Below are 71394 nucleotides of genomic sequence, written 5' to 3'. Positions count from 1 at the left end.
GGCCGTCGGTAATTTCGACCTCAAAATACCGACAGAAAATATTCCGTCGGTAAATCCGTTGGTATTTAGTGAATTTCTGGTAGTGAGATAAATAGTCTAATAAGACACAAGAGGATTTTTGGCATGGTATTTGAGTGTGCTAGAATATAATTAGTTTGAGATTTGAGTTTATAATTATATTTATTTTGATTTTTTATATTTTATAAATTTTAAACTCAACTAATTTAGTTTTGTTTTGGATCCGGATCGGTTAGATTTATTGGATTAGGTTAAATTTCTTGTGGATATTACATATATTTACGAGTTGTACTTGTATTGTTAATTTTTATTAGTTTTTATTTAGAAACAGACTTGCAGCATAAAATATAGGTGTCATAAAATCCCTAGTGTTAGTTCTAATTTCTATATTTTATCGTTACCATTAAATTCTAGTTATCTTTTCTTTTCCTTCCAACAAAAAAAAACAAGTTTTTTTTTTGTTATATTAAATAAATCTAATAGGAAATTCACTAATAAAAATTTTGAAATTGAAACATTTCTAATAAAAAATATAAAAAAATATATTCATTTTATAAATTATTAAATATAAAAAAAAATATAAAACATACAAGTTAAGTCAAATTAATCGATTTTCAAAAACCCCACTCATCACAAAACCCGTTACATCCATTTCTTAATTTTTTTTAATTCACTGTTATTTATAAAATCCACGATTTAGTCAGATAATTAATGCATTTAAACACCCCCAAGTGTCGTGTAGAGATACCAATTTAATCACCAGAGCCGAGCTTTATCCGTACTCTAAGCCAAGGGTTTCTCCCAATTGACTGAGCAAATTCCTTTGAAACATTCCACGCCCCATAATCAAACTGTTATATCATGACACGTGTTTGTAAGACCATGTGATTTGGGGACTTTACGTGGCAAGGGAAGTGCACCTTTTTTTTTTTATCTATAAATTTCACTCCATTCTCTTCATTTCTTCAACCAATTTGCATTACTAAATCATCCATAAAAGAAGTAAGAAAGAAAGGGAATGGATAGCAGAGGTAATGACATCACTTACAACGCCGGCGAACTAGCCGGTCAAGCTCAGGTGACTTCCTGGTTTCTTTTTGTGCATATTTTTTACAAGAATGATAGCTAAAATTAAACTGCTATGCTTCATGATCTCTATTAATTAGATATATACGAGCTAGAATCTCCTTGTTTTACACACCATAATGTACTTGATTTTTACGTTATTTAATCTTCTTTTTTTTACAGGCGAAGAAGGATGATGTTATGGACCAGTGCCAGGAAGGGCTTAACCAATCCACCCAAGACAGTTCTTATACTGCCCAAGCTTCCAGCTTCCTTCATCAGGCATAACTTCTTTGTTCTGTTTTCTGCTTTCATACTGCTATTATTTATCACCACAACAGCCATCATTATTATTATTATTATCATATTCAAGCAATTCACGAATGTACAAGAGCATGTTTTTGTTACAGTTTACTCTCTCTTTTTTTCTTTCAAAAAACAACCAAAAGAGATTAGAGCCCTTGATTATATTTGGAATGGTTCGGAAAATATTAGTTGTATTATTTTTATAGTTTAAGAGTCCGTAAGAATAATGCGACTAATGTATTAATTTGTTTGCAGACCGGGGAGCAAGTGAAGAACATGGCTCAGGGAGCAGCTGAAGCAGTGAAGAACACTCTGGGGATGAACACAGAGAACACTCCCACCACCAATACCAGCAGCCTCAACCACCCAATCAACCCAAGCAATCCAAGCAACCCATCTACTAGGATTTGAGGTGTTTCTACGTTGAACACCATGATTTGCTATGATTTAGCAGTATTTAATTTGGTCTCCTAAGTTATTGTTATGACATTTTTGCTGCCTCTCTTTTGTGAGAAGGCGATTTTACGTTTGTTCTTGCTGATTTATTTAAGATGTAATCGTCTTTGGGTCAAAAAGAAAAAAGGGGGTGATATGAGATGATGCCTCTTCATTCCAATTGTAATAAATTTTGATTCATGGAAATTATCTTTCCTTGATTCGTGTTCATCAATTTGAATGAGATGTCTTCGCTTTATATTAATAGGTTGCCCTATGTAAGGTTAATTCAAATAATTGGTTAAAGATGGTTTATATATAAACACATAGGCTAGTGCATGCTCAAGCTCTATAAAAAAAATGGAATTGAAAAAATAAATATAGAAAATTGAGAGCTTATGAAATTTCAAATATTGAAAAAATCAAAATCCTTTCTAAAAACTTGCACGCTTCTCAAAAATAATATATTTCTATTTGTATTAGTTTTAAAACTTAATTTAAAATATTAATCTAACCAAGTAACTAAGTCAATTAGGTTTTATTTAGGTAATCAGGGTTAACACCTAATAAAAAAAATACAAGTTGAAATCAAAATTTAACCAGCAGAGATCGATTGAAACCATCCCAGTATACTTCGTTCTCCCTCTAATTTATGTTTAATATCAACTTTCAAAGAGTCATTAATTCCTTTATAAGTTATAATGTTGAACTTTAAATACCTTAACTTCATTTAAAAATAAAGAAAAAGATTTCAAATTAAAAATATCTTATTTATATAATTTTTTATTTATAAAAAACAATAATTTTTATTAAGCATTTGTTATAGTCATTAACAACATGACTTAATAGAAAAAAGAAAGAAAACAAAGATAAAGTCAAAATACTTGTAAAAAATCTCCCTATTAATTAGCCACTAAAAAAATAGAAAGCACAGTCAGACATGAAATTATGAATAAAAATTATAATCACACAACTAAATTAGTTTTCCTATGAACTCTCTACTCTCTACTTAGCCAAATAATCTATTACATAATTACTTTCTTATTAAATTCCTTAATACCTAAAGGATGTAAGAAGATACATAGAAATTCTCTTTAATAATCTCTTAATACAACCCTAGTTCCTGAAGTTCATAGTTTGACATTTAAAGATGCATCTATATTTCACTTTAATATACATGTTGGAGGGGTATCTATGATGATTCACTTCATATTCTTGCCTTGTTGATCTATATAAAAAACTATTTAATAAATATAATAAATTTGACCCAGTATAACAGAAACTCGTATCACTGTATTTTATCCATGTTGCAACTCTATGGAAAACAATAATAATATATATAATCATACTCTGTTTCTATCTTATTGAAGATCAAATTATTACGAGCATTTTAAATAGACCAAACTATATCAAAAAAGAACAAATACAACACATTTTTTAATTTGAATAAATCCCATGATCATTAATTCTATGTCATTGTAAGAAACAATCATCCAAAGACTTTGGCAAAATCTAATCTCCATTTCATTGTTTATATTTAAAGAGTCTTTTTGTTGGTTGGTTTTAGATTTAGATACAAAAGTTTTCTTCATTTTTAATTCAATAACACTTCTATCTAAAAATACTTCAAAGTTTTAATGAAAAATCAAGTAAGCTCTAATGTTCATCAGACTAGATGACCTAGACTAAAGAGAATTGTAGCCTTACATTTGCCGATTCCATAATGATCATATAAAACAAATTCTCTAATTAAGAAGATCTTTTTTGCGAAGAAATTCTAAGATTCTCAAGTTGTATCTACCGATACTTACCATATAGAAGAGAGAAACATAAGAAAGGGAATTAAATATATATTTTTTTTAGGAATAGAGAGATATTCTTATCAGTTTTAGAAAACTTAGATGTGATTTTTCTCTGCATTTTATGTCTATTTTTCTTATCTTGTAAATATTGATAATTATTACTTGAGCATGTATATTTTTTCCATTTAAATATAAGAAAGATAAATGTAAGAAATATATAATTTCTTCATATGTGATTATACATGTCGTACGTGTTGTGTTGGTATATATATAATGTATATAATAGAAGATCATGATTCAGAATTGTACAAGCAAAAAAAAAAATTTGCACATTTAAAAAAATATCAAATTAGAACAGGAAAAAAATGATTTTTAAAAATAATGTAGTTTGGTTAACATGGTTAAAATGAGGTGGCATAAATTTGAAGGATGAATGAGAAAAGAAAATTAAAAAAATAATAATAAAAACTCAGAAACATACCAAAGTTTTGAATACAATACCATTGATTTCATCAAGAAAATCTCGACACAATGAATCCAACAACACCGGTAAAAATCATTAATGATGATTAAAATAGGTCATGCACACCGCCAAAAAAAATATGAGTCATCCACCATCTTTGAATAGCGTGTGACTCACTCAAGTCATTCTTTGTAAATTTTTTTTGTTATTGTTGGATTTGTTTAATTAATATCTTTCTGATAATACATGAGATATCATCAATAAAATTTTAGTATGCATGTTATATTTTAGTTTTTATTTTTTTTTTCTTTTCCCTTCTTGGAATGTGCGACAACCCATTTTAACTATTTGATTAAAATGTCACATTTGTCAAAATGTTTTTGATATGCAGTGTCTAGCATACCATGTTATTTCTTGAAAAAATTTTTTTTTTTTTTGTCGTTGCAATTTTGCCAAATATTTTTCCCAAAGAAAGGAAGAACACCATGCGCAAGCATATAGCCAAAGTAAAAGAATTCCAACAATATTAATGGATCCTTGACTTTTGGTACCAGTTAATTACCACTGGTAAGCTGAGAAAGCTGGTAGAACTTTAATATGAGCATTGACTCGATAAACTTACAGCTGATGATGACCAATAGTTGCCTATTAAGGACAGTTAAAACGATCAATCCAAAAGTCAAAGATTCTCAAGCTGCCTTCTTTTACCAATAATTTGGCAAAGCTAATTATTTAATCCTCCTATTTTCATGAATTATATATTTAATCTTTATAAACTAAAAGAGAACTGCATATTTATTTTTTTATTGTTATTAATATAGGTATATGTACGTATCTCGATTAATTTTACAGATTTTAAAGTTAACGGTTATATAAGTTTTAAATGACTATGAGGTTTGTAGAACTCCAACAAGTCTGGACTAATTTAAATTAAAATTATATTATTGAGATGGCTTCAAGTTGCACTGTAGCAACCATTTACGACTCTGCCTATCTTTGTGTGGTTAACCATGTTTGATAACGTATGTTGAGGTCCAAGATCCTCAGGCCTATATAAACATCCTTTGCCAGTCCATGATCTTATCAGAACATCATCTTCATATCTTCAACAATATCAAGGCACAGATATGGCAGGAAATTCTCTGAAGTCTATTTTGGTGAGCCTCTTCATCTTCGCCATGGTACTATCTCCAATAATACCATCAGCTGAAGCCGGCCGTCTGAATCATCGAGGTATGTAGTCTAGTTGATTAAGCATAAACGTCCTCTCTCCGATTCATTTCTGTTTTTGAATTCATTACCAGCAGACTATTTTTGGTTTATTTTATGCATGTAGGCCTCGCTGGAACCTCCCGAACAATATGTCCAACTTGTGTCTGCTGCACACCTCCACCTCGAGGGTCCTGCTGCAACAAGTGCTGTGCTTCTCCTATTCAAACTCAGTCTGCAACTGGGTCTCCATGAAACTATATGTTCACGCTCCTCTTGCACTCGTGGATACAGTAATAGATTAGCATGAATAAAAATTCTCAGAGAAGAAGAAGAAGAAGTGCTGAATAAAAAGGAATAATATCTCTCTCGTTAATTTGTATTTTGTACTGCTTAAGATTTCATTTAATCCCAAATTAAGGAATGGTTGGCTTGTTAACTTGTGTTGGAAAGTCCTCTCCATGAACTTAACTTGTGAACCTCGCGCGCACTCCCATGTCGACGGAGCTAGGCTTCGAGTTAGAGACCCATAGCAGTAGCTCTTAAGAAATTATCTATTCATGAAAACATGGATCTTCAACTGTTTTATAGGGAAGTTATAAGGTCCAGTCCAGTGCCAGACACGGACATGGATCTGCAATGAGAGTTCATATTCCTTTCACTGCCATAACAAGTTGTCCAGGGAAGTTAGGTGCTCCGTGCTCCCCTGCGTTCAACACACAAGAAGTTTAGATTTCAACCAGCATGAAAACAGCTAAATTACAATCGAGATCCCATTTGACAAAAAAACTTCCTTATGGTTTTAATTTAAGCAATTAATTCCTTATATTCTGGTCCTTTATGCACCAAAGATCTTTACGTTTATAGTCAACCCAGTTTTTCGTTAACTTTTTTTATATATATATAAGAGGGGAGGCACATATCATCTTCATATAATTAGTTTCAATTATAGAAAAAAAAGAGAAAAACTGATTAGAAAATCAAAAAATGTTGTTAAGAATTCTTGCAAAATTTGTGTTTATTTATTTCTAGGAATTACTTTTTTGAATTTCTTTTCATCATAATTTTTCTCTTTATTTAAAAATGTTAATTTTTTTTTTTTGATATTTTTCATCAATTTATGCTGGATTTTTTTTTCATATTTTTTTATATGATTTTGCATTCGATTTTCAAAGACCAAATAAAAATATTAGGATAGAAATAATTAAGAACTTTAGTTTCTCATGAATTAATGCTGGATTTTTCTTAAGAAAAATCCAGCATTAATTCATGAGAAACTAACAAAAAGGAATATGATCATTTTTTTTTGTCTTTTTTAAATAAAGTAGAAGAATTTCCAACGTAAGTAAAGAACTTACGAAAAATATTCTATCTATAAATAAATAAAAATTTGGGAAAAAACCTTAACATAATATTTTTTTATTTTGTGATTTTTTCTAAAATTGGAATCAATAAGAAGTTGACACATGTCCCAAACCCTTAAAAAAAAATCAAAATTTAGATTAACCATAGATCGAAGGACTCTTGTTGAGTAACAGTGACATTAATCATAAGGATCTAATTATCTAAATTAAAACTACAAATGTATTTATACCAAAATCAATGCCACGTCGATAGAAGAGAAAACCAAACCAGAAGGATCTAATTAACCTTATGTGGTTAAGAAATTTGTTTTTAAGGTTAACATGAGTAGTTGTGCTCAATATTTCCCTTACTTTCTCTCCAAAATGGAGAGATTGATTTTTGGTGGCTTCATGGGAGAACTTTCCTTCCTCCCCCCTCATTCTCTTCCTTCCTCCCAAACAACGGAGACTAACTTTCCACCGTCATCTCCATTCCTCTCTAATTCCTTTGTCTCACTTTTCCACTCTCGAAACACAATGTTAAGGTTTCATCGAGCCAACGAGCTAGTTTTTACTCAAACAAAGAGGTTCTTAGCACCATGACTAAGAGCCTGTAGTTAAAACATTTGTGTTGTTCAAGCAACTTCCTCCAGATACCTTCCTTAAATCATTTTCAATGCTTCTTTCATCAATTATCACACTCCCAGAGAGAGAGAGAGAGAGAGAGAGAGAGAGTTTTATATTAATGTTGAGGGCACAATCAATTAGGTTTCCAAAAATGAAGTTACAGCTCACAAACATGAGTGGTGGGGATATATGATGATGAGCTTCGTTTTAGAGAAAAAAAATAAAAAAAAATAGTGAATTAGTGATAAATGTCTGGTTGTAGAACATCAAGGGAATTGAAGTAAACAGGTGATGTGCCTTTGCGTCTAAAATTATGACCATCTCCAGAGAGTTGTAGGCATGGGAAGGCTTTCTGAAATCGAGCGAACTAAAGACAAAAGGATGTATCCATAAAAGTGGTTCGGAGGGAATGGCAAGAACCCTTGTAAGTTGTAATTCTAAGAGACAATATTGTTATTTTAAAAAATTATTATTATTATTATTATTATTAATGAGATTCTATGCAAAACCCCCCATTAAATTAAAGTCTTTCAATTTTGAAGATGGACTGATGGGTTTGAAGATCACGCATGTTTTTGCAAAACAAATCATTAGTGAAAAATAATAACCTTTATGTTGGCTAATTTTTATTTAATTAAATAATAATAGAAATAAATAAATATATTGAATTGATTGAATAAAATAAAATAAAAAAATAATATATAAAACATATTAGAAATTTCATCTGAAAATAAATATTTTTTATTTTTTAAAAAATAGCTCATCTATACAAAAGGTTAAAAAAAATCATAAATGAATCAGAAAAAATCTTTTTAAAAATTAAACACATAACTAAAAAATTATCATTATTTAAAAAATATTCTCTAAATAAAATACAAAGAAAAAAAAGTTTTAATATAAATATAATTAAGTTTTTTTTAAAAAAACTTTAATTAAAATAAAAAATAAAAAAAAATTATGTGTTGCTAGCCTGGCAAGTAGGCCAGCCCACCTGGCCTATTAATTAAAAATATTTTATTTTAAATTAATTTTTTTATATTTTTAGATTATTTTAATATTTTAATATTAAAAATAATTTTTTAAAAATAAAAAAATATATTATTTTAAAATTTATTTTAAAAAAATAATCTATTATCACATTATAAAATACCATGGTAAATTGCATCATCGGCCCCTCTGTCAAAACACAAAATCTACCCCTCCCTCCCTCTCTCTCTCTAAACCAGAAAACTCTCTCTTTACTCTCAAGTGGAGGACAGACAGAACGTAAGAGAAACAAACCTTATTCAGAATCTCTAAAAGACAAAAAAAAAGAAGAAGAAGGAAGACACAATTTAAAGAAGCATCATGTCTTTAACGAGCGTGAAGATGACAGAGGAAGTCTGGTTAACATGTCTCACCCATGCGTTGTCTACCGAGACCGAAGAAATCCTTGGCCTCCTCCTCGGTGATATTGAGGTTTTTATTTTTATTTTTAGTTTGCATAATAATCAAGCTATACCTTTTCAATTCTTTATTTATTACATGTGTTTTTTGTTTGTATTTTTTATCGGTTGCGCTGTGTTCTTGGGTTATTCTTTGAAATTGTGTAATTTTTTAACTACTTGTTTAAATGGAAATGGAATTGAATTTGTTTTTTTTTAGTTCTGTGCTTTGATGGGGATTTTAGGAATCTGTTCAAATGTTTTGATTCCCATTTTCCAAAATTTGAGATTGTCAATTGTCTTGTATATTGTATTTCTTTTTGATTTTGTTCTTTCAATGGCAATGGGATTTATAAGGGTTGGTTTTTATGGATCATGAGCTGTAATTCTAGTTTTCCTTCCATTCTCTCTTTTTCTCATTATATACATTTCTCAAATTCAGCCATTGCTGCTTTTTTGCATAAAAACTTGTCAAGTCCTTTTTTTTATGCATATACAATTATTTTTTGATAAATTCTAATATTTTGTTCTCTATCTGCAATTTTATTGAACTGGACTGTAGAAAAGTTCCTTCTTTAATATAATCATCGACTCTATATCGTCTTTCTCCCTTTGAATTGTTACTAAATGTGTTTTGTTTATTTGTCAGTGGGAAACCTGTTTTTTAAACTGTAGCTAATTTTTCCAAAACTTCTCAGTAATGCTGTTGAAAAAGTCTTGTTTTTGTGTGTTTTGCTTGTGTTTTGTTTAATTTTTAAATTTTTAATGGATTCTTCTTTTTCAAATCATATCCTTTTTTTATTTTGGATGAAAAATGTTTGGATTAGTCTCTACTTAATACCTTTCATTTTGAACATTTTTACTAGGTGTTCTGTGAATGTGTTACATGGAAAACGGAATTGTGGCACTTCAGGGTCAGTTGAATAGACTGAAAGTTGGGATTGACGCAATTTATTTTTGGAGTTTTAAACCTCCTTTTCCTATATTAATGTCATTATACTCATTCTGGAACGACCATGTCTGTTACTTATGCTCTTTCTTTCGTCTTGTGATTTGACATTTGCTTTAGAGCCCAAGGCCACTGACTAGGATTCTACTTTTATTTCAAGGATCTGGAAAGTGTGCTGTGTCTATGCTTGGTTCTTTGTAAATGTTTGCTCATTTTTATGTGTTTGTGCACATGTACATCGTATTGCTTATATTTTTGTGTATGGTTGTTTGGTTTTGATGTTGGAATATCAGTATGCGAAAGATGGCAATGTTACTGCATTAATATGGGGAGCCTCACCTCAGTCAAGATCTGATAGGAGAAAGGACCGGGTAGAGACAAAACCAGAACAGTTGGCTGCAGCATCAGCTCAAGCTGAGATATCCTTTACTGTTCTTGTGTGATAATTCTATCTGTTTTGAATGACTTAATATTTACCTGAAAATTTATATTTTCCATAATAGGAAAACTTCATGCTGTTGATAAATGAAACTAGCTAACTTCCAATAATATTTCCACTATTGCTTATAAATTTATGACTTCATTGCTTTATAAATTTAGACTTTTCATATTTTACAAAGTAATTTCTGATTGTTCTTTTTTGTGACCTCACAAGTCACTAGTGAATTTTTACTAAAAGGTCTACTTGATGAGTCACAGGAAATGAAATCCACTCCATAAACAAAATTCTGTGCATTATCATGCCTTTTATTTTTCCTATTTGTCTTGTTTTTTTTTCCAGTGGGATGGGTTTCTGTAGATTCTTCACAGATTGTCATTTCATTGACATGATAGTCGCAAACTTAAATTTTGGCATTAATAGAGATTCTTTAAAGCCATGTAGTTCATGCATTTGCATTCTTGAGTCATGACTTTCCGACAGAGATTTGGATAGCAATGACCTTTAGGGTCACTACTGCAAATTGACATTTAGATCTGCTTTTGCTTCATTACTGCTGATGATTGAAAGGGGTAGTCTAGCTTGCATGATGCATATGCATGGGGATGTTGAAGATTTTTGGTAATGTTGTATAGTTAACTTTATAGCACAGAATGACTGCATCAACAGGACGAACAACAAGAGTGATAGGGTGGTATCATTCACACCCGCATATTACTGTACTTCCTTCTCATGTTGGTATGTTTCAAAGTCCACAAAGTTGGATGAAAACCATGAAGAGCATTTAATATTGTTTACACACACACACATCAATTCTAATTTTTTTGCATGCTTGATCTCTTTTGTGGACAAACACAAAATCTTATGTTATCTAAAAGTGTCATTTAATTTATTAGAACAGCCTTTTGTTTTGAGGATTATTTACACAAACCTAAATTTGTAATTTTTTTACTCAAATACATCTCTCACATAACATTGGCTGTTCTTATTAATGTTTTTTATTCTTAATTTTCTACTGCACGCCATGCTGTTTTCTCATGAAGCACACTTTATTCTTTATTTAATTCTCATCAACTAAAACATTGCAATAATACAATTTCCCAATTTTTTGTTGACTAGTTGATACACGTTTTATACTTGTTACAAATGGTCACTGGAAATTAACTCACTCTTGTCCCTTACCCTGTGCAGATGTGAGGACCCAGGCAATGTACCAACTTCTAGATCCTGGGTTTATCGGCCTGATATTTTCCTGTTTTAATGAGGATGTCAATAAGGTCTGCATTAGATGTATGCTACGTAGGTAGTCTTTTGAAAACTTTTGTAGCCTGGCTGAAACATATCTTAATCTGAATTATTTCAGGTTGGAAGAATCCAAGTCATTGCTTTCCAGTCCTCAGATGGGAAACAGAATAACATGTTAAGACCTGTTTCTGCATTGCCTGTAAATAAAAGTTCAATAATAGAGCTTGATTCATCTTCCTCAGATATTGCAAGTCTGGAGGGCCCTGAACTGGACACTGCTGATTCAAGAGCTGCAGGATCCAGTAAGGTACGACCTTTGTTTCTTGAAATTGAGTCTGGCCATGTTAATTGGTGAAAAAATAAAAAAGTTCACAAAAATAATGGATGATGTAGATGTTTCATGATTTTACCTATATGCTCTATCAGTGTTCTGTTAAACATTGGATAAAAGGCATTGCACATGGGCAGCATTATTATACTGATTGTGATTTTCCAAGTTCTCACAATTTCATCATCATTCTCTCTACTACCAAGACTATGGAAATTTCCTCTTGCCGGACACCTCCAGACATGTTTCTGGTGACCCTGGTGCTCTGTAACTTGGTTATTTCCATTTTTAGATTGCTACTATGCCCTTTTATGCTGTCTCAGATCACACTTTATGTGGAGTCTGGCTAATATGCAGTTTATCATCATATTAAAGTTCTTTTCAAATATTTTTAGTTTTTCTACTCCAGGTTGCTAAATAATTGCATGTAAAGCTGCAATGCTGTATAAATACAGCTAGGTTGGGCTCATATGCAATAGCATGAAGACCATTTATAACAGTTTTTTTTTTTTTTTTAAGATCCAGCCTAGATACTCTTCTTTTCCAAGCATTACATATACTGTAGCATCTCAAGGGGCTGCTGCACGTCACCATATAAATTCATAGAGAAATAGGAAAGAGAGGAAACAGCAAGTCAGGCCTGCTGTAGATAAAGGGGGTCATTGTGAGATGTGACAAACTGCTTCTGACTCTTATATTTGCCTATTAATGAAAATTTGGTGCTTTCTGATTAGCATTAGAAGTTTGAAAATCTCTTGAACAGCATAAACAGGCTTGTTATTTATAAGAAAAAAGATGGAAATGGAAGTGTCTGCTTTGTAGAGCAGTTGTTCTGGGGGGAAAACAACAAGAGAAGAAGATAAAAGTTGTATTCGATGTATTCTTTTGTTGCAAAATTCTTAATTTGATAAAAAAAAAATATTGGTATAGTGGGCATTTATTGTTTGTTAAGTGTATCTGGTTGCTGGCTGGGTTGCAATAGATTGTGTGATTTCTTTCTCTGTGCCAAAAAAGTGTTCATTAACACAAGGTTTTCTTGTCTTTGTGCTTTAAATCTTTGAATTATATGATACAGATTAATTTTTCTTTTTCATATTTATGCTCCAGAGGTCCTGATCTTTCAATGCTACTACTATTTTCACTTGGTGATCTCCATTGCTGAACCCCCTTGCCCCTTAAATCAAAAGAAAAATTGTTATACTTCACAGTTACTTTTCTAAATCTGTGAATATACTATTGACTAGGGTGGGGCAAGATCTTTGGGTCTTGGGGATTTCTTTGCTAATGCTGATGCCAACTATGTTGGGAGAGAAAGAATTGGAGGAAACTACTATAGCAGCAATTCAGGTGATAAGATAACTGATATAGACCCCATGGACATGTCAGAGAGTATGCAGGAAGCTATGCACCGCTCAAATTTGGACATGAGGTATACTTGAGTGTGTTCTTTGTCAGTTGGTTCTCTTACACCCTTTCTTCTAATTGTTTCAAGTTTTTATCTGTTATTGTTGCAAAAACAGCAACCGGCTGATGTTGTTCAAGTGGCATCAGTTCTCTTATAATGTGTGTTAGTTTGAGAAGGTTTCTCTTTTCCATTTTGTTCATGGTTGAAGTTATTATCTGGTATCATTTGGTAGTGGTATTTTATATTCACAAATTAACAATGTCCTGTCATTTTGCAAGTTAGCATAAGGCAATCCTCAATTGCAAATTCTAAAATTGCTTCTATATGTGGATAGTGGTGCGGAGTATTCCAGAAGAGAAATTCCTCTTCATGTTTTGCCCACATGCTCTCTGCTGAAGCTTGATTCACCTCTAATGTCATTTGGTGATTTGCAACGTGTGTTGTATGAAGAGGAGCGTGGAGCATACAACCAAGCCATCTTGCAGAATATGAGGTAATCATGATGGTGTAGAAACTTATTGTTTACCTTCTCTTTTTCATGTTTGTACGGTTACTTTGACCATTTATTCTCTTCTGATGTGCTGCATTTTATTAGGAATGGAAAAGTACATCCCTTGACTTTCATTCACCACACAGCAACATATCAGGCTTCCATGTGCAAATTGATTGAATACTGGTTAGGAACAATCAAACTTCCCTTCTAATCAACTTTTTGTTGTCACTCTTTTTCCTTTTAGAACTTTTGTTTATATTATTTTCTATTGATATTTCTTTTACTTGAAACATGCAGTCTAAGTCCTGCCATAAATGCTCTCCAGGGCCGCTTGAGAGAGAATGATATTCGGGTATATAATTAAATAAAATGCATGCATTTGATTGGCAATCCGAAAGTCTTATGATTATCTCCTGGAGAAAAAAAAAGGGGGGCTTATGATTGTTATAGCAAGTCTTTTCAATTTCAAAGGACTATTTTTTTCGTCCAGCGGTAAAGTCTTGGGCAGCAACTATGGTTGCAGGTTGAGGCCTCAGACTCCTTTATCAAACAATGTTGAAAGATAGTAATGTTTCTAGAGATCCTGCTTTGGTTGGACAGTAACTGATGATGGCATTTATAATGGAATTTGTATAGATTCGACATTCTGTTTTAGTTTGACCAGTGTTGGATTTTAGAGCTTTTTTTCTTTGGAGGCCAAAATTCCAAGTTTTCCAAGTTGCAATCTCTGTGTTCCAACTGGTGTATCTTGTCATGTAGCTGCTTCTCTCTGATATATCTGCAAATGATTTGCATGTCACACCTTTGATTCCTTCAATCCCTTTCTCCCTCCCTTCTAACATTCGGTGCCATACAGCATCTTTGTGTTGATCCACTTAATTACATCATCCCTTTTATTCCAAGTTACATGTATCTACACTAAACTGCCTTTATGAAACAGTTAGCAACACTTGCTGATGAAGCCAAGATGTTGGAGATGGAAACCGCTAAAGGGAGTGAGTTACAGATCTCCCCGTCAAGTTCCAGATCTCCCCGTCAAGTTCCATCTCCTGGACTACGAGGAAGTGCTTTGTCTGGTCAGAGGGACTTTCATGGTTCATCAGAATCTCTTAGTTCGAGGACTGTTGCCAGCCCTGGCAGCCGAAGCAGAACAAGCTCCTCATAGAGCTCAGAACTAAACCGCTTTTTAATGCATTTTGTAAGTGTGACTTTTGGATGTTAAATATGCTGTCTTTGTTTTCGTGTTTGCAATTTGTAATAGATAGATGATGCAAATGCAGTTAAAATTATGAACTCCTGTGCTCCTTTGGCCTTCAAACCTGTATTCAATAGGACATACATTAATTAAGAAATGGAGAAACTAATGTGTAATTTTATAGTTTAAGCAATTTCTTGGATGATTAAGTAAGAGCACTACCTCCCATGCTATGTCTACTACTTTCACCGACCAGCAGACCTAGTGAAACAGCCGGAAAATATAATATAGAATTTGACTTGGCATGCTTAATTTCCCCGGATAACCAGATGATTTATTTTAATTTGTTTTTTATAGATTTTTTTTTTTTTTGGTGTCATAGCAATATATTATATTGATGCTTGATTTTATTAAAAAAAAAAAATTGGTTTTAATGGTTGCATAAAAAATAAAAAAGATTTTGGGAGCTAATTTGACCATGAGGGAAGAATACAAGGTTATTTTAACAAATATTGAAGACGTGCCTCCCTTTCTAAATTATTATGCCAAAATCATTTAAAATTTCTGATAGAAACATGTCGGCAAGTTACTCATCAAGGATTGTTGTTCCATTGGCAATTCAAATATCAATGAAATTGTCGATAATATTTTGATGGATTATTTTTCATCAGCAAATTTATCAAAAATTAATTTTTGATGGAACTTCTAATGATAAATTGTATTGAAAATACCCAAATTTTTGTAATTTTTTGATGAAATAAAAATGAAATTGCTGATGAAAATATAAACGAAATGGACTCGTCTATCTATAATTTTATTAATATTTTTACTCTATTTATTTTATAGTTGTTTTAATCCCTTGGTAATCTACAAGTGTTTTCAAGATAATAATTACTCACATTAAACCTAAAAAAAATGAAATTATTGAAATAATGAACAAATTTTTTTTTAAAAAAAAAACATAAAACATACAACAAATATAAATATAATGTATTTAAAAAGCATCAATAAATATCTTAAGCAATGAAACTATCACCTCAATGGTGTCTCTTGCCTTTATCTGAAGGCTACCAATCCACAGCATATGTATCTGAAAAGCATTGCTAGCTATCCATTATAGAGATACAAAAGGGAAATTGAAAGGAACAAATTTATCTGAAAAAAGAAATCAGAACATGTCTTCAATGTTGAACAGTGACCTGTGCATTTTCCAGGAGATGCATCTCATAATCAAGGAAAAAATGTTAGTCAATGCCAAAAGCCATTTTTTTCTTTTCTGTCATAAGTTTGATCCAAGAGGGAGGTGTTCGGGACTGTGGTAGCGGTTGTTTTTCAAAGTGTTTTTTACTCGGAAATAAATCAAAATAATATTTTTTTATTTTAAAAAAATTAATTTTGACATCATCACATCAAAACGATTTAAAAACATCAAAAAAAATTAATCTGAAATTAAAAAAAAATTTAATTTTTTGCAAAAAAGTTTTTGAAACGCAAAAATAAACAGTTTTTAATATCTTGTATTAGAAATAAAAGCACTTCCAAGTCTACATAATCAAGTCATTTGCAAGTGTGATTTAGCATATAAACAGTTTTTTTTGGTTGATTGTTATTGCTTATGATTTTTAGTAGATTAAGAATCCATGAAAAAAACATGTTAATAGAAAAGGAAGGAATTATACTAGAGTTTTTTTTTTTTTTTTACATAAGAGTTGAAGTAATTACTTTTCATAAAAGAAATAATTTTTTTTTGTATAACTAAATAAATAAATTTTAAAGAGCTCTCTACATGATGTGATCATATATCTTGATATTCATCTTTGTCTCAATTTATCAGCTCAATCTTTAGTCAGGATCATGAATTTTTTAACATATGTTGGAATATATAATTCTTAATTTATTAATGTGTGCATCATCTGTTTTTGCTTTTTTTTTCTTTGTGGTGTCAAACACGTTACCAATACCTGCATTTTCTTTTTTTTGTGTTGACGAAAAAAATTAAGTCCAACCCACAACATACGCAAACAAGTGACTAGTTTGTTATGAATTTTTTTTTTTATAGTGTGATGTAGTATGGTCTACCTTTTGGTCCAATCAAATATTTAAAAATATTTGATTAATCAACATGCAACACATATTTGCATGGGTCCCATTGAAAACTCTCTCTTAAAACCTTGGTTAAAAAAACATTACATTTTATAGTTTTTCTTAAACTTAGTTTTTTTTTTTAAATACAACCACAAAAGCTAGCACAATGCAAACACACACTACCTAATACCTCTATAGTATCGTACCTTTTACACATGAAACCCAAAAAGAAAAGAAAAAAGTGTCGGAATTCTTATTAAGTGATGCTAAAAATAAGTTAAATGATGCTAGATCTTAGTCACTACAAGAAAATTGATTTACACTAACAGAAAATTCCATTAATGCAAAAGTTGTATTTCTTTCAGTATAAAAATCATTTATGGATAGGTGTCATCGACTAGTGTCTTGTTGGGGATTTTAGATTTATCGGTAATTCAATCGGTGATTAAATATCGATAAATAGATTGACAGAATATTCATGTTGGTGATGAAAATTGGTGTCAATCATTTTTTGTCATCCTATCCATCTATAAATATTATGACAACTCACTGACGAAGGTCCTCTCTATATTTGGCATGCAAGCCGGTGCTATATTGATCCTACACAAAAAAAATAAAAACAAATCAAAGATGTTGACAAAAAAACATTAGTCTAAAAAATATACAACATGTCTCAAAGTTTACTTACAATAAATGCCTCAGCTCAACTATCCATGAACTGCTGCATCATTTTCTAATTATCCTCCCTCTATATATATATATATATATATATATATATATATATATATTTCCATATATAATTCCATCGAAGTTGGCTCGCGCTCAAGCTATGTAGCCTGCAAAATAAATCATTAGTTAAACGTTTAAAAAAATAATCACTAGGAAACAACCCATCAATATGCTTGCTAATGAAACCATGAGTCTCATTGTTTTTGTTTAAAAACCTACTTCGTGACCGCCTCCTAAAACCCTCTGGTGTCAAGAACTTTAGATTTCTCTCCTAATTACTTTTGGTGATGTGGGGAGGTCTAAAATTATTTCACGCCTCAAATTCATTTGACTCGACTCTTCTCTTAGCATAGGTATATGCGTCATATGAGAAACTGCACATCCTAGTCTAGAAGTTCATTAAACTACAAATATTATAATGATAAAAAAAGATTACAATTTTACAAAAAAAAAAATATAAAACTCACAAGTTCAAACTTACCTAGTTATGCAGTGATTCTTCTAGACTCGCTTAGCAAACCTAAAGTTTGTAGCATTCCACCAAATTTCTTTCTTATAATCATTTGAATAAAATAATTAGCTTCTAAATTTAAAAAATATATATATTAACTAAAAGTATTGATTATATGTGTGCGGACCTTAAACTTCTCATACCAATCCCCAACCACAAGTATCCATTATTGATGATCTCTAAGCTAGCTTAATTGAAACAAAGGCATATCCATTGATGCTTTCATTGTCGATGTTATCATTCACGCAAATTCTATATTTGTGAACCTGGGAATTAATTAAATAACTTCAAACTATATAAAAACTTAACATTAATTTAATATTATCTTTGAGGAAAATATTTTCCTTACATGTTTAAATTCGGCTTTCATTCTGCTATTACTTTTTTAGAATAAGGATCTTTAGCAAATTGGTTGTCAGATCTACAACCCGTAATTGACGAGCTTGCATCATTAACATGTTCATCAGGTGTCTTGTTATGATCAACACCAAAATACACTGCAGGCTTAGGAACATTATTTCTTGAAGAAGCATAACTGCTATATTTTGATCTTAAACCTTTTCTCGACATCTAAATAATATAACTAAATAATTAGGCATGTTCAACTAAATTCTTAATCTATATTTTATGGGTTTTTGTTTTAGTGCGTCTATCTATTTTTAATAAGGTTTTGGCAGCACCTTCCCTATACGAGACCATACCCACTTAATTGTCTAGTATATTGACCCATTTTCAAACTTCTTAAAATTAACTACGAACCATTTAATTTACATGAAACAATATTATTAAATTTTAAAACTTTATTAGTACATAACCAAACATAATATCATAGCAAGTAACAATCCCAATTAATATTCATATAAAATTATGGCATCCTTTTATTTTCTCTTTATAGCCATTAATTTACCAATTATAAAGCTAATTGTTCTTGTCTTGTTTTATGTCCCCATTTATTTATTTTCTTATTAGCAACACTCTTTAAACCTTTAATTTTCATACTTTTTCCTTTTATATTTCAATATCATAGCTTTCAACCTCATTCGAACACCTTCCGACATATCCAACATACCAACATACATCAAACTATAATTTCATTCTTATCCATTTATATTGAAATATTAACAATAATTTAAGCATATTTTACGTTACCCCACACACACACACCTTTCACCTTTTTATTTAGTCAACCTTTTTTAAATTCAATCCTCATCACCCCACATTTAATCCAAACCCTTGTACCAAATCCAACATATCCAATACCATATAATCCAATAATTTTCACCCTCAAATACTTAATCAAATTTAATACATTTAATAATTTTTAGGAAAGTATTCACAATTTATTTTCTGCATGTTTTTCTTTTCATTCCAAAAAACAACGCACAATAAATTAAAAAACTTGAAAAAAAACCAATGAATCTAAGAAAAAAACATGAAACCATCAAGATCAAACCTTAAGTGGTGTAGAGATAAATAGAATGTTGGCCACTGATAAAAGAGAAAGACAGAGGTGAGAGAGAGAGAGAGGAAAACAAGGAATTTTAGGTTAGGGATTGTCTGGACATATCTAGGTTTAAATTTACCAATAAAAAATTCTATTAATGGGTCTATGGGTCTATCAGTGATTTACCATGTTAGCACATCACCGATAAACTCACCAATATAATTTTTGAAATCCATTAGTGAGTCCATTGATCATTTCAAGAATTTCTAAAAAATCTTGAAAACCCCCCAAACTTACCGATGATTTTTCATTCATCGGTATTTCCATCGATTAGTCTAAATTCATTAATTATTTCCTAAACTCTTCGTAATTCTCCGACTATTTTAGAGTCCATCGGTGAGTCTATTGTGAGCATAAATTTCACCAATAGATTTTACGTTGTCAGTCACTCCATTGATCGATTCTAATTTCATGCATTTCTTGCCAAAATTTATGTAATTCTCCAACCATTTAATGTATGTCAATGAGTTCATCGGTAATTTACCATTATTTTAAATCGCTAACGGATTCACCAACGAATATTTAATTAATTATATTTTTTATTTATGTTTGTGATTCTATCGGTGAAGTTAAAAAATATTTTCTTATATATTGATTATAATTCTTATCCAACCTAATTAAACAGCAGCAACAATAACATTCATAACTTATTCAACAACTTATTCATTAAGACCACAACCACAACAATAAATGCTTGATAAATATATTAAAAAAAATATAATGCATTATAAAACGACATCAAATATCTTAATTACACAATGACATTTTACATTTAAAATCAATTCAAAACATTTTTAATTTGAATCCTCCTCATCTTTATTTTCATCATCATCATCATGTCCATCATCATCTTTTTTGTTGAATTGAAGTTGTTTGATCTTTTCATCTTTATCCATTTATATATGTTCATTGGTACTCAATATATCATTTAACTCGTTAACATCAACATGAACATAAGTATTCTTAGTGACATAAAAATTTGAATTTTCTTATGACTTGGCAGATGGAGCAACTCGATACGAATTAACTAACTCATCAAGTTAAAATACATCTTCTCCCCAAGTTACTTCATCATTACCTTCTTTAACAACTTAGACATGACTCCTAGTTTGGTTTTCATAACGGATAACTAATCGACTGTATTATGATCCTTTCTAAATGAAGGAGTATATATATAATACATTTGTTGGTATTGTTTGGAAAATACAAAAACATCGTTGATATTGATAACTCTACCTCTTTTATCAATTTTGACCAAACCACTGTGAAGATCTACTTTAATTTCTCTATCGGTATCATACCAATAGCATTTGACTAAAAATATTGTATTTTGTGCCATATGTTATTGCAATTAAATCACATCTTCTAACTTTCCATAATAATCAAATTCAAACTCATTGAAAGTTGATCCATTAATATAAACTTCATTATTATAGGTATTCATACCCCCTCCATACTCTTTAATATATATAAAAATATTCATTAATAAAATACCCGTTATAATACTAAACTTTTCTTTTAGAATCCAAGGATAGTAATTTCAAACTTTCAGCATTGCCTCTCATATTGTATACCTGGTTAAAGATAATAACCATTAACAATAAATAAATAAAAAGTTAAGTAAATATATTCTTTTTAGATTTATAAATTATTACATACTTGTGTTTTAAATCACATGACCAATTGTTCATCTTTCAATTGGAAAACTTAAGCTTTAGTAAGTTATGAATTTTAGAATAACAAAAATTGATAATATTGCCTATAAAAAAGTTACTGAGAATTTAGACTAAATGAGAATACATGAGAAAATGACATAAAACTTTAAAATCATGCTATTAACTTACTAAACAAAAGGTCTCAGTTTATTAGTTAAATAGAACGTTATTATATACTTGTCTAAATTCAATGTTTGTCAAATATCTTCTCGAAACTGTATTCTTTGACAATGATCGTTCAAAATGAGAAAATATTGATAAATTCTTACTAGAAGGCACTTAACCACCACTATCATATCTTAGAACATGGTTGATTCTTGTTCTCATGTAAGGCTCAAAATAATATGAGATAAATAGTGAAATCTCTTTAACTAAATAAGTCTTGCATAGCAAAACCTCGATATACACCTTATTTTTAACCTTTTTTTAAGTTGAACAAATATTTGTATGAAAGTAAATATAGATTGAATGACTGAATGTTTATAAGAACACATTAGACACTTAGGATGCATGTAATCCCTAACCTCTCAAATGGATACACATCTATTTGTACTACATATGCCCTCCAATTCTTACTTCATATGCTAAATGTATAGGTAGATGCTTCATTGAGTCAAAGAATAAGGGAGGGAAGATCATTTCAAGTTTGTAGATTGTCTTAATGATGTTCATTTCAAGCTACTTAATATGTTGGGAACGTAACTTATTCGAGCAAACATTTCTAAAAAAGTGATAAATCTTTGTGAATGGATCACATATCTTTCTTTACAATAATTTTCTATAAGCAATTGGAATAAGTGTTTGCATAAACACATAACAATCATGACTTTTCATTCCATACAATTTTCATTCATTTAAATTCATCAATCTAGATATATTTGAGGCATATTCATCAAGAAATCATTTTAAGTCATTAATATATAAGAAATTATTCTCTCTTTTTTTTCTCTAAGATATAGGTGATTTTGGGCTTTGTAACATGTACCCCATCATTAAACAATTCCATATTCTAACGGTTATAAAACAAAGTTATATCTAATTTAGCTTTTATATTGTCATTTGTTTTTCCTTTTACATTTATGACCATGTTAAAAATGTTTTTAAATATATTCTTTTTAATATGCATGATATCCAAATTATGGCAAATGAGATTAGTCTTTTAATAAGAAAGTTGTAATATCCCCATATCCGAGATAAAGCAACGATCTCAAAATGTAACATCCTCATATCCGGGATAAAGTAACGATCTCATGTTAAATGATAAACAGAGTGATTAAAATTATATTATACACACACACACACACATATGTACATGGTGTTCAAATTAAAATTTATCAAAATTTTCACTAAAATTTCGACAGAGTCTACCCTATATCGGAAGGTCCCAAGTTATCGACATACGACCTGTTTACACTTCTAATATCCCGCATCTCCTAACTCAATTCAACACAATCATCATGGGTCTCAATCCCACAAACATCATCATTCATGTCAACCACAATATTTATGATATACATTGAACAACAATTATCATTATGGATGGATAAAAGATATAAACATGCATACATGGAATGTGGTTATACAAACTACAGAATTAAATTCATCTATTTAAGTTTAAACATCAATTATACAAATTAAGTTATATAAAAGTTGTAATATTACAAAATACAAGGGTATACTCCCTAGAACCTAGATTACAAAAAGTGAACATAAGTTAGGATCTACTCCTGTCGTGCATGCGATGGTCCTGAAACAAAATACATATTATTGAAACATGAATATCACAATAATATAGTAATACAAATATCCAACCATTTAAAAAGACAAACATGTATTCATATTTTATTCATTTCTCCTTTCTGGTTTTCATTGGAAACTCTTTCTCCTTCAACTACTAAAATTTTTTTCCTCTTCCATTATCAACCTCCATTCAAGATTTCATAAGATCAACCATGATTATTTTCGCTTAACACATTACCGATACCAATTTTACTGGTATCATCATCACCCCGTAGGAGTCGATGCAAGGTGATCCCCTTACCCGGAATCCTAATATACACTAAATGTATGTTAGTCAATACACGTTGATCCCCTTACCCGAGATCCTAACATACACTAAATGTATGCTAGTCAATACACGTTGATCACGTTACCCGGAATCCTAACATACACTAAATGTATGCTAGTCAATACATGGCGATCCCCTTACTCGGGATCCTAACATGCACTAAATATATGCTAGTCCACGCCTCATATCACACTTCTCATATTTTCTTTGTCAGCTATAATTTCATCACTTGGCAATTTACACAACATCCTTTCACCTTGAATACTATTCAAAATATCGATATCATTACGCAAAATTTCCTCATTTCCCATAATATCCAACATTTGGTAATCCACATATCATATCAATAACATATTAAATCATGGAATTTAACTAGAAAGTATAGGTGCGGATCACCTACCTGCAGTAGAAGCTATATTTGTGCTCCCTTGATGCTGCTGTTGCACCACATTGGTGGTCCCTCCTGCAATCACATGCTCATCTCATAAATTTTCTTCATTCAAGGATATGTTTTATAATAATCATATCAATCGCTAATAGCTCTTTCTTTCTTTCAATCATTTCTTTCTTTATATTTTATGTTTTTCTCATTACACCCATTAATGTTGTCATTCTTTATTCAACCATAGCTATCATTTCTTTCTTTATATTTGAACTGTTACGGTTTAAACCTCAAACTGTTACTGTCCAACTGTTATTGTCTAGACCTTGGACTGTTACTGTCCAACCGTTATTGTCTTGACATTGAACGGTTACTGTCTTGAACTGTTATTGTCTAGACATTGAACTGTTAGTGTCTAGGTATTGAACTGTTACTGTCTTGAACCCTTAGTGTCTAGGTATTGAACTGTTACTGTCTTGAACCATTACTGTCTAGACATTGAACTGTTATTGTTTTCAAGTGTTACTGTCTATAGAGGATGTATTCCGACCTCTGCTTTGTTTTTTAACTATATCTGGAGTTCTAGGACTCTGTTTCAAGTAAGGTTGGTCGCGTGGGAAAGCTAAGACATGGGGCTACAAGTCTCTTAATTGAAGAAGAACCCAATTATGCCCCTAAAACAGTCAAAATTTCTCATCAACAAATCAAACATATTGCCCTATAGGGTCTGTCATAACCCAGTCTCGGTTGATAACCCGTAACTGGAGTTCTACAGCTAAATTGAGTAAGACAAATTTCCTTAGTTAGCTAACATCCAAAACTATAATTTCTATGAAGAAACCTAGTCCTAATTCCCTTATCCTTCTATCCGAAATCTTATCGAAAGTCAGGAGACGAGTCTGTCCAGACTCGTCACCCCCTTCCCTTCACGCATAACTTTCACAAACTATATTTTCTGGGTAAATTATCATGGTTTCACGTCCCCGATCACATACCACACATGAGTTAACTTAAGTTTAACAACAATTACTTTTTCCCCAATTCAAGTCTAAGAACCATGATCTATAATTCAACATCAAGACATCAATTCATTATCAAATTTGAAATGAATTATACGATCATGTTTAGAACACCTTACCCGGTATGAATTAAGGTTTTGATCTTCAACCAGTTGAAGATTTTCAACTCTCTCCTTTCTTTTCTAATGACAGTCGGCCCTCCTTCTCCTCTTCTTGTTCAATTTTCTTGTTAATTCCTTGCCCACAAATGTTTATTCCATCTATAAACCCTTACTCTTGGATGGGTTCTTGAAATTTTGGTGTTTCTTTCTTGATTTTTCAAGAATGGATACAAAACTCCCTCTTTTCTTTCCTTATGGTTGTTACAGATTTTTGGTGAGGGGAGGAGTATTTATACTCTATAATTTCTCTTACTTGCACTTAGGCCCCATTTTCTTTAAGTGTATTTTTTTTCTTCAATTAAATCCAACCCTCAACATTACCAGGTTTATTTATAATGTCTTGAATTATTTCACCCGCAAATTTATATTCAAAAATTTCTGAATTCCTGTTTTTATTTAACCATATGCATGAATTTCTTCACTTTTATTTCTCATGTAGTTAGTTTGCAATTTAAGCAACCTTTATTTTTTCTCGGGGTTTACATAAGCTCTCAAAAAATTCTATGTTTTACCTAATTATAGGTCACACCAAAACCAAAAAACTTTTGTGTACCAGATTGAAAACCAAATATAATATCTTCAAACTACATCATACAATTTTTCACTTGACAGTATAAGTGGTGCAATATCCTTTTCAGCTTTACCTTCTAAAAATTTATTTATGTTATTTCTATATTGATGATGACTTGGCAAGGACTTGCAATGAAAATAAATAAATAAATAAAAGATCTTTACCACCATTCATTAAGGTGAAGGCATATTGTTTTCTATATAGTATAGACGTGCTAATTTTCAAATGTGCTTCATCTAGAAATTATTCGATGTATAGAAAAATTATTTATAGTCCACATCAAAGTTGTCCTCATTTGAAAATTTTATTTATTTGAGATATCACACATCAAAACCCTAAATGACCATAAGTAATTCAACTCATCAATCAATGGTTGAAGGCAAACATCAATATTTCTACCTGAACTACAAGGACCATGTATAATCATAGATAAGAACATGAATTCCAACGTCAATATCCCAAAGGAAAGTTTAAACTATTAGTATGATTGACCGACAAGAATAGAGCGCAGAAAATGACTCAAATAGATTAAACTCATAGGTACACAAACTAAGATGTATGTTTCGTGGTTCCATTAAAAACTAAAAAAGTACCTTATTAAACTACTTCCAAGCTTCATCATTAGAAGGGTGGACTATGACTTCATCCACCGTATCATGTGTATGATGTCATGTCATATGCTTGATTGTCATCGAAGACATAAATAACCTAGAAATGATTAGAAAGTATCTTAATATATGATAGGTGTATTTCCTTTACTAGTATTGGGTTTATACCAAGCACGCCTACAGGTTTTATACTCCAATAAATATGCATCTTCACCGTCATACAATATGCAAAAGTTTGGGCATATATCATTTTCTTTTTAATCCTAAACCAAGTGGTTTCATCATGGATTTTGTAGCATAGAAATGTTTTTTAACTTTTTTCCATTTTGGTAAAATGTTTTTCACCCATTCAATGATGTTGTCATAATGGGTCTTACTCAACCCATATTCTGACTTGACGGTAAAAACTCTTGTAATGGCTGACAAATTACTATAGTTTGTGCACCCATCCCATAATGATTCATCAAAATCTTTAAAAAGTTCAAAACACCTAACTGCATCTATATTTGATCCTTCATCTACACGTGAACTTTCACCTGAATAACCATAATTTATTTTTATTGTATCTATCATCATACTCCTATAACGACTACAATTATCATCTACAACTTCATTTATATTTCTAAAAGTAGATGTTGAGCCAACAATCCTTTCTAACATGGTCTTATAAGGAATATAGGGTTCTTCGTATGCAAACCAACACAAGTATTTCTCTACAAACCCTTTTCTTAAAAGATGCATCATCAAAACATCTAATTGATGAAACTTTTTAGTTTTACACTTCACATATAGACATCTAATTCTGCCTCCACTAATATTTTTTAGATTTGAAAGTGTGAAATTAATAAAACCCTTAACGTTTTTACAATAATCTTCTATAAAAAACCTTTGGGGTGAATCTCAATACATCCAAGAACAATCATCCATTACTTAGAAAAACTATATAGAATATTAATGACAACATTTATTAATAATGTAACCATCAAATCAAAAATTAACTTTGGTAATTAAAAATAAATTCCCAACTAATAACCAATTATTATTTGTACAAATTCAAAGTTACGTTAAAATGTGAACTAAATAAATCAAATTAACAAGTAATAGGTACCCCGACTAATAATCTATCATTTATTCAATTCAAACTTATTTAATCTAAACTCATACCATTTAATTGTTATCAATTCCATAAAAAATTAATTTTCCTAAAATTTTAAACTTAACAATAAAATTGATAAAATGTGATTAATTCTATTAAATAACCCATCATTTATTCTAATATAACATACCAAAATCACAAAATAAAAGTCAATTTCATCAAATTACAAGCAAATTTAAATTTTCTCAAATTCCAAACAAACCCTAACATACAAATCATACTTGAATATAACAAAATTGTATATGAAAAGGATGTAAAATACATAAATATACAAGCAAACTACAAATACTATATAAAAATATCAATAAATTAACCTAAAATATAAATTGGTAGGCTTGTGTACTTGGTGTAAGGAATATTTAGAAAAGAAATCAACAAGACAGTGATGTTAACACTACTAAGTGTTTGAGGGGTGAAATTTGTGAGGATGGGGCTTAGATTTGTGGCAAAATAGAGGGAGGGGATGTTGTTTTTTATAGTGAAAGAAGAAGAAAAAGAAAGAGGGATGGGGCTACTATAGGTTATAACACTTTTATATTTGCCAATAGAATTTTCAACGGACACTAGCTATGCAATACTTCCCTCAGTAATTAAGTAGAAAAATAATGATGTTTTATTTTATTGATGGAATCATTGACATATTTCTTTCCTTTTTAATTATTTTTATTCTAATGGAAATTCCATCATTAATTACCGACATAAAACTTTCAGTCAGTAATTTTGTTAGAATTTACCAATAGATATTTTTCATCACTATTTGAAAATGATCGATGAAAAACCTTTCATCAGTATTTCCGCTGCTATTTGATAATTTTCTAGCAAGGAGAGTTGAATTTTTTAGTTATATAAATGAGTGCATCCCTACTTATATAATAAAAAAAAAATAAGCAAATATCTTCCTAATGAAATAAATTGAGCGAAGATTAACTAAATTAAAATCCTGTAAATTAAACTAATTGAAGTAAAAGTGGTACATTCTTCTTTTCTTTTTTTGTCCTACCAAAACACACGCGCACGTAACGACACAAAAGAAAGAGAAAGAAAGGAAGGAGAGTTTAGCCACGCTGGGAGTGACAGGGAAAGAAAAAGCAGAATATTATTATCAAGGAAAGGAAAGAGTTGGTCGTGGTCATGCATGGGTGTGATTCCCAAGGAAGAGAATCGAATCAGCACCACTTCCCATTGCTCTTGTTGGCTCTTCTTTACAGTTTGCCCCTCTTCTCCCCTTTACCATTCTCCAAGAGAATGGAGGACAGATAGCCTAAGCATTTTGATACGAGTACTCCCATGTATGTTGTTTTTGAGATGGTAATAAAGAGATTAAAGGGAGTGGAATAGCAGCCGCAGAAAAGGAAAAACAAAAAAAAGAAAACAAAAGCAAAAGGTGGTCAAAATGAAATCTCTCCTCGATAACTTGTATTATTCCATCATTTACAGCCTTCAACTATCTTTATTGAAACTCACCAGTTGCTTTCTCTTTTTCTCAATTGTTTTTTTACACTAATGGAGTTTTTTACATGTATGTTTACAGCTTGTATTTATGGTTAATTAGGTCCGAATTAACTAATGAGATGATAATATTTACTAAAATGAAAAAAGAAAAGAGCGACAGAGATCAGAGATCAGAGGGAGAGGGAGTTATAGCAATAGAAAATAGTGGGAAATTAATCATATATAGCTGCCTTCTAGTTATATATATATATATATAGCACTAATTCAAATTCAAAGGAAAACTAAAGCATGAAAAGGGAATATTCAAATTCGTAAAAGCAACAACAATTTACCAATTGGCATTCACCCCCCAAAAAATTTGTTGATTCTCAAAGTGATGTTGATAGAGACATGACTCACCATGGGAATATTTGAGATAAGAAGTGGGCCTCCTCAAGTTTATAATACCAAGAGTACTTATTACATGTCTACCAAGGTATGCTCATTAATTAGGATTCCTTAAGAAGAAAGTACTGTGCGTTCTTGATTCATTTTTGGTTTCATTTTTGGTCGTTCGAGAATATCTCCATACTAGCCAATTCATTTGGGAATACACACTTTGAAAACATGCTAGTGAGTTGAGGGTCCCGGATGCCGTGGTCAAAGGGGCCTTTCTAGGGTTCGTGGTTCACTTGATTAACTGGATTTTTGGATTAGGGCTGTTGTGCTTATAGGCTGACAATAACTTCTGTTTGCTTTATGTGGGATCCAGAATTTCTAAACTTACATGGACTGAATGTGACCATCCAAAGCTCAACTCCGTTCAACTTAGTTGATCAGTTTGACTGGTGACAAATCTAGCTAGTGATATGTGCATGGAATTTCATGATTCGATATGCAAATTCCCCACTAGACATACATGCGACTGTCTCCTGAGGGATTTATTGGAAAAAAGCATACAAGCAATCATGACAGTACGTACTCCTAGGCATGCATGCATCTCACAGCAATAATCATATTGGTTTGCTTGTCTTCAACTTTGACAACTAAAGTTAATCAATCTTCCTCAATTAAACAAGAAAATGATCTTATTTTATTATTTTCTGGTTCATATATCTGTATATGCACAGTAGTTTGGAGGGCTAATGTTTAAAAATTTTAACCCAGTGTTTATTGATCGATAGTCAATGAAACTCTTAAGATAAAAGGGGCCGGGCTACATTAATTACCTCTTGATGAAAAGTGAATGGATATAAACCAGATGGGAATGGAAAAAAAAATCAAGGAGATCAGAATTAATGGCGTACGAGCTAGCAACAAATTATGTGTTGATAATGTATATGTAACTTTTGAAAGGAGAAGGATTATAGTTAAACCATGATGAGTTTGTCTATTTGTGCATGTACTTCTCAAATTTCACGTCAGAAACCCTAAAAGAAAGCAATATCTAGTCGGACAAAGTACATGTTCAAACTTACAGCAGGAGGAGAAAAAACCAATCCAGTCTTTGGAATCGTGGCTGGAATTTTCCCTTTATCTCTTTTTCCAACTTTAGGTTTTTGTTTTTTTCCATTTATCAAAGTTTTTGCAACACGAAAAAGTACGTAACACTACTAACACACCCATCTATTTGTTCCCCCCGTTTTTTTTCCTGTGGTCTAAGCATGTATATAATCACACCATATCACACATTTTCTCATCACCATTTCCCTTTCATCTTCTAGCTAGCATAGCTTCTCTCAGAGGTTTTTGAAACCCCTTTTGCCATTCTTCTCTCACTTAGTATACTTAGTCTTCTCTAATCAATTCATAAGGTTTGTAACTCTCACCCTAATTTCCATATTTAATCTTCTAGCTAGATAGCAGCTGAACCTTGTACTCTTAATGCAATTTTTTTTTTTAATATAGCTAGAAAGCTCTAATAGTAATCAGTAACAGCTTATTATTGCCAACTTTCCACTAAACATTTCTCGCCTTAATCTTATCTTAATGCAGCAAATATGAACAGGCCAGGAGACTGGAACTGCAGGTCATGCCAACACCTCAATTTCCAGAGGCGTGACTCTTGCCAACGTTGTGGGGACCCCAGGTCCGCAGGTGATTTTGGGGGTTTCGGTGGGCGGGGTGGCTCATCACTTGGGTTCACCGGGTCGGATGTTCGTCCCGGTGATTGGTACTGCACTGCCGGAAACTGCGGGGCCCACAACTTTGCTAGCCGTTCTAGTTGCTTCAAATGTGGAGTGTACAAGGAAATGGACTCCGCCGGGGGCTTCGATTCTGATTTTGCTCGAACTAGAGGGTTTGGTGGGAGCACTGGAGGTGGCAATCGATCTGGATGGAAATCCGGAGACTGGATTTGCACTAGGTACGTATAGCATTATCTTTTCTCATACCTCCCTGCACATGATCATAAATTAATTAACGGTAAATCTTGCCTTAATTAAGAAGAAGCAAAGAAACATCTGCGGCTAATTCAACCTCGTTAAAGAAAGACATTATGAATCAGACGTCAAGCTTTATGTAGAACGAATCTGGATGGTTAATGTTTTATATTTGGATTCAATTCATGGGACAGGTGGGGATGCAACGAACATAACTTTGCTAGCAGAATGGAGTGCTTCAAGTGCAATGCCCCAAGAGATCTTAGCAACAGAACTTCATACTAGATACAATTTCTCCATTTCCTGGTACGAAATACATCTATGGTTAGCTTAATTTCAAGATTAGATTAATTGTGTTTACTCTGCTTTCTTACAGTTAATATATGGTATGCTTTTTTACTTGCTGCAGGGACTGCACCAGCCAAGAACAAAGACAACATGATTAAAAAATATATATCACTACTTTTCATTTTCTTCTTGATTTCTTTTTGTATTAGCTAGCTAGGGTCTTGAGGCGAGACATGGTTTAAGAACCATGTTTACTGCTTTGAGCTATATATAACCCTTGGCATTTTGTCAGGCTTCCTGTAGGAAGTATATCGTTGTCTTTGTGGGCTTTTGATCTATTATATTCATTATTGTAACCAAGGGAGCAAAAAGAAGAGGAAAAATCTACTGCCAATTTCCCTTTTGTTTTAGAGACTACTTTCTTTATTGTATTGTGCATGGTTTTCTTAAAAGAAGATGATTCTCCTACATATATTATTTTCTATTATCTGGAATGATTTGACATTAACGTCGCTGATCTCCCCCCACCCCCTGTATGTATGTATGTATGTATGTATGTATTGAAGCTGGCTGGTTTCATGAAACGGTCCGAAATATGATTTGCAAGCTTATAGTTAGGGAGCTCTTGAAACGGAAACAGATACAATAAAATACGAAAGAAAGAAAGCACTAATTCTTAACATTCACCCGTCCAATCTTAATCATTCATGCTCTTTTTATTTTTAATATTTTTAAATATATATTTTAGAGTATATTTCTCTCAAATATCATTACAGTTTTTCTCTATATAAAAATATTAACTTTACCACCAAAAAGTTCTCGCATCTATCAAATATTATCTTTTAAAAGTAATGGCTATCACTTGCTATTATCATAACCACTAACTATCTTAATTTACTAGGTATCATCTGTTACTACTAACCACATACGTCTTTAATATCAAGCTGTCTAATATATTAGCTGAAGAGATTGAATTAAATTGTTTGAACTAAAATATTAATCAATTATCTAACTAATCAATTTTATTTTTAAATACTTTGAATTTTAGATTTCATCATCAAAAGTCACACGAGATAATACAAAATTGAAATGTATAAAGAAAAAACAACGGTATTGTAACTTTGAAGCATGAAATTGCAAGGATCAACAATTATTTTTAAGAAAAATAAATAATAAATAAGTTAGTCAAAACAAGCGTGAAGGATGTGTAAAGTAGAAATAGTCGTAGATGCCATATTCTCTCTCGCAAACTTTGCTTTTAGGGTCCGAAATTAAGGTCCCCTGCAGTTGAATTTAGACGGGTCAAAAACAGGCCCAATCGTATAGACAAACAGTCCCTAAATCTGTGGTCTACATAAGGTAATTGAAAGGCCATTTGGAGTACTTTTTGAATCAAATTCTGCAGCCCCAGAAGGGTGACTTTCAAATTAAATTTGGATTTTCCTGTTTTCGTCAACCCTAAGCACCCTCCATTGTCTCCAAATGCATACATTGTTTATTGGAATTTTTGTTTAACTATAAGTGATTGTAGCCTTTTTATTTCTACATCCATGAATCTGAAGCATTGGATGGGGATTTTTTTATTTTTTTTGTGTACATCTTTCGTTCATGAATTCAAATTTTTGAACCGTTAGTTATGGAAGAAATTGTTTGATTTCATTTATCAATCCATTAGTTTTTATAAGGCATTCTCCATAAAAAAAGACTCGTGAAAACGTTGTTCATGATGTCACTATTCATACAAGCACAAGGCATTGTGTATTACTACAATATTTTTTTTTTTAAATCTCAAATTTTTTTTTATAAGACCAAATTGATAACTAATTTAAGTAAACTTGTTAAAAAAAGATAGAATTAAAATAAAGATGATCAAAATATATATATATATATATATATATATATATATATATAAAAATGGGTATAATGGGTGGTAGTTTTAAAATTTAGGTGAAACGCTCACTTTGATCCTTTTATTTTTTAAGTGATAACTTTATGATCCCTCAATATTTAAAATTTTAATTGTGGTAAAAAATTTTATTTTTTTATTTTTTAGTTTTTATTTTGAGATGGGAGAGATAAAAGTGATTGAATTCTGGTTATTAAAAAGAATTATTTTAGTGTCGACGAACTCTATTCAATGAAGGAAGTTCCATCTAAGTGTTCTTTGTCCTTCCCGTTGCTTGAAATTATTGATCTAAGCTCAAGAAGTTTTTTATTTTATTTTGAGTTTATTTTCAGGTTTGTGTGTGGTTTTTTTTATATATTGGAGGTCATAAATGGATTTGTCAATGAGTGTAAGGTATGTTTTTAAATGTTTTGGATCAAAACAAGTTGAAATAAAAATTTTTAATTAAAAAAACTCATGGCTTGAATTTTCAAAAACCCTGAAGTTGCCTAAAACTAGACCAACATGTTGTGCATTGCTTAGTATTTGTTCATCCATTAAAAAAAAAAATTAGGACATGCATCTTGTCCTAGGCTAAAAAGCCCACGCACCAAGAATTTTTCTAGATCTAAGCATGTTAGACTAGCCAGGCCAAACTCACACACCCAAGCCTTTTTTCTTTTTTTTTTGTATTGCTATTTTTCTCTCCTTTCCTTCAAAATCTATCGTTCAATGTTGGTTTTTCATTGGTTGTTTCTTTTTCAAATTTTAATAAATATTTATGTTGTGTTTTTAATAGAATATGATTTAATTTTTACTTAGTTTATAAATAACATTTCAATATTTTTTTTCAGAAATTACAAGGTATTCTTTTTGTGTAACCTACTTAAAAAAAAATCTTTTTAAGCTTATGTAATTGCTTTCCTCTAGGTGTCTTTTGTTTGTTATCATTTTATTAGATAAAAACTTATTAGTTTCAAAAAATAAAATTATTAAATACAATCATATTTATGATATGTTTTTCAATATTAAATATCTATATCTACATCCATCTCTCGACTTTCTAATTTAGTCTTTGGTTAAATATCATATAAGTTTTACTTAGTTTTCACATAAAATGATAATAATTTTTTTATGATATGTGTAATATTGCATAATATATATATATATATATATATATATATAATTTAATTTAATTGATTTAACATGTATATTTATTTATATTATCATTTAATTAAATAAAAATTTGATCTTGATAAATAAAACCGTTGAATACAATTGGGTCCATGGTTTATGTTACGAGATTAAATTTTTTGATCAACATCTATCTCTTGAATTTTTTTTAGTTTAGTCTTTGGTTATTATTAATAATTTTTTCTTTGTATTTATTTGCACAGAAGATTCTTTAATTATTTAATTAAATACATGCATAAATTTTTAGATTTATAATTAGGATTTTCTTTAAAAAAAGCATATTGGAAAAGCCTGTATAATCTTTTTTTTTTTCTAAAAAGAATTATTTGACTAATAATGAAAAATAAAAAAGAAAATTTATTATTCGGTTTGGTTGAAATAATTAACATCAGTTTCGGTCATTATTGTCATTAGATACATGAATTTTGATTTACGAAAATTTCACCAAGGGACAAAAAGAAAATAACCACAATGTTATCTATAATTACACTATATGCCATTCATAAAAAAAAAAAAAAACTACACTGCAACCAATATTTATATTTCGTGATTCAAGATAATATTATAATAATACACGACTGTTTAAATTCCATTTCTTTAATTTCTAAACATTGTTGAAATTTGTAATTACAAATAATATCTTAAAATTCTTTCTTTAGCAAAAACAGAAATATAAAAACAATACAGATACAAACTAGGTTATTCCCCGCTGTTGGTTGAAATAATTTTTTAATATAAAAAAAATATTAAAAAACCAAAAAAACCCAAATAATCAAAAGAAAAGGGAAGCTTAAGCACACATATCCAAAGTCAATCTGAACCTATTAAAAGTATAGTTGGATTTAAAAAAAATATATAAAAACGATGATATATTAAATTGATCTGAATTAATTTGTTATTATAAGATTATAATAATCTTATAAAAAGTAAATCAATACAAATTAATCCTATAAAAAAAACCGAAACATATTATAAAGGCAATTCCAAATAAATCAAATGTTTAAAAAAAAATCAAGCTCACAACTTTTTTAGAAAAAATATTAAAACGATATTTTATTGGATCGATCCAGATTTCGCGACTTAAATCTTCAAATTTGTAACTCAGATTTATAAATTCAACTGAATTTAATAACTTTGTTTTTTTTAATTATTGTTTATTTAATTATATGATAAAAAATAAAAATAAAAATAACAAAAAAAATAGCACTAAGTTTATAAAAAAAAAAAAAAAAAAGAACGACAGCTAGATTCGAACCTCGGCAAGCGAACTCTAGAAAAATTTACCACTTCCTCTTAACCACCCAGACACAAATTTGAAAGCACATTTCATTCTTAAGGAAATTTATTATTTTTTTGAATAAAAAAAGCAAACGACACAGAGCTCGAACCCATGTCCTTCACCTAATCAGCTAAATCTCTTTTAAGAAGATAAATTTAATAAAAAAATCATAAATAAAAAGACTTGTGATAATTTAGGTTATTTTTTAAATTAATAAAAAAATTATATAAAAAAATAAAAAAATATCAGAGCTTAATATCTAATTAAATAAATAGAGAATGATGAAATTAAAAAAAACATAAGATTAAAAAAACCTAAGCAAACTCATGCAAATTTTTTACATCTGAGTTAATTTTCCAAACTCATAACCTGTGAAATTTTAGAACTTGATTCAATTAAAAAGCTTAATTCACAACCAATTTAATGTTGAATAATGAAATCAGAAAAAAAATATTAATTTAAAAACTTTTCAAAGTAAAAAAAAAATCAAAAGAATGAAGATCAAATCTAATACGTAAAAAAATAAAGGAGAATGAAATCATAAAAAAAAAAAATTATCTCAAATAAACCAAATAGTAATCAAAAGAATGAGGATCAAATATGATAGATGAAAAAAATCTAAGGAGGATGAAATTGAAAAAAGATTATAATTTAATAAATTATTTTGACAAAAACAAATAGTAATCAAAAAAACATGAGCCAAATTTGAAAAAAAAAAATTGAAGGACTGCTTTCAAAATTGTGAGGGAAAGGTGTGAAAATCAAAGAGAAAATAAAGAATAAGAGAAAAAAAAATACAGTCAACATTAAACCAGATATCTGTTGGCCACTTTTTGGCAGCTGAATCCCTCCTTTTGCCGCCGCCCAAAAAGCATGGACACACCCCCACACACTAGGGCGTGGGGAACTAGTTTTTATAAAATAATATTTTATATTTATTAAAATAATAAATTGTCTCTTCCTCAATTTGTTTATAATAAAAAAACAAAAAACCCTTAGACACTAGTTAAAGGTATTTTTGTTTTAAAGGGTAATTTGGTTGTTTTATTGTGTTTTGGAAAAGTAAAAAGTAAAAAAAAAAAAAAGCCCATGAATACTAGTAAATTAAATTTTGTTTTTAAAAGTAATTTAAACTTTGATGATGACTAATGGACCATATGAAAGGGCTATATTATTGCATTACCTAGGCTAATATTTTTCTTAAGAATGACAAAATCATCATTATATTGTTTAAATCCATAAAAATTTGGGTAGTCTAAGCTCTTTTAGGTTTTTACTAGATAAATGGTTTACGTTACGTTGTGAGATGATTATTTTTTTGCCAATATAAAAAATAATGTTCATGCAATATCAACGCTGTCAAAGGAGTAAGAAAAATCTAACAACTTAGTAATTGAAAAAAGGTCGCACATGTTGTCATAACAAGTGACTCGAAAAGCAAACAAAAACAAAAACATTGTGAATCAAGAATCTATACTTACTCTCACGCAATTCATTTAATTAAATTAAAAAATAAAATTGTAAAGGTTGAAAAAAGAATATGAGTTAACTTTTGTTACTTTCAAAACCACATAAAGATCCTATAGAAAGTGAATGAAAAATAACAAAATGTTGGTAGATAAAATTGAAAACAAAAATGAACTTAAAAACAGAAGAAAAAAACCAAGCAAGCTCGAGTGAACCATGTAAACCCGAATTAATCTCTCAAACTCGTAACTCATTAAATTAAAGACTTGAGCTAAAATACGAAGTTCAACAACTTCCAAATTTAAATTAAAAAATAAAATTTCTTTTAAAAAAGAAAAATTTAACAAAGACATAAAAAAAAACACGAGGCAACCTTTGTTAGTTTAAAAAGAAAGATAAATCTCATAGACAATAAATAAAAAGAATATTGGAGGATGAAATCACAAGAAAAAGAGCTTAAAAAAGAAAAATAAAAAATAAACAAGCCTGAGTGAACCTTGTAAACCCAAATTAAAATCTTAAACCCATAATCCATTAAATTTTTGACTCAAGCTCAACCTAGAAGTACAACCTCTGAAAATTTAAATGTTGGAAGATGGAATTGATTAATTTAATTTAACTTAAAAAAAATCTCTAAGAAATTGAATAAGAAATAACAAAATGCTAGAGGATGGAAAAATAAAACTTAAAAAAAGAAAAAAAAACCAAATAAGTCCATGCCAACTTAATAGTCCAGAATTAATTTCTTAAACCCGCAACTCGTTGAGTTCTAGATTCGGACTCATCCAATAAACTAAACACTCAACCAATTAAATATTGAAGGATAAAATAAAAAAAATCAATTTAAAAATCTTGCAAGGTAAAAAAAAAAAGCAATAATAAAAAAAAGGATTAGATTTGATAGGAAAAAAACTTAAGAATGATGAAATTGTAAAATAAAAAAAATTACACAAACCATCTAAAATAAATAAATAAAAAATAAGAATTAAATCTGACAGATAAAAAAAATCTATTGGGAATAAATTGAAAACAACCCTTGATTTCATAAATTATTCTAAATATAAAAAATTATATTAAAGAGAATATGGATGAATTCTCAAGGATAACTAACTTTGGGGGCTGATTTGAGTTTCTTTAAACCAACAAAAATCAAGTAGGAGTGAGTGAAAAAAAAGGCCACACGCACCAAACCAACCACCATTATTCCACACGCGCCACTTCTATATGGAGGGGACATAAAGATGCTTCGATCGTTACCCTAGAAGTAAGGTTTCAGCTAGAGATGAGCAAGAAAACCAAAAAACTGATTAAATCGAGAAAATAAAAAAAACCAAACTGTGAAAAAAAACCGATTAGAATTTTGAAAAAATCGACTGGTTCAGTTTCGGTTTTATACGTCTGAAACTGAAAAAACCGAACCGAACCGGAAAAAAACCGAACCAAACCGGGTTGAACTGGTTTTTTTCTAAAATAACCCAACCAAACCAAAACCGGTCGGTTCAAACCGGTTCCTGTTCGGTTTCGGTTTTTTAGAAAAAACCCGGTTTGATTACTTTTTTTTTATACAAACCAAACCGAACAAAAAATGATCACTTCTAGTTGTAGCCATTGGACAACACCCACATACGTTATCCAAAACTAGCGAACATGCTCATGTGCTTCTGGTTTTTTTTTTTTATGAAATTACTTTGCTATCTCTAATAACACCCAATAATAAACAAATAACTAAATATAAAAGATCAAATAACCTCTAAAGCCAAGAGCCAAGGCAAAGCTTTTAAAATTTTTAAAGGCAATGAGAACTATTTTAAAATTAATTCAAAGACTTAAAAGCCTCTTCACCCGAGTTTATTATTTTTTGATATTAAAGATAATAAATTAATTACATTACACAATAAAAATACAAAAATATAATTTAACCTTATTTTTTTGTAATGACTAACAAACCTCATGGAAAATACTTCTCTACTTCTAAACTAATATCAACTGATTTTGCCAATCAGGAGCAAAGTAGTACTTTCACTGAATAATTTGTACAGTGAAACACTGAGTTATTTTAGCTTTTTGTAATAATAATAATAATTAATGTGAAAAAAATGGCTGATTTTTCAAAAAGAGAAAAAAGAAAGAAAGAAAAATGGTGGCACAGTTCATCCAATAATATTTTACAGCTGTCTTGTTCACTCGCAGTTTCATTTCCACCTGTCATAAAATTTATGGAACGTAAACGACGAGTCTCTCCTTTTTTTGGTGGCTCAGTAGCCGCAGGACTAGTAACCTGTAGACACACACGCACAAAGAGACACAGCAGCAGAAGACGACTGCCTGCATCACACATCACACACAATCTGTGTTTCTTTTCCGAAAATATTTAAGAATAGATTGGAACTGGGTTTTGCTCAGTTTTGGACTCTTCATTCACTACCATTACTTTACTCTCCTCCCCTTTCTTCAAACCTTTCATCTTTCAATGGCTTCTTGTAAGTCCCTCCTCCCCATCTCTTCCTATATTTACATAGAAAATTATGATTTTTTTCTTTTTTAAATATGAATACGTTTGAAGTTATTGTAATGTGTGTTTTGCCGAGATTGCTTTTCGTTATGGGGCGGTTTAGTTTTTGTTTTAAAGGGATTCAATGCTTGTTGTTATGAGTTGTTATCCCTCTATACTTTGATATTCTCATGGGCTATACCATTTTTATTGTGAGGTGTTGGGATTAATGCAAGTTTGAACCTCTTTCTTCTTTTCAAGTTCTTTCATGATAAAATCAGAACGAAACCTCGAAAAGTTTGATGATTTGTGTGAATCTTTCTTGTGTAGGAATCCAACTCGAAATATTAATTTCATTTTAACAAATATTGGTACATTTGAATGTTATTTTGATTATTTCATATTGCAGACGGTGATTTAACTTGTAGATAGAGTTATTTCTACCTTTTCACTTAATTGGCATTGGTTTAAGTGCACTCCCGCTCTTTCTAGTGCCAAATTTCAAGCATGCCGCAAATGGGAGAAACACATTGTTGAACATCTTTAAAGCTTCGGGCTTGGTATCCCAAGGGACGGATAAATAACATGGAAAATGCGCTGTATCTGATTCTGTAAACAATTTTTTTTCTTATAATGACTCTACAATGGATCGTATATGTTTGTGTGCCATCTTGTCAAACAAGAATGAAAGTAAATTTTTATCTCATTTGTTGCCTCATTAAAGGATGGGTAAGAATTAAATGATTGTGGGCCTAGCATAGAATTCATACTTACGATGGTGACATGATTTTTGTTCTTTTGATGTTATTCTGAAGTGTGCTGGAAAAATATTTTGACCTTCTTTTGTCACTTTTGATTCGTACAGGTAGCTTAGGAGCTTCAAATATGAAGCTCTCAAAGTTGGATTTTGGTAGAGCAACAGTTGTTAATCTACAGAAACAAAGTGGTTTAATAGCGTGGAGGGGTAGGGGACGACTGCAACATGCAGGTGTGGCTATCTCACATAAATCAAGAGAAGCATTCAGGTGTCGTGGTTCAGCTTCGGAAACTGAGTGTGAGTGTTTTTATTGCTATATCTGTCAAAGATACACTCTTGTTTAGGTTAATAGGCTCCCAAGTTTTAGTGATAAAAGTTCCATTGAAACCCCCCCCCCCCCCACCATTTTTTTTTTCATTTTAAAGTTAAGTTAAATCTAAAAGTTGGTTGATATCTAATTGTTCTCTTCTCTCTTTGAATTCAAACCCTATGTTACTCAAAAGAACTTCACCAACTGGTAGATGGATGGCTTGTGGAATACTGTCTGACAGATCCTCCTTTTCCTAACATTATCATGCAGCTTTATTTACAAACAACGATCAGAAAAAAATATTTTTGGAGGAAAAAGAACATGCAAGAACAATTTTTTTTCATGTCATCCATAATTTTCCACAGTATTTGTGCAAAGTTTGCTCAATTTCTTAGAAAACAGTTTTCATCCATAATTTATAAAGTGGTTTGTGAAATGTCTTCCATAAAAATTTTCAAGCTACACTTGATCTTCCGAGCCAGAGCATAGGATTATATATTTTATTCTTGAGAAATGATATAACTTGCCTTTATTCCCTAGAGTAAGTTTAATAAAATTTGGAATGCCCTGGTACATCCTCTTTAGCATGTTATTTTAGTATTGTTGAGTTTTTCTTTCCAGTCTATAGAAATCCTGATTTCTTGAGCAATTGAAAGTATAACAATTGAAAATAGTTAGAAATCTCTTTTATTTATTTGATGATTGATTGAAAATTTTATATTTTTCAGCCGCTCATTATATTCCAGGTTTTTTTTTTTTTTTTTTTTTTTTTTTTTTTTTTTTGTAGTGACTACTAAAGAGACCAAATCATCAGGTTTGACAAGCCAACTTATTCCAAATTCATCTGAGGTGAGTACCTCGTCTTGGTGTTGCATGAAATCTAGCTAATGTGTCTTTTTCTCCTGTTAAGTTGAATAGTTATTGTTTATAACAGATATTCATAAGTTTGTAAGTCATACACTCATACTCAGCTACAATAGATTGTTTGTATTTCTTTCAATGTGTTTGTTCTGAGCCTATGCTTGCATGTTTAATCATTCCGTTCTTTTTGAATTGGATGTGGTAGAGCAAATTTGTGCTTCAAATGGCATTGATGAAAAACACAAAAATTGCAATAAATAAATAAAAATAATGTGTACTGTAAAATCTTACTGATAGATACACTGTTTAATGTAATGATGTCATATCATACTTGTATGGCAAAAGATAACACCATACATCACTTGCCTTGTCAGTTTATAAGGTTGTTTTATATAATTTTCTTTTCATGTAGACTTTTCCGAAGTTTTTTTTTTCTTCCCCTTTTTATCAAGTGCTTATAAATAGCACACGTGGATGCACCAGATAGATGCTTCATTGTTATTTTAACTTTTGCAAAGAGATTTTGTATAATCAAATGCACGCCAGATAATTGCTGCAATTTGCAACCTAATATCTTCTGTTTATTCATACAAAGAATGGAAGGAAAAAAAATTCATGTTGCCTAATGCTGTCAAGGTGGAATTCAGGCATTGTGGATTAGTGTTATGCAATCGAACAAGTTCTTCTATGCCTTTTCCCCATTTTTAGTGGTTTACTATCGAGCCTGTGGATGAGGCAAGCAAGCCACTCAAAAGTTGCTTTATATGTGTCTCAACTTCTTAATTTGTTAAACAAGGCAAAGTTAGAAGCAAGCTGGTCTCTTCAAATCCAGTTTAAGTGGTGAAGACATTGCTTTGTCAGGATTAATGACTTTTTCTTACTGGTTTTATTTCATCAGTTTTGTCAGCTGTATGTTAACGCATTAACTTCTTGTCAGCTTTCTTCATGACCATTTGAATTTTAAATGCACATACCACAACCGGACCTAAGCTTTTGTTTGAAAGAAGGTTACTTGATTTTATGGTTCTGAAGGTGTCTTTCAAGATGATTCTTTGTTTCTTTTTGATTGACTCGGTGGTAAATTTTCATAGTTGGATAATCTATAGAGCGGTGGAGTGGGGTTTGATAAAAGGTTTGCTAATGGCTTTGGAGGGTATTTTGGTGTCTGATCTGCAATTTGCAGATGGCGCTTCCTATTTTGTCTGATGATAGACTGGATTTAGACAATGTGTTTATTTGCTTGGAGTGTTTGAGGAAGTGTCTGGGATGTGGGTCAATATGCCCAAGGCATCTGAGCTGAGGATCAATATGCCAAGTTGGAAGTTTCTTTTTCAATTGAAACACATATCTGTTAAATTTCATCTGCAGATCGAATCCCTGGTCACTGAAATATGCAATACAACCTCGGTAGCAGAGTTAGAATTGAAAGTAAGTAAATTATGAACTGTTCTATAACCATTTTTCACAACTTGACAGTAATTTGGATTTCTTTTGCCTTATTCTCTAGCTAAAGAGGATAAAGACTTCATATCTATTTTAAAATCTGACAGTGTTCCTTCCACCTCTTTTTCCTCTTTCCCCACTGATTGTTAGCTTTGTGGGTTTCGGCTATATGTGAGGAGGGATTTAACTGAAAAAAATAAAGATACACATCAACCCCTGCCTGCTCCTCCTGCTTCTCTTGCTGTCACTGTGAAAACAACTACTGATGCATCTGATCTCAATGGGTCCGTTTCTACATCTTTAGCTATCTCCAAACAAGAGCCTTCTTCAGGGGGGATTATATCATTTCTTGATAGAGCTGCTGATGAAGGCTTAATGATACTGCAGTCTCCAAGGGTGAGAACCTAAATTGTAATGCTTCAAAACTTTCTTTAAGCAAAGGAACTTAAGTCATAAATGGTGCAGGTGGGGTTTTTCCGGAGATCTCGAACCATAAAGGGAAAGCGTGCACCCCCATCGTGTAAAGAGGTACCAGTTCATGAGGTCTTGTTGTAAATACTGTATTATGTACAATTTAGGATAGAGAACAGTCAAATGGCTGACTGCATTTATATCTGTGTACATGGTTGGCTTGGAATCATAAAGAAAATTCCCTTTTTTCTATCTGTTTTTTCATAGCATTTAGAATAAGCATATTATCTGCTTGCAATGTAATTATCCTTGGGCTAAAACATGGAAACAGATAGATTTGATTTTTTAAACAGGCATTGAATAAATTGCTCATTATTTATTGATTTTAGTTCTCTTGAAAATTGTTCCTAGAAATGACTGGTAATCCTTTAACATTAAAAGTTTAATTGTCTTGTTTCTTTGGAGTTGATGAACATAGGATTGAAATTTGAGCAGAAATAAACTAGCTTCATTTCAAATTTGGTTTTCGTAACTCACATTAGATATACAGGTTTTAGAATTGTATTGGTCATTAACTCTTTTTGTGCCTTTGCAAAGTTTCAGAAAAAAAAAATGAAAAAGAAAAACAACTCATACTAAAAGTGTTATTTGTGCTAATCAAAATTTTTCAACATTACCCTTTGTTTTAATTCTGAATGTCAGGGTTTTCTTTTTTTATTATACTTCTCATGTCGTTTCCTTATCTCCTTGTCCGCAACTGAATATTAGAGAGAGAGGTTCTTTTTTTTTTCTCTTTTTTTTTAGCAGCAGGAGTTTAACTACATTCAACAGTAACTCTCTGGAAAATGTAAAACACTTTTCTGTTTTAGGGTGTCTACGGGAGTGGTGTTTTAGGGTTTAAAATCTCTTGCCTTGGTTATGGGTCAGTATCTTTCTGTTGGTGTGCTTTCAAAGTCAACTGTACACCGCCCATTCCTTTTCTATAACCTTTCTACTTGCAGTGTTCAATGAATGCTAATAATTTTCCTCTGCTGAAACAGAAGCAAATAGTAAAGGAGGGTCAAGTGCTATGCTTCATCGAACAGCTTGGTGGTGAACTCCCAATTGAGGTTTGGTTCTTAAATAGATTTGAATATTTCATTTGCTAGTGCAGGCTGAATGTGAAAGGCAAAGGGTGCATCCCCTGCTTCCCAATGCTTATTTTTCTTGCTATGTTAATTTTTATACTACTTGCATCAGTATCAATCTTTCTTATCGATTTTAATTTGAAAATACTAAATGACATTGTCGAGAAAAAGAACAAAATATGAAAGTTATTATGATTTTTTAATTTTGGACAGGCACTGTAATCTAAATTATAATACCAAAGTTCCAGGAGGCTTTGAAGTTCATCATTTTTTTATGTAAAAAATTGTGTTCATCTTAAATACACGGGTTCTTTTTGCGTTGTGGAAATATGACCAATCATATAATTAAATGTATATATTTTTCAAATAGAACATACTAAATTCATCTCAAGTGCTACAGAGTTGTTATATAATGCAAGTATTAACAATATATCAATAAAAGTGGCAGTGGGCTCACCCTCCAAACTTTTAAACTCAGTTTGGTGCTTTAGATTGTATACTATATATTATTCTCAGTGATGATTGCCAGTTCACAAAATAACCTGGCCAGTTCTTGTGAACTGTGACCAGGCCACATTGCTTGAGATTGAACCTCAATTCAAGTGACTTTTGACCTCTGGCGAGTTCTGTAGGGAACCTAAGCCATGACTGTTTCCAGGTAGTTCACCTGACCAGGCTGTTTTTTTTCCTCATTGTCCTTTATTTTGTTCTCTTTTTTTTTTCAGACTGACATATCTGGGGAAGTCATCAGAATACTGCGAGAGGATGGTGGTAAGTTCTCCTTTCATAAAGAGTTTTTGTCAAGTTTCTTTCATCATTTGTATTTTATACTCACATATAAACAGAAAAAGAAAAAAAAAGGCTGTACTCATTTAATCTGCTTAACTTGACAGAACCTGTTGGATATGGTGATGCATTGATTGCAATTCTCCCATCATTTCCTGGGATAAAGAAGCTTCAGTAGATGAGTTGGTTCATCTTTGTTCACCGCCTTCCCTACATTATTTGAGTGGTAATTGCATGTAAACAATACATTTTGTGCTAAATCATCCTCAGCGGTTCATTACACATTATTGAAATTTTGACATTGCTCGAGAGAAGCAATTGAACACAGGGCTCTGTGGAACTAATGACAAAATGTCAGCTTTTTGGACTCTTGGTTGTATAAAAAAGTGGTGGTTTCTCTTGGACAAAGGTAGTCTTTAAGTTTTTCCTTCGATGTCAAAATACCCTTAACAACAACTGCCGGTTTATGGATAGCTTTAAAGTTTTTCTGATGGATCGTATCATTTTTCTTTGATGTAAATTGCTTTGTCGCATTTCGGCATGGTGGGATTCTCATCTCTCAGGTCTTGACTGGATGAAATAGCTTCGTATTTAGTTCGATCGCAATCCCTTTTTTTTTTTTTTTTTTCCAGTTTGAACAAGGGTAATATTTTATTTGAAAAGGCTACAATTCTTGGGAGGCAGCACTTGCGGTGCCTCCCGGTGAAGGAAAATATGCTGCCATCGTCTCATTTGAGTTTTCATCGTGTTCTCTTTTTTCTTAGACGACAAGTGTAAGCATACATTGAATGGTTTATGCTGGCGAGCTTTTCAATGTTTTCCTCTTGATTTCTATCTCCTACCCGAGCTATGGTCTTTATTTCATAGGTCTTTTAGATTCAGTCATGTCATTTTAGTTTTGATTTTTTGATTTGTGTTTTTTTTTGTTAAATTTTTATTTTTTTTTCAATTTAATTATTCAATTCTAATTTTTTATATATAATGTTTTCAATTTAGTTTTTTTTATTAATTTCTTTCTTGGTTTTTTTTATCAAAGTTTTTATTTTTTTATTTTTATTCTTCAAATCAAGTTAATGGTTTTATTTGTTTCAATAACAACACAACAACAATAATAATAAAAAAGATGCTAATAATAGATAGTGATTCTACTACTATAAATAATAAATAATAGTGGTGACGGTAGTGATAATATTAATAATTATGGTGATAATAGTAAGATTTATAATAATTGTGTTAATATTAATAATAATAATGGTAAGGATAATAATTATGGTTATATTAATACTTGTTGTGGTGATAGTAATGATAATAATAATAATAATAATAATAATAATAATAATTATTATATTAATGATAATAAAAAAAATAGTAATAATAATAGTAATAATAATATTATAAAAATCACATCATCATGGTGCCAAAACCATACACTCGGTGGAATGATTGGACAATAATTCCTTATTTATATGCTAATAAAATAGAAGATTTTAATAGTAAAATCAAGATAGCAACGACATGTTGTTTTCTACTTATTTAGAGAGTGCAAACACTTTTGTTGAACATGTTTGTCTAGCATATGCCAGCATTAAGTATTTTAAGTATATCATATCTTATAGAGAAATTTTGCAACCCAGATAGTAGATTTGTCTTGTCTGGATGTTAGTTAGGCTTTACATTAAGTGAAAATTTGTGTAGCTTAACATTTTTTTAAGGGTTTTATCATTTCAAGACTGTTAATTATACAATACTCTAAATGATGTGGGGAATATTGTTTCTCCATACCAAAATCATTGTCGATTACAACATTAATCCACAGTGTTTTTTTTTTTCATTTTTTTTTCATTTTTTATTTTTTTTACTTTATTTTTTTGCATTTTTTATTTTTTTTCCCTTTTTTCCTTTTTTGTTTGTTTTTTTTCCCAGAATTATCTTTGTCAATTTTATTTTTTTAATATTGAGCTGATTAAAAATTTTACTTCATAATTTTTTTCCTTAAAAATACTGTGGATTGTTACGGTGTTTTTTCATATGGTTTTTCTATTTTATTATTTTATTTTTCAAAATTATATTTGTCGATTTTATTTGTTCACTATTAAGCTGATTGATAATTTAGTTTTGTAATTTTTTTTTAAACATTGTTGATTGCTACAGTTTTTCTCCACGCGGTTTTTTTTTGTTTGTTTTTTATGATTTTCTCCAAAATTATCTTTTTCAATTTTATTTTTTAATATTGAGCTAATTAATAATTACAGTTACAATATGTGAGGGAAGCACTGTAGCTTCCCTCGCAAATTACTGTAGATTGCTACAGTGTTTTTTCCCACATAGTTTTTTTTGTTTTTTTTTTCTAAAATTATCTTTGTCAATTTTATTTTTTTGATATTAAGCTGGTTAGGAATTACAATTAAATAATAAGCTAAAGGGTGTGGGGAATTCACTGTTCACCCACACCCAATGCATTGTGGATTACAATAGTAATCCACCGTGCATTCACCTTTTTTTTTTTTTACTTTTTTTTTTCAAATTTCCCTTTTTTTCTTTTTCTTTTTTTCCAAAATTACTTTCCTTTTTTACCAACTTTTCCCTTTTTTTGTTTATTTTTTTAAAAAAATTATCTTTGTCGATTTTACTTTTTTAATATTGAGCCAGTTAAAAATTTCGCTTTGTAATTTTTTTCCTTTAAAATACTGTGAATTGGAACGGTGTTTTCCCACATGGTTTTTCTATTTTATTTTTTGATTTTTCAAAATTATATTTGTTGATTTTATTTTTTTTAATATTGAGGTGATTGCGAATTTAGTTTTGTAATTTTTTTTCTTTAAAACATTGTTGATTGCTTACAGTGTTTCTCCGCATGGTTTTTTGTTTTTTGATGATTTTCTCTGAAATTAACTTTTTCGATTTTATTTTTTAATATTGAGCTGGTTAAAAATTACAGTTACAATATGTGAGAAAAACACTGTAACTTTCCTCGCAAATTACTGTGAATTGCCATGGTGTTTTTTCCCACATGGTTTTTTTCCAGTTTCTTTTGTGTTTTCTTTTTTTGTAATATGTTTTTCCAAAATTATCTTTGTTAATTTTATTTTTTTAATATTGAACTGGTTAGAATTTAACTTTGTAATAAAGTTTAATCATGTGGAGAAATCATTGTAGCTTTCCTCACAAAACACTATGGATTGCTAGAGTGTCTCTCAACATGGTTTTTTTTTTCTTATGATTTTTTTTAAAATTATCTTTGTCAATTTTATTTTTTTAATATTGAGCTGGTTGAGAATTACAATTACAAGTCATTACAAATAAGGTTAAATCATGTGGGGAAGCACTGTAGCTTTCATCACAAAACATTGTGAATTGCTACAAGGTTTCCAACATGGTTTTTTTTTCCTGTTTTTTTTTGTTATTTTTTTTCTAAAATTGTATCTATTGATTTTATTTTTTTTAATATTGAGCTTATTTAGAATTTAGCTTTGTAATTTTTTTTTCTTTAAAACACTGTGAATTTTTGCAGTGTTTTCCCATACGATTTTTTATGATTTATTTCAAAATTATCTTTGTCGATTTTTTTTTTGAATATTGAGTTGGTTAAGAATTATAATTACAATAAAGCTAACTCATATGAGGAAAGCATTGTAGCTTTTCTCACAAAACACTGTGAATTGCTACAGTATTTCTCTAAATGGTTTTTTTATGATTTTTTCTAAAATTATCTTTGTCGATTTTATTAGAGAAAACACTGTAGTTTTCCTCACAAAATATTGTCAATTGCTACAACGTTTTTCCTCATGGCTTTTTTTTCCTTCCAAGATTATCTTTGTTGGTTTTTTTTTAATATTAAGTTGGTAGAGAATTTAGCTTTGCAATTTTTTTCTTTTTATTAACAGAAAAGCTAAAAAATATGGTGAAAACAATCATTTTATTCAGTCTCTAAGTTTTTGATCACCAACACAACTTTTTTTCCCATCATGAAATATTGGCTTCATCATACCTTTAGTTTTTATTACTTATCTAGCGCTGGTTCACAATTATAACACTATCAAGTACATTTCTTTTATAAGCCTGCGGCAGCGTACGGGCATGCCATCTCGTTACTCTTAAAAGTTGTCTACTTGGTGCTGAGTTGTCCAATAAGCTTAGACGGTGATAAACTTGTCTTGTTCGAGAGTATGCATGATGTTTTACCAACTAATTATAAAAAGTTAAATGGTGTATGAAAATTATTGTTGATAAAGAGATTTTTTTATTGTAAATTGTAATGGTTAGTTTTACTTTTAAGTTTTTATCCTTTTACGGAATGTTTCTTTGGCATTTTTTTTGTTCCCCAATAAAAGGGTGGCTCCCTCACTATTATGGAGGCGCGTGTGACGCTTCCTGATGGTCAAACCTGGTCATTTACTGTCTTACTAGATGCGCAGCTATGCTCTCTTCTACATGGTGTGGCTCGTGTAGATAAATAATGGTTGAATTGTCGTCGATTATCTATTGTTTGTGTTTTTTCTCTCTTTTGACAATTAAAGTGCATATTGTCATCTTTGTTTGTTGCTTGTCAAATTAGATATATTTGTCCTTTCGTTAAAGTTATTTTCTTTTCAATTTCATCATCCAATAAAAAAATTATAGGTGCCCTCTAATTATTTTTTATTTTTATCCTTATTCTTTTAATTGCTATTTTTTATTCTTTTATGTAATTGATTTTTTTTATTTCATCCTTTAACATTTAATTTGTTCGAGATTGAGTTTTGAGGTTTTTTTATTCGGTCTAATGACTGTCACAAGTTTGAAAGTTAATGAGGTTTGACCTGTTTTTCTTTTTGCTCATTTTCTTTTATGAATTTATCATTTGACATTAATTTTTATTTAAAATAATTAGCTTTGTAGTTTTCTTCGATTTTTTTTTTCTATAAGGTTATCTTGATTTCATGACTTGGGATGTAAGTTTGGCAAATTAAAGCTCAACCCTTACATAACTATCATGCTAACTCGAGTTGACTCAAACTGTTTTTTTTCTCTTTTACTCAATTTTATCCTTTCACATTTAATTGACTATAAATTAAACTATATTGTTTTTCCTCTCTTGAAAAATGTTTATTTTTCAAGTTATCATGATTATTTTTTTTTAAATTTTCATCCTTTTTGCTATTGTTTCATATTTTGTTTATCATCTGATTAAAATAAAATAGCTGATTTGACTTGTCAATGCTATAACCCGAGTCGTATAATTTTTTTTCTTTTTTAAAACATGCTTGCAACATGCTTGCGACACCTAAACATTATTTTTACAACAAAAAAAATAATACAAACATGCAGCACGGGCACTCACCCAGTAATGATTCTAAACTCCATTTTAAAACATTGCATCTCTATTTGTAGAAATTAAAACTCCTTCATAAACTGGACTCACTAAATAATTGATGAAGCAGTTATATGAGCTTCGGGTTTTGAAAACCTCTTCTTCTCTAAATAACCAGACAATAGTCACTCTATACAAACAAGTGACATTTCAAAGTGCTCTTGTTCTCACAGAAACCCGAACGGCTCCAGCACCCCTAGCATGGCAGGACATTTTATCATCTCAAACAGGGGACTTCAATAACCAAAAGTCGAATTGTTCCGTTTATTTGAGATATTAGATTATAGTTATTCGCATTAGTTCATGTTGATGACTCCCAGTTCATTGATTGCCCAAACCTTGATTATGGTTTTCATCTTTTTGCTTGGAACCTGAAAAGGAAAACTCTGAAAGATTACATTTTTGGTTGAGTCATGTTTCATTGTTATTTCCTTACACAGAATTAGAGAAGTCCGATGAACACATTGCATTGGCATCAAAATCTCTTCCTATAAGTATGGATGGCATTGATACAAATCACAAGCATGAAGCGCAGGCAATACAGTGCAATCCTAAGACAAGACTCAAAAACACATCAAACAAACATTACATGCTGATGGACCAATAACCAGCATAAAGTTTGACACTCAACAGTTGCCCATACGTGATGGAATCACAGTCCATAGAAGGGGCTGCGGGCTGCTAGTAGAAATTGCCACAAATACTCCTTTGCAATGTTTAAGCAACAAGGCAGAACACAGCACATCAAACGTCATTTGAATATGTCTAGATTACTTGTCTAGAAGTTTTATTTAACTGCAAAAAGAGACCCGGACAGCAAATTGGTTAATTTGATCAAATAACTATCAAGAATATAAAGATTACGAATCATTTCTGTCATGTGAATAGAAATAGTAGGAAACATGAAATCAATCAATGTGAAAAGAATGTCCAACAGGGAAAAAAAGAAGAAGTAAAACTATGAAAGAACACAAATCAGTAGCGAGAAACTGAGTATTTCAACCTTTGAAACATTACCTGCATTTCCCTGGCAATAGAAGGTAGCCATCTCTCCCCCCTGATCCGTTTCAATTCTACAACTCTTTCTTCCTCCTTTTTGGCTTTGGCTTTTGCTTTTGCTTCTTTAGCTTCTAATTGAGCTAATGATTTTCGCTCTGCATCCCTTGCTTCAGAAATTATGTCTGCCCCATCAACAGCAATGGACTGGATTTGATGCCTAAACTATAGGACGCTAAATATTTGTTAGAGCAATTTGGATATCTTAGCATCGGTGAGAATTGCTAAAAGAGAGTAGTACATCAAGGAATCATCAATGGAAGAGCATATTGTGAAAGAAACAAACCTTCTTCGATTTTTCATCAATACCGTGTCCCGGTAGGATTCGTGGTCTCTTTCTTGGCCCTTGAATTTCATCTGGTGACATTCACACAGCCTTCAGTCCTCATGCACAATGTGGTAAGAGCACATACAGAAAGCATTACAAAGTGAACTGATGGAGAATGGTATCTCTCCTATCATTCAAAAAAATTCAATAATGGCAGGCTAAACTCCTACTAGTTTAGCAGCTCTTGGAAAAAATATTCAATTATGATGGCTGCCACCAAATTTAGATTCACTTCCATAAAGAAGGCATTACCCCCATGAGTCCATGTAAATTTGCATAGAAAATACAGTTTTGTGGCACAACTACAATGCTACTTTGCTAATTATCTAAACCAAGCTCTGACTACTAAGAACCAGTGATTATTCAACATAACCACCATCTATTTTCAGCATAAATTACCTCAAGAAATTAGGAAACAATCACTGACCTATCTGGCTGACATCACCAAAGCTATAGGTTAAATGATACATAAATATACATAAAGGGGGCCAAACATCATTTTTCTCCATCAAACAAGCACCCAAATTCTAATTGCTAGAAAAAAAAAGTCACGACATACGAAGAGAAGAACTCACCTAAATGGTCAAATACAATTCCAGCAGGAGAATGCTTAAACAACCTTACCCCAACATCGTTTGCATCTAGATCATTATCTGAGACAGGATCTCTAACCATCTCTAGAGTCCTTTCCAAGATGATATCCAAACACTTTTGCGCCTGCCATTAAGGTCTCTTGCTCATTTAAATTAAAAAAGAAAAGAAAAGGAAAAGCAAGAAGCAAGAAACCCAAATAAAAATAGTAGTCTTATTTTTTTTTAACTGCAAACAATGGGGCAAATAAACCATAAAAAAAAAAAACTGAGAGCGTTGCCTTAATTTGGTAGTGCTTGAGCTTTCGAGAATCCTGGGAGTTCTCTGCATAAGCTTCTGTAGTGGGTGCTGAACGGGACGTTGAGCCATTAGAAGTACTGCTAAGAACCTTGTTAGCAAAAGTGGTAGTTGCAGCTATTGATTCGATAGCTGCTTTCCAATTTGCATCTTCCTCTTCGCTGCTGCTGCTGCTGCTGCTAGCTGGACCTCCCATCACAGCCGAAAGCAAGTCTCCTGGTGCCAAAACCCTGCATTTTTCATTTTCTTTGTTCGGGGTTTATGTTTGGACTTAGAGAAGCCTGCACAAGTGGGCTTCACTGGGCTTTAAATTAGTTGGTCCAAGCTTCATTGTTGTTTCAATTTCCCCTACGGGTTAACGTCACTAGTTAAGTTCAGCCATGGGGTTGTCAATTTTATTTTGATAGGTGTTTTATTTTTTTAATTAAAATGAAATATTTTAGTTTTAGAATGTTTTTACCTGCCGTTTCAAAGTTGTACTGTTCATATATATATATATATATTCAACAAACATAATTCAAATTCAAGATAAATTAATTATAAATTATGCAATACAAACATAATGCCAAACAAATATAATTTCAAAATTTAAAATATTTCTAAATAGTCAAGATTAAATAGATATTTAACTTAAAGTAATTCAACTTAAACAAAATATCAAAATATTATAAAAGTAAAATGTTTTATCACAAATATTTTAAATATAAAGTTAAGTCAATGTTATCAAGGCTAATGGAATCTAAAGCATTTCTTATTTTGCTCAAATTCCTACAAAGTATAAACATGAAAAAAAAAACATGAATATAAACCATAGTGATAAATCTAATTTTAAAAAATTAATATCATTGTTAATGAAAATAGTAATAATAATTTTCAATATTATTATTAATATCATTGTTATTGAAAATAGTAATGAAAAAGAGTTTTTTATACTTGAGTGGTTTAATTAATTAAATTGAACAAGGTTTGATTCAATGACTTTTCAAGAGCGGAACGGAACATGTGGAATGAAACCGGAACGTTCCGGCTGAATTTTAGCCAAAAAATCCGGAACGGACCGAGATTTAAAATGAGATGAAAATTGTTCCGTTTTTTGAATTGGTATGGAATGTTTCGGCCATTCTGGACAAAACGGAACGGAATTGACAACCTTAGATGTAACGGTTGGTTTTTAAAATATTTTTTATTTAAAAATATATTTAAATTATTATTTTTTTATATTCATATATTAAAATAATTAAAAACATAATTTTTTTTTATTTATAAAAAACAGTTTAAAACGCAATTCCCATCTACATCATTCACTATTCAACCACTTATTGATACAGACTGTTGATGAATATGAGAAGGCTCCATGTGTATTTGGCGTTTAATGCAATAAGAAATTATTTTTGTCGTTTGATGATTCATGGGAGCTTGTGGATCTAAGAACGTTGGGAATTCCCAGAAAACAAGTCCAAGCTTTTCTTCACTATTCGGTCTAAGTTGTCTGGCACAAGGTTGAGGAAGCTTACCTCCAAATTCCCAAAATATGGAGGCTTGCCTCTTGCACTCGTGACCATTCGCAGGGCCATGGCCTGCAAGTGGAGGAATGGAGTCAGATAACTGAGGTCTCGAGCAAATCTGCATAGAAACTCTCGGTGATCTGCCCAGTCATGAAGTCTTTTGTTTCTGATATGCGCTCTCTTCCCAGAAGACTTCATGGTCTGAAAGATTCAAAGTTTCTGTGCAAAAGCCTGTCGCGTGATCTATGGATTGAAATTATTGAGTGTGGAAAAGCAAAGGGCAATTTTCTCATGCAAGCTGGAGCATTGAGCAGGATTGAGTAAAGCAGCAGAAGTTAGAAAATAGATGTCTGTGAGAAGGATGCCATTGACGATGAGCAACAAAAAAAACCTCAATCTCTCGATCTCTTTAACCTTGTTTGCTTTTCCTGTTGAAATTATGGTGAACATGTTCAGATTTGATTTATATGTATTTTAATTAATTTTATAAATTTTAAAATTAATAATCAAATAAACTTATAGCGACTATCATATTAGAAATCACCTACCTCGAACTTAAAACCAGCAAAACCCTTTTGAACGCATCTTCTTTGTAAATGAAGATGTGGGAGTCGAATTACAAAGCAGCACATATTCTATTTTACCGTCGAATTTCATTATTATTTTCATGTTTTAAAAAGAATTTTTTAAAAAATATTAAATTTTTTTTAATTGTTTGTAGTTTAAATTAATATATTTTTTTATATTTTCACATTATTTTGATATACTGATATTAAAAATAATTTTTAAAAAATAAAAAAAATATTATTTTAATATATTTTCAAATAAAAAATATTTTAAAAAATAATTACAACTTACAATTAAAAACAAAAATAAACCAATATATTGATACATATAAAGTCCTGACTCAGCCCCAAAAGATGAAAGTTGTGATCATACAATTTTATTCATTGTCGGCCGTTCAACTTGCATAGAATAGCATAAATCACAACATATATTAGAAAGGCATATCACTTTAGTCACAACCTTTTAATGAAATTCTATGAGTATTCTTAAGGTTCAAAACCAGTGATGCCACAATTCCTCTCTCGTGCTAAGGAGATGTTTTACATTGAATTTCATTCTATATTTAAGTTAAAATTTATTTATTTATTTTTTAAATTATATTTTTAATATTTTTAAATCGTTGATATACTATTATTAAAAATATTTTTTTTTTAAAAAAAATCATTACAACACTTCTAAACTCCTTGAAAAACATACCTTATTTTGTGTATGAAATTTTTTTTTAAAAAATATCAATAAAGATTAAGAATGTGTTTGAAATTGTGATAAAGATAATTTAAAGTTGTTTTTAATTTAGAAATATATTAAAATAATTTTTGATATTAATACATTAAAATAATTTAAAAATATAAATAAAATTATTTTAAAATTTAATACACCACGTTACAAACAAATTTTACAATAATCTCTCATTTGAAACAATAACCAAATCTAAAAAATAAGTATTATGGCATCAACCGCCGAGTAGTTTTTTTCTTTTAATTTTAATAATTACAATTGTAATTTGAAACATTGTGGTTAGTTCTAGAAATAAAAAGTAAAAGATATTAAAAAGTGGCTTTACATATTTTCAACGGACTAATCATTGTACTAGTTAAAAGAAACATTGTGCTGCTGGGGTGGACCCCCCAGGGTACCTGCTTCCTCTTCTTTTCCCTTTTGTCCTGAATCTTTTAGGATATCTCTTCTCTCCTCTCTTTCTTCAACATCTAGAGACCAGAGAGTGACGACAAGCACAGAGAATGGGTCACGGAAGCTCTAAAGAATTGCCTGAAAATACTAATACCGAAGGAGCTTCGACTCCCTCCTCTCGAATTAAACGTCCTCATATCCGTCGCATATTCCGTCGCCCTACTGTTTCACGAGGAAATGGAAGCTCCTCCTCCACTCTCAAACTCGTCTCCGCTGAGGATTTCGCTGGAATTGCTCTTCTCACCCTAATTAGCGCTGATATGCAGCAATTCAAAGACAAGTGGCTCGCTTGTGTTTCTTTTGGCGAGCAGACTTTCCGTACCCATATTTCCGATCAGTTAACTGAACTACCAACACCCTCTTTCTCTCTTTCATGTTAGCTTGTTGCCTTTTCTTTTAATTGATTAATTCATTCTTTGCTTTGTTTGTTTTGCAGGACTGAAAAACCTGTTTGGAACTCGGTCACTACTCTATATTTTTCTTTCTCTACAATTGAGAAATCAGCTATCTTGGATAATGCGGCGTCTATAGTATAATAAACAAACACTGACTTGAGATTTTCTCATGCAGGAAAAGAAACTTCTGTTGGAGAAAAAAGGGCCTCGTCTTGCCAGGATTTCTGTTTTTGAGGTCTGCAATCACCTTACTCTTGACCAATCTATTGCATGCCCTTTAATTTTTCTAATACGAAGCCCTTCCCTTCCTCTTGCCTGCTTAGATTTAAGGCTTTTCATTTCTTAGGACCTGGTTGAACGTTACAAGTCATGACTAACAAAACGGACTCCATCCAGCACTGGATCGGTGTCCATGTGATTATACCATTTCTCTTTTGTGACAAGATTTACCTCCATGCCAATGAATAGAGTTTGATGGACATCCACGGGGCACCATTTGATACGAGTGTAATGTGTACCACAAAATATTTGTCCCTTGCAATTTTGGGCACAATCCATTATCAACTATGAAGTCTCTAACCTGACTCACTGTCTATTTAAATTTCTAGCAAGTTTTGAAATTCCATTTCCTGTTCTCTCTGCAGAAATTATGTACAACACTTCAAATGTCTTAACTATTACCGTAATCTGGTTGCCTGTGCTCAATTTTGAGCACATTTTGGCTTCTGCTATGAATTTTTGTTTTCAAAATCTCATTTCATAGTGTGGGTTGCTTTTTTGCAATTGTTCCCTTATTTCAAAGCATTCCTTTTCATTACTTTAGTTGATTTGCTATGGTACTATTATAATCATGTAATTTCTTGTATAATGATGCAGACCAATAGAATATCGAAGAACAACCTTGTTGGATATTGTGAGATTGATCTACTTGAACTTCTCACACAGGTAAACAACAGGATTGAATTACTGCTCGCTAAAATATGTGTAATTTCTGGGCGTGTGATGTTGTTGAGTTTTACATTTATTGCAATTATAAAACCATTAGCATATATGCTAAAAGCATCTCTGTTTTTATCCTGCCAAGTGCTAGACAAAGAAAATTCAGTAAATTGTTGGAGGGAATTCTAAGTTAAACTAAGTTACTAGATAATAGCATTGCAAAAGGAAATTCAGTAGTTGTAAGTGATGAGATAAGGGGAAAGTTTAGGTGGTGTATGGAGAACATCTATTATGCAATTAGTGCTTGATTGCAATGTATTTCATGAAAGGTATCCTTCATATTTTTTCTCTCAAAATTCATTTGAGATTCCTTTCATTCTAAGAATCAGCTATCCAAAGAATTCAAAAGTCAATAATTGCATGACACAGCTAAATGAACAAAATATACCATGCAATTGAAAGAAAAATCATGTTTCATTTACTTGATATGACATTCAAAGTCCTTCACTAAATCACCAACTTAAAATACATCCATATAGCCAAGTAACAGGAGAAGCTTCTTCTACTAGTTTTAGGGCTGGAACTCAAGTTCATAGAAGTTGTTTTTCGCAAACATAAACTTGAGATTCTAAGTTCTGTGTGGGGAAATTTCAATGTAGTTTATATACCAAGTGAAATGCTGGGAAGATTTTATCACCGATGGTTTCATTACTTTCTGCATCATAATCCGAGGGATGTTCCATGGTGTGCTGCTGGATTCACTGGTCTCTTTCTGGTAGGCTTGCTGTAGCTTCTAGGATTGATAGACTTTTGTTCTGCATGATTGGGAGGATACCTTTCAGAACCTTGTTGAAGAGGTTCTTTTCATGCTCTATGTCTGATGTCTTTTCCGAGCACACCAACCAGAGACCACAATACAAAAATCTATGCTTGCTTACAAGGGGCTAGCGCGCAATGACCTTCTTTGATAGGGGCAAGCTTCATCAACACAAGATTCTTGTGGTGGGGGTGGGTGGGGAATGTAACAACCTAGACTTTTAAGAGAAATGGGCTTTGAGTCCCTTGCCCTTTGAGATTCTGCGCTTCTAACATCCTTCCTAGATTGTTTAAATGAGTGAGTGGAATAAGTCTGCAATGAAGCATTGTGCTGGTTTTGTTTGATGAAGATGCGTGTAAATTGTTTGATAAAAAAAGCTGAAGCATCAAGCCTGTCAAGGTGAAGGTAAAAGTTTGAAGTGTTTTGAGGAATCTGATAGCAGAAGGAAATTTTGGAGAAGATTGAAATTTTTTATTCTAGGGAGTTGAAGGATCTGTTTTGAGTATTATTTGTCGAGACCTGCTTTCATTTATGAATGAGTTTTAACTGAAGCACTTACTCAGGTTAAGGAAACATTGCTAGTGGCAGGAGAAGGAAGGGTCTGGTGCTTAGAAGACAGACTTGTCCTTGGTGGGTTTGATTGGGATCCTACTTTGCAAGAGAAAGCATGTTGGTCGAGGAGACCTTTTGGTCGAGTCTGCATGCCTTTGGACAAGTGGAGGGGTGTGCACCTTTTACTTTAGGGAGACACTTTACCCTTATCTATTTCTGCTCATTTGACTTTTTTTCTCCCCCTACAGTTCTCTGTATTTAAAATCCTAGTGGTGTTAGAAAATGAAAGATATTGTGATGAAGATTTTTCCAGTTAGGGAAGAGAAGAGAGCAGATCATTCTTGTATTCTTGCGCTCAAGCATGCAATTATAAGAAAGCAACAAGCGAGAAAAGCTCTTTGTTTGTTGGGAGTTCTGTTGACCTAAATTATAAAGGGTCCTAGTTCTTACACGTTGCTCTTGAAGACATGTAACTGGTTGTACTTGGTGATGTTTCATCTAAGATTCCAAAGCATTGTGGTACTGATCTTCTATCACCTGGACCCTGTCCTTTAAAATTCATATCATAGGTTTCCTCTCGTTTGTTTCTTTCCCTTATATTCACTACAGAGTTGGTAACAGCTCTAGGATTTGTTTCTTGGCAGACCTGTGTGATGCAAGTTGCCTTTCGTATTTGTTTTCCCTCATTAATATAATCTATATGATTCTATTCATATTGCACATCTGCCATATATAGTTTCTGTATTATAAGTGGAAGGGGGCATTGTCTATTGGAACTTATATTGTCTAGGAGCCAAGTTATTGCATTAAAATAAATAAATAAAAGAAAAAGAAAAAGGATCTTACACTTTTTGGTTCATTCATCTTCAAGTCAAGATAGAAAAATTTGGACATTGGTAGGAAAATGGTATGATTTCTTGGAAGTCTTATGTTTCTCATGTTTCCTGGTCTCTGAATACAAAATGTTCTATATGATTTTAAAAATGAATTTCCCACAACCTGTTGCATCTTAACATATCCTTTTTATTTTCCTTATGGTTTCCTTTCTTGTTGACATCATTCATATCATTGTATCTGGAGATGCTCATTTCATTTTGGCAAATCTAGTCTGGGTTAACTGATGAGTTGCTGTTTGCATAATGTTTATATCTTTCTTTATTCTTATATACTTTCAGTCTTCCTTTTCCCTTGACATGAATTCTATTTTGTTGCAGGATTCAGATTCTGACTTTGAAGTGTTTGAACTTTTTGACCCAGCAGCAACTGGTAAAGTTGTTGGCAGAATTTCTCTGTCATGTTCTGTTGAGGTGCGCAGTACACAACTTATACTTCCATTGAGTAGTTGAGACTCGTGGATGCGTTGATCATCTTTAACATTACCTGAAATTATCGACAGGATCCAATTGAAACAGAGAAAAATTTTGCAAGACGCATCTTAGCCATTGTGGTATGTTGCATAATCCTGCATTCCTTTTCCATATTGCTAGACATATGATTAGTTGTTAAAGTGGTGGTGCATGCCAAGTCTAGCTGGCTGTTTTAAGATTTACAGGCGATTGGAAAGAAAGATTTTCCAGTGCCCATTTACATGCCCCTGTTTAGCTTCTATTTTTTTTTTGTGAGTATTATGCAAATACACTTGGGTTTCTTGAGCTGGCTTGTGATTTACTTGTACTTGTGTTTTCCATAGAACCAGACGTTTAGCCATGGAATGAGGCAACTCATATTTGAATGTTTGAAATGCATTACTTGTATCAGTCTTTGCGAATGTCTCATGTACTATCCATGCTAACAAATCACCAGTATTTCCCTTACTTTACAACACTATTAGTATTGAGTTTTTGTCTGTACGCAGGATTACAATGAAGATGGAAAGCTTTCTTTCTCTGAGTTCTCTGACTTAATTAAGGCTTTTGGCAATCAAGTGGCAGATAACAAGGTTTGACCATAAGCAGTTATGTTGTTTTTTAGCTCTTTGCATGCATTTCATATTTAATTTTGTTCTAAATTACAAACATGCTAGACATACAAGTTAGTTTGGAGACCTGTATTTGCGTTTGGGATGTGAATTTCAGAAGCTTAAATTTTATGGGTATTATTAAACGACACCTTGACCTTTTTATTTGAAGTTTGGGATTCTAAAACTGATCAATTTACATTTTCTAATTCCATTTCTTTTTCTAATTCAGAAAGCTACCCTAACCATTGAGTGCCTATAGTATATGCTTAACTTTAAACATGGTTTTGTAGTATTCTTGACTTAGAATTAATTTACCTGTTTACTAGAAAGAGGAGCTTTTTAAAGCTGCTGACAAGAATGGGGATGATGCTGTAAGCATGGATGAGTTGGCTGAACTTCTTGCCATTCAACAAGAAAAGTAACATCCTCTATATTTAATGGCAGTTAGCTTGAATTATGAATGTATTATATTCTGGTACCTATATGCATAAAAGATGCTTCTTGTATAGCTTGCTGCAGGTTGCTATATCATTTTTTTCCCTCCCCTTCTTTTTTGGACCATCTCCTGTGAATCTGTTGTGCCTGTTTCTCAACCAATCCCCCCAAAACACCCAATAAAATAAAAAGACAGAAATGAGGAGTTGAGTTTGGCTGTGTACTTCAGCTTGCTTGCAAATATTTGCCATTTTATTCACAACTCTTCTCATCCCAATGTTTATTCCCCAATACTATATGTTGAGAATGCTAGAAATATGCAGTTTTCTTGATCCTGACCTTTCAAGTAAGATGCAAGTTACTTTCCTGGTACATCTCTTAATGCATTTCCTGTATTGCAGTGAACCTCTTATAAATTGCTGCCCTGTTTGTGGTGAGATTCTTGAAGTTTCTGATAAGCTAAATACCCTGGTCCATTTGAGTCTCTGTTTTGACGAGGGAACAGGAAATCAAGTTATGACAGGTGGATTTCTTACTGATAAACAGGCTTCTTATGGGTATGAACTTCCTCAATGTCAACTTTATGAATTGTCTCATTCTGTGGTCTCTCCTATTTTGATGGTTATATTACTTTATGTCTCGGTTGAGATGGGTGATTAAGTTTATATTTTGACAGGTGGATGTTTAAACTGAGTGAATGGGCTCATTTTTCATCATATGATGTTGGTTTGAACTCTGGTTCAAGTGCTTCACATATTCTGGTATCTTTTCCTCCAGGCCATTTTTAAGAATGCTTAATGTTTCTTTCCAGCTTCTATAGTTTGGGGTTAGTTCACATCAGAGATTTGAATTTGGCGTTATATGACATTCTTGTTTGTGTCTGCATTTCTAGTTAATTTATGTATGGTAGTAGTTTTCAGCTTCAAGATGCCAACACTTTGTTCAAGACTTCTGATTACCAGCTCCCCTTTCAAGTCCAGTACCACATTGCAAAATGTGTAAACCAATGAAACTTGTATATCCCAGTTCTTCTGAGTTGCCCCTTTTTATTTATCGTGGTTAATTCCAAACAATTTCTCTAGATTGTAAGTGTTGTTTTGTTGTCATCATTTACTTCTTACAAAGTTGAGAAATGTTCTTTCCATGGGGCATCATAGGAAAATCCATTGTCAACAACTTCTTGGAATCTTGTGTTTGAATAATACTAAGCAGGTGGATGGGTAGAAAGCTCAATTCTTAAATAAATTCTATTTCTTTTTGTAATTGCTCAAAATTCATTCTGAACATAAATTAACAAAATACCTATGTTTTTCTTGAATGATTCTGCTGAAGATGCCCCATTAAATTATTTTGTCCATGGGTGCACTAAGTTTTATGCATTTGGACAGCTCGAGTATTCTAGATGTCATTAAATTATGTTTGGGATCTCATGAACGTAAACTTTCAGTTAACAGCTTAATGCTTTAGGTATTTGATAGGAAGACAAAGAGGCTAGTGGAAGAGTTAATTGATAAAAAGATTGTTCTGTCAATGAGAGCAATTTATCAGTCAAAGATAGGACTTCACCTTATGGACAAAGGTACGGGTTAATTTGTGCAAATGAAAAACAAAGTTCATTTTGAAAAGAAATTTGCTAGTTTATAGATTTGTTCATTTTTATTTTACCAGCCAGAGATAGGACTTCGCCTTATGGTCTCTCTTTCTCCTCTGTTCTGACAAATAGATTTGTTCATGTGATGGATTGTCAAATTTGCCCATCTTGGCTTCAGATTTTTCAGGTCTGCTAGGATGGACTTGAAGTTTAGGCTTGATTAATAGATGTTCAAAGTTTTAGATTGGTTATGAAATTTCATCCCAATCCTGCTCCAACATAAATTTCTCCCATTGCCTTTTTCTTTCATTGAAGTTTCCCTTCCATTTCAATCTCAGAATCTAGACAGTGTTTGGTTCATGGAATCAGAGGGGAAAGTTAGCCAAGAATGTGAGGTTTCAAGAATTATTGTGTTTAGTTACTTCTTTTTTCCCCTTTTATAAAGGATAAGATGGTGATTTAGTTGAAATGCCTCTAGGATTTCCAATGAAGAGATGAACAAAAAAGTGATACTCTCCTAGGAATCCTCTATTGTTAAGCAAACACAAAATTTTAAATTCTTTGGGATCTCTTTCTTAGGAGTGTAATTCCCTGGAGGAGAAAGTAGCATCCATGAAACAAATGCCAACTAGTTTACAAGCCTGCTTTTTTTTTTTATCCTGTCGTTATGGAAATTCAGGTCTCTATATTTATGCTGTTTTGATGGAAACCATCATTGCAGCAAACACGCTCTATTTCTTGTGAAAACTTGATGTATTTCAAAAAGGTAAAGAAATGTTGGGTTAGTGTTGGAAGTTTTTAGTGGACAATACACTGTTGAAAAATCATGCTAGCACACGTGCCTGTGGTGATATAAAAATTGATGAGATCATGACAACTATAAAATAAACATGAAGATCAACCCATTTTGTCTCCTTTTTTTATGGATTATATGGATGACTTTGCTTATAATTTTTTAATCTTCTTTGAAGAATTTGTCTTCTTGTGGGGTTACTAGACCAATAATAAACTGAAAGAGGGTTGAAGGAAACATATGAACCCTAAATGATGGTTGTGGAAGTTCCATCCTCTTGAAAGTTTATCTAATTGCATATCAAGTTTTTTCTCAGCTCTATTTTTCATTTTTGGTCCTCATTACATAATTCTTTTCGTTTCTTCTATGCTATTAAGTTATGTGTGGTTTTTTTTCCCTCGTATTATTACTTCCTAAGCAGTAATACTTGATATGTATACAAAATTATCCTTTTTTTTTTCAAGTATCTTCTCCATATTCCCAGCCTGGGCAATACTTTTTACTTCTTCCCTTTCCCTTTCCCTTCTTTTCTTTTCTCTCTCTCTCTCTCTAAAAAGCTAATTCTCACTCGTGGTGTGTGGAGGGAGGGATTTCATACAAACTCCCTATGAAGTATTGCAAGATTTCATTGTATGATCATCTGGCACAGTTGCATTTCTACATTATCTCATTGTTGAAATTTTGAATTCTACATAAATGGCAAAAAAAACTGCATCTTGAGATTGAGTGCTAAAATAGGTTGCTCTTCTTGTGTACTTGCATGCACCCTCTTGCCTTTTATTCTATTGATATCAGAAAGTCACATGGTCCTCATCAGTGATCATGGAAAGTGCGAATTTCTACTGGCATTCCTTTCTTGAGTAATTCTTGAAACAACAATAGTAAAATAAATATTTGAAAGCATATATAAATGTCTTGAAGGGCATGCAATCACCTCCATATGCATCTAAGCTCAGGTCCAACTATTTTTCTTGGTTGGATCCTCCTTGTCAGTCTTCTGATCTTCCCCATCTACCTCACTATTCTAATTGGATAGCATTGCTGATGGTTCTATGCATCTTAAAATCATACAATAGTTATTGGAATTATTATTATGAAGATAATGCTTTTATTCTTATAGAGCTGCACTATTTGGTTGGCTAATTTGGATGCAGGAGCAAAGGAAATCCTGCTCAGCATCTCTGAGAAGCAGGGAAGGGAAATGAACACTACAGAATCTGCTAGAGACATTCCAGCGTTTGTTGAATTTTTCAAGGTATGATTGTCTTGCGTGATGAACAAACAATCCTTTAAATGTTTTCATCTCATGATTTTTGAGCCGAAGAATGAAAGGACTTTTGAAGTTCATCTAGCCTTTGCTGATTATGTCATTGATTACTGTGGGCTCACTTTTGAGTCTCCCCAGAATATATATCCTGTTTAAAATTTATTACAAAGAATTATGTTGCCAAGATATCCATGAGATAGTTTCTCCTTTCTTGTGTAGTGATTTTTTTCCCCATCTGATGTCATTAAAAAAAAAATGTTCATTGCACTTGTAAGACTTATTGATTGTTATAAGGAAATAAAAATCTCACCTCAAGAAAATATAGCATTGGTTTCTTTAGGGACTAAGGCATTATGGAACATTTTGTACTTTGATTATCTAGTTTTAATACCAAAACCAAGTGAACAAAGTGGTGGTCTCATTATCAAATGAGAATTATGTATGTTTGATGTTAGGAAAGGAGGACCACTTTATTAGCTTTGTCAGGTGGTCAAACTCAAATACCTATACCAGTACATATAATTTTAACCTATGGAGCACATCTGGGAGGAAAAGGAGAAAAGAAGCACAAAACTAGACCCCCATCCTATAATTAATAGACTCGGACAAAAAATTGATAGAATAAAAAGCTGGAGATATCGAAAACATATAAAGGAAACAGCAAGAACTTATGTATAATTGTGAGCAAACCCGATCACTAAGGAGTGCTGCAGAAACTATGCCATCTATTAATACTTGCAGAACCACAGAAATCCTTTAACAAAATCAGCTGCAAATTATAATTTTCTGTGTAATTGAAACTGCTCCAATGAAGATAGTAGTGGTGGCAAAACCCATGCCCGCTTAACTCCGCAATGCTTCCCCTGGGATTTTTCACCATCCTCACCAATCTCCTTTCTCTGTGAGGATTAAAATTTCATGACCGCTAGTTGATCACATGAACAATCCTCTTTTCTTGAAGTTAAAGGAATACTGGAATCGAAAGTCTCTCAGATTATAAAGATGATGGTCTGGCAAAGTCTAAGATGGCAATTTAAAGCCAAATTTCTTCTGAAATGGAGACTAGCAAATGTTAATATGAGAAAAAGGATCACTGTATCCTATAAAGATGTGCTCATGTGTCTCAATTGAGTTCAGAGAGATGTATCTATAATTTGAAACAAAAGCTAGTCTTGTAATCTGTCCTCCAATAATCACATAATATGTGGTTTGTCACTTCCACCAGTGCACGAGAAACTAGCTGTTAGAAGCAAAATGTATTTCACAGGTGCATGACTCTTTGTTGTGGTGCATCCTTCTTATCTACATGCTAGGGCATACAAACAGTGATTGGAACTTGCTTTGACTGCTTGACATGATTGCATTTTTCTGTGTTTCTGGATAAAAACTGCTATGACTTAATGCAATAGAAGTGCAAGTATAGTAGAAATAATCAATATGTTATTTGGAGCTGTGAGATCTTCATAATTAGACTAATTTACCAATGAATTAAATGCCATAACTGAAACATGAATGAGCCTTGATTCCCTCAAATTTCACAAGTCCTTTGCATTAAGTTGTATCTCCATGTTTTGGTTTTCTTCATATTCTTGTGTTTAAACTTACCTACCAAGTAAAACACATAGTGCAGCATTTGTTACCATCAAAAGCAAACCCTGTTATGAAACCTTGGCTTCTGGCTCTTCTTTCTTACAATATGGGCATCTACATGCTAATGCTATCTCACTTCTTGTATATGATAAACTATGGTGTTGTAGGATCAAATAAATTTGGCTGAAGTGAAGTACCCTTTGGAGCATTTTAAGGTAAGCATATATTGATTTTATGAGATAAAATAAAACTGTGGCACCAGATTTCTGAATATTACTGCAAATCTTACGTTGTGTATCTTTAATGATTCATAATTACATACAGTTTGGATTTCTTCCACTTGCAGACATTCAATGAGTTCTTCGTAAGAGAATTAAAGCCTGGCACAAGACCAGTTGCTTCCATGGAACGTGATGATGTTGCCATATGTGCAGCCGATTGCCGTCTTATGGCTTTTAAGTCGGTAGAAGATGGTCAAAGATTTTGGATCAAGGTATTTCTACTGCTTGCTTTTAAATGCTTCAGTTCTGTCACTCTCAACACACCTCCTCCCTTTATCAAAACATCATATGCTTGTGTCAGTGAGTATGTGTTCCAGTGGAATAAGTATGAGTAGAATAGATAACTTATTTTTGGTGAATAGAGGAAGTCATGTTGAAAATGTGTGTATTTTTTTATTTAAATATTTTCTGTTATTTACTATTGATTATTATTGGATTTGCTTGTTTAATAATAGTTAATTGCTGGTATCTCTTTTGTAATTTTTAGGGCCGCAAATTTTCTGTACAAGGGCTTTTAGGAAAGGAAACATATTCAAGTGCTTTCGCTGATGGTACTTTGGTGATATTTCGTTTGGCACCACAGGTACTTCATACAACACCCCTTTAGTAATTTGCAATTTAAGTTTTGGAAAAGTAAGTGATTCAAGTGCCTGATTGACCAATGATACTACTCTGGAGGTGGCATTGTTTCAGTCGTTGAAGCAGAGAAGTAGAAAATATAAATAAGAAGGGACAGTTTAAGGAGAGACCTTACTTTATTCCTAGTTTGAATGTTGCCAGGGATAAGGAGAGAAATGTGACAATTTCGCAATAGCAGGTTTATTTATCTGCTTATTCAACCAACCAAACTCCCGCTCACCCACACACATAGGAGACCATAGAAGGTATTTGGAAATTCATCCATGAAAAGAAAAATTATTGTTGACAGAACAATGGACCAGCAGAGGGAGAAATTTGTTGCCATTTAGGAAACTATTAGACCCTTCTGCTTCTATTCTCTTCTACTGACTTCTCTCATTCCAACAACACTTGAACTTCCTGAAACCGTGTAATCTGATTTCTTCATATATTTTTTTTCCCAATTGCTGCAGGATTATCACCGTTTTCATTCTCCAGTTTCTGGAACCATTGAGAAATGTGTAAAGATACCTGGGTGTTTATATACGGTATGTATAAAACCTAAGAACTTGTTTTGTTAGTTTTCGTGATCGTTTCTTTTATATGTTATTAAGTTGCCTCTGATGTCTATCTCATTCTGTTTTCCAGGTTAATCCTATCGCTGTCAACAGCAAGTACTGTAATGTTTTCACTGAGAATAAGAGAGAAGTATCAATTATTTCTACTGCACATTTTGGAAAGGTACAATCATCTGACTTTACAAAGTTGAACTTCTTACCTCTTTTCATATAGACAAGTTCTTTGTAGAAAATAAAAAAACCAAGTTTTGCTAACTGTTCATAGATCCAATGACTCTTTTCTTGAGGACATCATAGAAATTCTGGAACATTGATTTTGTTGCTCTTTAGTTTGAACTTGAAAGGCATGGATGTAAACTTCATGAGTTTTTTTCTCTATATTCATTTCACAATTCAGACTGAATGATATTTACTGGAAGATTATTGAATCTATTCATGTCATTTCTTTGTGTGTGTGCTTGGTTTTAGGGGTGAGGTTGAGTATCTATAATTTGCAATTTCAGATATCTCGTGTTCTTTGCATTCTGCAATACAGAAGATGCCTTTTGTTATGCTTGTTTCAAACTTCTATCTGCCGTAACTTTATGTCAAGCTGTCCAAGAGTAAACAAGCAGAGCTGTCTTTGCATTCCTAGGATGGATTAACTGACTTGTTTAGTTTCAACTAGCAGTTATTGAACATTAAGAGATCCTTTTTTTTTGGCATTTTGGCCGCAGGTGGCATTTGTTGCAATAGGAGCAACCATGGTTGGCAGCATCACCTTCTCGAAGAAGGCAGGTGACCATGTCAAGAAAGGAGACGAGGTGAGCAATCTCTATTACTATATTTTACATATTGTTTGTCTCTAAATATATAAGATGGTGGCTTTTTTAATTGGTATCTTGTACTGAATTTACAGTATGGATATTTCTCATTTGGTGGAAGCACAGTGATTTGCGTCTTTGAAAAGGTTGGTACTATGTAGAACTGCGTTTCTGATACTGCCTATTTCAATCAAAATGTCTCTGTTTTCTCCTCTCTAGTATCTCTGGTACGCCATGATTTCTGAACATCAATGTCAAATATTGTCATTCGTTGACAATCTCCCACATTTCATGTGCTTTGCCTATTGCGGTAGGATGTTTCCCAAATATCCTGGAAGTTTCTTTTGGTTAAGAAGCTCAGCTTTCCACATTCAAACTCTAACCAAAGCATCGCTAGCACAATGTGTGACTGGTATCCAAATGTATGACCCACAACTAATCTCGGGGTTATTTTGCAGGATGCAATTGAAATAGATGAAGACCTTCTAGCAAACAGTGCCAGGTCACTTGAGACCTTAGTTTCTGTTGGAATGAAGTTGGGTGTTGCAACTAAGAAACAGGCTACAGTTAATCTGCCAAACTTCGATAATTGGGTGTTAGAAGAATGACAGAGCTTGTGTTTACTTAAAAGAAAATGATTAATGGATACATTTGTGTTCAAATTAAGTGGAGTTTTCTTACTTTGTTAAAACTTTGTTGTAATTTAGTCTCTGGCATGTGTTTTTTAACATAAAACATTAATATGATTTAAATAAATTGTAATTGAATGAAAAATTGATTTCAGTAGATTTTTTGTTAGCATGAAACTTAAAATCTTCTAAAAATACTATTCTATATTGGAAAGATATAAAACTTTCATAATGTTTACACAAATTGAGTTTGAAAAACATTCAAGACTTCTTACATGGGAGAAGATTTAAACAAATTGGGTTTGAAAAACTTTATAGATATTACACGGGAGAAGATTTAAACAAATTGGGTTTTGAGTTTAAACCTGAGCTTGTGCTGGATCGGGTGGGGGTCGGTTTTTGCTGTTTGTTATCTTAGAAGATTATTTTTTTTTCTATTTAAACAACAGAACCTAATCAAGATATTTGTTTTAAGATTATAATATTTAGGTTTTATTATAGATTTATAGTTGGTTAATTAGAAGTTGATAATATGAAAATTAATTTTTTTTAACTTTTAATTTTCAAAGTCAACTATAAAAAAAAGAAAAAATAATTTTTTAACTTATAATTTTTAAAATCAACTATAAAAAGGGGAGAAGAGTTCAAAAAAAAAAAAAAATTTTATATAATTTTGCATTCTCTTTTTTATCTTAAATTTTACTGTTTTCTTCTTATTTATTAGACTTTTATATTCCTTCTAAATCTAGAGCTTAAACTTATTTTATTAAGAAATTATTAAGTTTATCTATTTTAGTTTAAAAATTTTGTTTAGAAGTACATTTAAATTATGATGTTAATTAATATGAATACTAAGACTTTGTTTTAATATCAAGTATAAGTTGATTTATATTTAATATGCATACTAGAATCTTTATATATGTATTTTATTTTTGTTGATAACATATTTGTCATATATATATATATATATATATATATATATATATATATTAACATGTATGATTTTTTTTTATAATAAACTAAACAATCTAATATATGTTTATTTTGGTCTATGATCTAAAGACTTTATATTGCATGTTAAATTTGTTTAGTTTATACATGTGTTTTTTTTTACACGTTTGAGTGGTTTACTTCTTTGTTTAATTTGTTTAAACAAACCTTTATTAGCATGATGTACGTTAATAGGATCTAAAACTATATTTGTTTTTTTATGTTGCTTTCTTGAAAAAACTTCTAGTATGCTTTAATGCATGTATAAACTTCTTTTAGAATTAATTTATTAAGAGATTATTATGAGTTTATACATGTTTTGTAAACTTGTTGGTATGATCATGCTTATACATATTATTTTGAGATAATGCATATTTTATTTGATATCTTTTGAATTAAAAAAAAAGTATTTATATTTATCTTGTATAATTTAAATATTTTTTTTTATCAAGTTGTTTTATTTAAAGTTTTATATTATTTACTTGCTTGTTGTGGAGTCAAATATTTATTTATAAATATTTTTTGCTATTGTTTTTTTAATTTATATCATGTTTTTAACTCAAGAATTGGTTTTTCCAACCAATATTATTTCGACAAGTACTACTTCAATAGTAAGGATTCCACTATTATCTTTTGTGATGCATAGTGAAAAACTTTAAAAATTCAATGGATTGAACTCTAAATGGTGACAACATAAAGTATTGATCTATATGCCCACCTTGAAATTGGTTAAGTTCTTGTAGGAAAAAAAAATGCTAAAATTGTCAAATAATGAATTCAATTTCATTATTATGGTAGCTTTGTGCGTATGGAATCATAGTGATTTCATGCATAAAAAATTACATTTTAATTAGATTAAACAATACACAATATGATATGTATAGATCAATCAAGAGCGTAAAAGT

The 71394-nt window shown here is 31.4% G+C and overlaps 6 protein-coding genes and 1 long non-coding RNA gene across 9 annotated transcripts; 6 read left to right on the top strand and 1 right to left on the bottom strand.

Annotated features, from left to right (window-relative positions):
* The first annotated feature begins 938 nt into the window (after positions 1–938).
* On the top strand, positions 939–2089 carry LOC7490963 (late embryogenesis abundant protein 29). The gene is made up of 3 exons (XM_002299572.4): positions 939–1096; positions 1267–1365; positions 1645–2089. Exons 1-3 carry the CDS (start codon positions 1037–1039, stop codon positions 1798–1800), a joined length of 315 nt encoding a protein of 104 aa, XP_002299608.1. The 5' UTR covers positions 939–1036; the 3' UTR covers positions 1801–2089.
* A 2977-nt stretch (positions 2090–5066) lies between these two features.
* On the top strand, positions 5067–5737 carry LOC112326235 (uncharacterized). The gene is made up of 2 exons (XR_002979876.2): positions 5067–5322; positions 5426–5737. It is a non-coding gene; the product is annotated as an uncharacterized LOC112326235 (long non-coding RNA).
* Positions 5738–8443: 2706 nt separating this feature from the next.
* On the top strand, positions 8444–14935 carry LOC7490962 (uncharacterized). The gene is made up of 10 exons (XM_052449465.1): positions 8444–8726; positions 9935–10061; positions 10732–10818; positions 11272–11357; positions 11444–11632; positions 12898–13082; positions 13393–13551; positions 13654–13734; positions 13849–13903; positions 14492–14935. The coding sequence occupies exons 1-10, from the start codon at positions 8616–8618 to the stop codon at positions 14714–14716; spliced, it is 1305 nt and encodes a 434-aa protein (XP_052305425.1). The 5' UTR covers positions 8444–8615; the 3' UTR covers positions 14717–14935.
* Positions 14936–30332: 15397 nt separating this feature from the next.
* On the top strand, positions 30333–31827 carry LOC7490961 (uncharacterized). Its single transcript, XM_002299570.4, has 4 exons — positions 30333–30500; positions 30682–31051; positions 31262–31373; positions 31477–31827. The coding sequence occupies exons 2-3, from the start codon at positions 30687–30689 to the stop codon at positions 31350–31352; spliced, it is 456 nt and encodes a 151-aa protein (XP_002299606.2). The 5' UTR covers positions 30333–30500; positions 30682–30686; the 3' UTR covers positions 31353–31373; positions 31477–31827.
* Positions 31828–39443: 7616 nt separating this feature from the next.
* LOC7478118 (uncharacterized) lies at positions 39444–45774 on the top strand. 2 transcript variants are annotated; one of them, XM_024594982.2, is made up of 9 exons: positions 39444–39660; positions 40537–40725; positions 41523–41587; positions 42968–43027; positions 43193–43438; positions 43508–43570; positions 44494–44562; positions 45306–45351; positions 45474–45774. In XM_024594982.2, exons 1-9 carry the CDS (start codon positions 39651–39653, stop codon positions 45542–45544), a joined length of 819 nt encoding a protein of 272 aa, XP_024450750.2. In that variant the 5' UTR covers positions 39444–39650; the 3' UTR covers positions 45545–45774. The 2 variants fall into 2 exon arrangements, with proteins under 2 accessions (XP_024450750.2, XP_002299605.3); XM_002299569.4 differs by having other exon boundaries at positions 39446–39660; positions 41526–41587.
* Positions 45775–50729: 4955 nt separating this feature from the next.
* LOC7490960 (uncharacterized) lies at positions 50730–53249 on the bottom strand. Of its 2 annotated transcripts, none has more exons than XM_024606645.2 (5): positions 52972–53249; positions 52676–52817; positions 52059–52129; positions 51734–51937; positions 50730–51087 (listed from the first exon to the last, which is right to left on the bottom strand). In XM_024606645.2, exons 1-5 carry the CDS (start codon positions 53182–53184, stop codon positions 51013–51015), a joined length of 705 nt encoding a protein of 234 aa, XP_024462413.2. In that variant the 5' UTR covers positions 53185–53249; the 3' UTR covers positions 50730–51012. The 2 variants fall into 2 exon arrangements, with proteins under 2 accessions (XP_024462413.2, XP_002298108.3); XM_002298072.4 differs by lacking the exon at positions 50730–51087 and adding an exon at positions 51186–51511 and having other exon boundaries at positions 52972–53246.
* A 2955-nt stretch (positions 53250–56204) lies between these two features.
* Positions 56205–69656, top strand: LOC18094730 (phosphatidylserine decarboxylase proenzyme 3). Its single transcript, XM_024587332.2, has 20 exons — positions 56205–56588; positions 56688–56712; positions 56822–56881; positions 57523–57591; positions 60169–60261; positions 60351–60401; positions 60810–60893; positions 61241–61332; positions 61751–61906; positions 62026–62110; positions 62817–62928; positions 64888–64988; positions 66758–66805; positions 66937–67083; positions 67359–67454; positions 67963–68037; positions 68138–68230; positions 68784–68870; positions 68966–69016; positions 69329–69656. Exons 1-20 carry the CDS (start codon positions 56302–56304, stop codon positions 69476–69478), a joined length of 1962 nt encoding a protein of 653 aa, XP_024443100.2. The 5' UTR covers positions 56205–56301; the 3' UTR covers positions 69479–69656.
* The last annotated feature ends 1738 nt before the right edge of the window (positions 69657–71394 follow it).

The sequence above is a fragment of the Populus trichocarpa genome, chromosome 1 (genome assembly GCF_000002775.5).
Source record: "Populus trichocarpa isolate Nisqually-1 chromosome 1, P.trichocarpa_v4.1, whole genome shotgun sequence".
Classification (NCBI taxonomy): domain Eukaryota; kingdom Viridiplantae; phylum Streptophyta; class Magnoliopsida; order Malpighiales; family Salicaceae; genus Populus; species Populus trichocarpa.
The sequence above is the reverse complement of the archived record's forward strand: the minus strand, read 5'-3'. Positions and strand labels throughout refer to the sequence as shown.

Coding starts and splice junctions, on each gene's coding strand:
- LOC7490963 (XM_002299572.4), top strand. CDS start 1,037: ATGGATAGCAGAGGTAATGACATCACTTACAACGCCGGCGAACTAGCC. Junction 1,097..1,266: donor AACTAGCCGGTCAAGCTCAG/GTGACTTCCTGG, acceptor TTTTTTTTACAG/GCGAAGAAGGATGATGTTAT. Junction 1,366..1,644: donor CTTCCAGCTTCCTTCATCAG/GCATAACTTCTT, acceptor ATTTGTTTGCAG/ACCGGGGAGCAAGTGAAGAA.
- LOC7490962 (XM_052449465.1), top strand. CDS start 8,616: ATGTCTTTAACGAGCGTGAAGATGACAGAGGAAGTCTGGTTAACATGT. Junction 8,727..9,934: donor TCCTCCTCGGTGATATTGAG/GTTTTTATTTTT, acceptor TTGGAATATCAG/TATGCGAAAGATGGCAATGT. Junction 10,062..10,731: donor AGCATCAGCTCAAGCTGAGA/TATCCTTTACTG, acceptor CTTTATAGCACA/GAATGACTGCATCAACAGGA.
- LOC7490961 (XM_002299570.4), top strand. CDS start 30,687: ATGAACAGGCCAGGAGACTGGAACTGCAGGTCATGCCAACACCTCAAT. Junction 31,052..31,261: donor GGAGACTGGATTTGCACTAG/GTACGTATAGCA, acceptor TTCATGGGACAG/GTGGGGATGCAACGAACATA.
- LOC7478118 (XM_024594982.2), top strand. Junction 40,726..41,522: donor TTCAGCTTCGGAAACTGAGT/GTGAGTGTTTTT, acceptor TTTTTTTTTTTG/TAGTGACTACTAAAGAGACC. Junction 43,028..43,192: donor TAGCAGAGTTAGAATTGAAA/GTAAGTAAATTA, acceptor ACTGATTGTTAG/CTTTGTGGGTTTCGGCTATA.
- LOC7490960 (XM_024606645.2), bottom strand. CDS start 53,184: ATGGGAGGTCCAGCTAGCAGCAGCAGCAGCAGCAGCGAAGAGGAAGAT. Junction 52,130..52,675: donor AATTGTATTTGACCATTTAG/GTGAGTTCTTCT, acceptor GAATGTCACCAG/ATGAAATTCAAGGGCCAAGA. Junction 51,938..52,058: donor TTGATGAAAAATCGAAGAAG/GTTTGTTTCTTT, acceptor AGCGTCCTATAG/TTTAGGCATCAAATCCAGTC.
- LOC18094730 (XM_024587332.2), top strand. CDS start 56,302: ATGGGTCACGGAAGCTCTAAAGAATTGCCTGAAAATACTAATACCGAA. Junction 61,333..61,750: donor CTTGCCATTCAACAAGAAAA/GTAACATCCTCT, acceptor CCTGTATTGCAG/TGAACCTCTTATAAATTGCT. Junction 61,907..62,025: donor GATAAACAGGCTTCTTATGG/GTATGAACTTCC, acceptor ATATTTTGACAG/GTGGATGTTTAAACTGAGTG.